The sequence below is a fragment of the Ambystoma mexicanum genome, chromosome 4p (assembly GCF_040938575.1).
Source record: "Ambystoma mexicanum isolate Mex_15411 chromosome 4p, UKY_AmexF1_1, whole genome shotgun sequence".
Taxonomy (NCBI): domain Eukaryota; kingdom Metazoa; phylum Chordata; class Amphibia; order Caudata; family Ambystomatidae; genus Ambystoma; species Ambystoma mexicanum.
In genome coordinates this window covers 1,183,336,208-1,183,408,296 of record NC_090927.1, presented here as the reverse complement: position 1 = coordinate 1,183,408,296, position 72,089 = coordinate 1,183,336,208, and the positions used below count along the sequence as shown (strand labels likewise).

The following is a 72,089-nucleotide window of genomic DNA, read 5'->3' as shown; positions in this document are numbered from 1 at the left end:
ACTTGGGGACCAATACCCACGTACATCTCAATAGCAAAACACGAATGAACGCTTTGTGTAGAACATTCAAACGACAATTATTCACGCATTGTTGATCTAGTTAGATGGAACTGTCAAGATCCATACCTCGGGCTCCTCATAGACTTCCATTGATGATATTATTGAAGATGATGCTTCAGTGACTCCCTGAAACACAGTAATTGCATTAGTATGGTTTTCTATTTTGATAAAAAGAACAGAAAGTTTGTGCAGGCGTGAACGGCTCATCTAAATAGACCTGCACAAATGATCAGTTGTCTAAAATAAATAATGGATATCTAAATATGATTCGATTTGCTCGATCGTTGGAAGTGTCACCACCCAGAAATCTGCATCAACTACTAGGGGTGATGTTCTTGTAGAAGAAGCTCCGTCAACTCCCTGAAACATAGTACTTGCGTTAATAAAGAAGGAAGTATAGCGGATGTAATCAAGTCATATGATCTCGCTTGATCGAGCTGTCAGTATCCATACCTCGAAATGCATAAGAACATCAAGGGACGATGTAACTGCGGTGCACACTTCTGCAAGCTGTTGCGCCGACCCGTAACTGCACGCTCCCCCTTCTTCTTGGACTAATGCTCCATCGACTCCCTGAAACATAGGACTTTCATTAGTAATGAACACAATATTGAAAAAAGAAGACACATAGGAGGGCGACGACAGAAGGACATATCAATGGCTAAAAACGAAAGAAACATTGTGTGTAACAATCACGCTACAAGAATGCAAGATCTGATGATCTCCATCGATGGAACTGTCCTGAAACGTACCTCGAGCATCTGAGTGACATCAACGGTAGTCGTCAATACGTTGGACTCCTCAGCATCTCCCTGAAAGACAGTACTTGAATTATTTTGGATAACAATAATTATAACTGAAAACAAAGACTAGAGGACGAGTACAAGGGTGTACCATTAGGTAAAATAATTACACGATAAATTAAAACTATTGATTTACATGCCTAAAACAAGTCAGTGGCAGAATAGCCAAGTAAGATTACCCGATAGGCGCTTGAAGTGGCTGATGACTGCAATAACGACACGGATGGAGAATCTTCCGCCTTCATATTGAGTGGATACATAAATGGGGAAATTATTGTTAGCTAATGCTACACACTACCGCAAGGCCGAGAGATAAATACGTAAACTTGACTCACCAGTGGAGGGATGTGGACGAATAGAGTGGGAATAGCGGTTGAGAGCAATTTTCGCCTCGCTCGCGGTGTGTTCTTCTTTATTAGCAATGATGTGGAGTACATGTCAGAGGTAAAGTGCCTGCTGCAGATGCGGTATCGATCACCCCTCTTGTCCGCAAAGACTTCTAGGACTCTACTTTCAAGCTCAGAGGGTGGATATCCGCAATATCGGACCCATTCTCTTATCTGATCTATTGTTTTAGGGAAAACATGCATTATAGTACCTTCAGATTTATTATGGGTCTTCGAAGGGCAACCGCCAATGGAACAGGCAGGCATTGTGGAAAGTTCTGAAAAGTAAAGATCAACAATTCTCTATGAATACCAATGTGTTAAAAAATTAAATGACACATAAAAGGTTCAATGCAAGGTATGTTTTGGTTCTTGGAACTATACACGTTATTCACATGCGGATAAGTATTTGAATAACTTTAAAAAAAATAGAAAAATAATTTGACTAAACTCAGAACATGTGACTAGTTCCTTGCATGTACTGTCTTGAACAAAAAGAAATTGGACGCAAAATGAGTATGGTACATGGCCTTACCTTGACGAGCAAACAGTTAGATGCAGGGATCAGAGTAGTTTCTTGTCGTAGAACAGGGAGCAGTTCACAGGTTGCAAACTGACGAGTTTCCTCGAAGTGGTCACGGAAGTTCACAGAGACGAAGAGCAGATAACCAGCACCTTCACGGGTTGACTAGCAAAGTGCAAAGAAGTTCTCATTATAAATATGAAGTGGGTTATAAAGAATTCGAAACAGGGGTGTGTTTGTGAATGAATGATGTGTATATGTCGTGGCATTATGCGGTTTGCAGGGGGCCGTCCAGCGTGAGGGGGGATGCTTGGCAGGAGACACGGGGTCTGGCGGTAGACATGGGAACAACAACCCATGCTCTATAGACCACTTTGAAGTGTACATGGTCTTTGGCACCACTTGGCCTTTATCGCTCCCTGACAGCTCCACTTGCCAGCGCAAGTACCCCGGTGCGAACTGCCTTTGATAGGGCGGGGGGTGGATTGGGGCGGTGGTCGTGCAGACAAGACACAGGAAGACTCGTGAATGGAGACACACTTATGTGGATTGCAGGGGGCCGTCCAGCGTGAGGGGGGATGCTTGGCAGGAGACACGGGGTCTGGCGGTAGACATGGGAACAACAACCCATGCTCTATAGACCACTTTGAAGTGTACATGGTCTTTGGCACCTCTTGGCCTTTATCGCTCCCTGACAGCTCCACTTGCCAGCGCAAGTACCCCGGTGCGAACTGCCTTTGATAGGGCGGGGGGTGGATTGGGGCGGTGGTCGTGCAGACAAGACTCGTTTGCCGCAGGGCCTCACCAAGGAGAGGCCATCTAACTGCATGTAAGAGGCAGGCTGCAGGATCTAGTACATGGAAGGCAGGGGGGTGAGTTTATAAATACTTCACCCTCCCAGGAGAATATATGGGTGCAGTTCACCCTGGAGACCCTGGATCCCTAGGCAGTTAGTCAGCAGCAGGCTGGCCTGTGGTGGCAAGGCGGCACGGGCCAGAGGGGGTCATCTCTGTACCCGGTGCCCAAAAGGAAGATTTATTATGATCAACCATATTGATTATTTACCTATAACCATGTTTTGTATCAATAAAATCCAACGGCCTTCCTTTTATTGCCAACGCTTGAACAAAGTGGTGTGGTAAGTATTTTTGGGGGAGGAGGCAAGGCCGGGAGGCTTGATGCCAACCCGCAAAATAACATATGTATGTCTGCTGCATATGGGTTCAACGGTTATGTGGATTGAAGGTGGGCGGCCAGCGTGAGGGAGGATGCTGGCCGGAGACATGTGGTGTGACAAGACAAGGCACAGGAAGACTATTCAATGGAGACACACTAGATTCATTTAAAAAATCAAAACAACCATTGTTAAAATATATGTTGGGTTTTATTTTAGATCTTAATTTCAATTGAACATAAATAATAAACATTACACATTGTAAAGTTGCGGTTGCAGCACATCCAGGGAAAATCTGCGGTATTGTCCACTGTCGCTGGGGAAATGTTGTCTAATGGCAAGTACCGCACAGGCAGGTATTACTCTCCGAACGCGGTGTCCGAGCCTCCCGTGAAGCCACCAAGTGAAGCAACGATAGGCTACCAGCCTGTACCACCTGTGAAAATGAAAGATGCAAACTGTATTAAAATGACAACTTTCTTATCACTGTCGATTCAGGTAAAAAATGTCATTCTGCTTTGAAAAAAATTCTATCTAGAAAATGCACAACATGGAACCAATTTACATGCATTCGAATGATATGTAGATGTAGTTTTATATGTGGGAGACGACCATGAAATAGTAGTGGCATCACTGACATCACAACCAGAGTATACTTACTCGTTACTCGGATTACGCGGACGAACAGTGCCGCAAAGTTCGTGCATAAGCACCATCATCATCCTCAACACGGTCCGTGAGAGGCAGGCTTCCCTGAACTCTGGCAGCTCGGTGATGCATTGCGGACTTGGCTCGCCTTCCGAAATGTAGGCCAAGCACCCGGAATTTTCACGGCAGCAGCAGTTCTCCTCCTCAGTTGGCATTAGCTCGCACCGATTGCACGTGCACCAGGTGGAGACGCCGTCCATGCGACATGGTCCAGGCTCTTCATCCGTTGACTGGTCCTCCCAACTGCCGTCCGAATCCCCATCGTTTTCGCGTGCTTGCCTTTCCAGTAGTTCTTCCTCGGTGTACTCGGGCTCGTACATATACGGCATTATTGTAGCCATTGTGTGGTAAAGAAAGTAAAATAATTTATAGCGGTGGTACTGGTATCTGTTCACACGGGCTACAATCAACGAAGGTAGCTGACCAGAGCACAGAAACGAGTCACAGAATACTCAAAGTAACACACAGAGAGTAATGGAATCGAAAATCTGCTGCTGTGTGTTGTGAAACAGTGTGTTTATACTTATTGAGGAAAGAGGCGTCCTGCCATTTCCATGGCGACACTTCATTAGCTGAGGCGCAGCGATTGTTGACACGAAACGTGCTTTGGCGTTGGGAAATGGGCGGTACGCGTCTGCTGATGTCAGGCTCAGGGGCGGGGGATTTGATTTAGTGCCGCAAAAGCAGGTGAGCCAGGGCGATGGGGGGAAATGATAGGATTATCAGAAAATGGCGGCTGATTTCGAGTGCGTTAATGGACGAAAAGTCGGGTAAGGTCCATAGGAAAGTTTTCTACGATCTACCGAGTTATGCTTAAAAACACATGGCCGAACCGTAGGGACAATAAAAAAAAAGTCCCGGAACTCTCCTTTAAGCATGTTTCATCTAATTTCCATGCAAAAAATGTGAAGTGTTTATATAATGAAACCCTATTCGATGAAAGTCATAAACACTTTGTACTGTGCTGGACATATTTTGTGAGGGAAGCTTTCACCACTGCAACATATGCTCTATTGTGTGGCTGGGAGTCTATGATGGTGCTGCTGTGTTGGACATGTGTGAGTGAATCATACACTACTGTAACATATGCTCTATTGCTTGGGTGGAAGTCTATGCTGTTGTTGCTGTGCTGGACATGTTTTGTGAGGGAAGCTTACACGACTGCAACATATGCTGTATTGTTTGGGTGGGAGTCTATGCTGGTGCTGCTGTGCTGGACCTGTTAGGTGGGGGAAGCTTGCACTGTTGCAACATATTCTCTAACTATTGTGTGGCTGGGAGTCTATGATGGTGCTGCTGTGCTGGACATGTGTGAGTGAATCATACACTACTGTAACATATGCTCTATTGCTTGGGTGGAAGTCTATGCTGTTGTTGCTGTGCTGGACATGTTTTGTGAGGGAAGCTTGCACTACTGCAACATATGCTTTAACTACTGCATGGGTAGCATGTGCGTGGAAAGCATGAATTGTTGCTACCTGTGCTGTAGATGCTACGTGGGAGGGAAGCTTGCATAACTGACTGTGGTTTGCTGCCTGTACTGTACCTATATCTCGAAAGGAAATCTTGCACTGCTGCTGCCTATGCTGAAACAGTTGTATAAGAGAAGCTTGCACTGCTGCTTTCTGTGCTATAGATCTCATGTGGGAGTGGAGCTTCCACAGCAGCTGCCTGTGACATACATGTTCTGTGTGCGTGGAGACTGCACCTCTGCTGCCTGTGCTGTACCTATACTCTGGGAGGGAACCTTGTACTACTAATGGGGCTGCACCTCCTGTGGGATTGAATCTGCGGCTCCCTCTGATGTAACCAATCTGTTGGGAAATAACTGACATTAGCACCCGGCACGCACGGCGCAATGGAAATACAGTGTGGTGATTGGCTCATTTGCGAGCCATACCACACGGTATTCCCTTTTATGCCGTGCGTGCCGGCTACTCTGTTCCCGGCGAGGGGCGTGGCAGCCCCTCAGCCAATGAGGAGGCTCGAAACGGGGCAATCCCCGCTCCGAGCCTCCCCATGGCCAGAGGCTTCCTTCGTCCCCCGCCGGGGACTCAGGTGAGAATGTATTTTTTTTCCTCCCTCCTCCCACACCACCTGACTTACCTTCTATCCTGCGATCTCCGGCGGGGGACGATGGAAACCTCCAGCCGTGTGGAGACTCGGAGTGGGGCCATCCCCGCTCCAAGCCTCCACACGGCTGGAGGTTTCCATCGTCCCCCGCCGGAGACCGCGGTACTGTTTTTTTTTCCTTCCCCGTCCCCCTCCCTTCTGCCCTCCCAACCTCATTTACCTTCTTTTTTCTTCTGGTCTTGGGAGCGAAAGCGCTGAAAACACTTGTGTTCCCAGAGCATCCACTCCCGATGGCCGCTATGGAAAGGGAAAACAGACTACGTTTTCCCTTTCCCGGCGGCCATTTTTGTTCATTTTTTTTTTCTGTTTCGAAACAGAAAAAAAAAATGCCATTAGCACCCCCGTCTAACGGGCCGGGTGTTAATGGCAATAAGACCCTCTGGGGCGGTATTGGCCCGCCGCCTCGCGTCTTATTGCTACACTATGGTTGGGTTTCTTGTATAAGGGGTGCTTGCATCCCTGGTCTCTGTCGGTGGCCTGCTCTGTTAGAACAGCAAGTGTAATAATGCAGTTTGTGGGCATCCTTTATGAATGGCTATGATATATGCTGCATCTATTATCGAGTGATGCTATGGAACAGAATTGATGACATCTTGAAAAAATACATTTGTATTGATTGATGATGAAATGTATAGGTATAAGATTGATCATGATGGAACAGGCAGGCTATTTTTCAAAATATATAAGCATGTTTTTATCTGATAGTGACTTATTATAGAACCGATATGCACATGCAATAGTTGAAGTCGCTATTAGTCTTGATTGACTGAATAATACTGAAATAAAGAAACAAACGTAATAAGGAAGTCAGGACGCAGATATAATGCAGAGACAGATCCCAGAGGAGGTGGCGGCTTTATTTCCAGACTCAGGAGTACAGGTATAGCATTAGAGCAGGGTTGTCCAACCCCAGGCCTTGAGGGCACGATCCATGCTGGGTTTTCAGGATATCCCTCATTAATATTCATGAGATAAATGTATATACAATGATTCTAGTTGGACAACCCTGCATTAGAGGAAGGGAAGACGGACCGACAGATGACCGGGCATTCTACACCCAAAGTGGTCCGCGGGAAACTGAGGTAACTAGTACTAGCATAACACTGATCACTCACACGTAGACTCCAGAGCATCACCCACTCAGTCACCCACCCATCCTTCCAGCCACAGGAAGACCGGATATAACAGTACGTGTGTGCTGATGTTGCACATGGGGTATTCGTTTAAGTGATGGGGTAACTGTGTCCTGCTGGCTGCATCTACTGCACCGGTTTAATGAGTGTAAGTGAAAGAGATGCTCTTGTTGGCAGTGCTGCATCTGATCAGCGCATGCACTGCCTGTGATTTACCCAGCATGCCAATGTGCCAACTGGCGTGGTGATGATTTGTGGGGAAATGTAGAAACGGGCACACTGTATCCATGTGCTAAAATGGCGACTGCAGGACATGCATACCAGGCTCCGCCTGGGAATAGGGAGCTTTGTGGGGCATGCGAGGCAGAACCCGTGTACTTGAGGTTGTCGTTTTGAGTGGGAACTTGAACCGGGGCCTATGGAAATGCCACTGTTGGATGAGGTCCAATGTAAGCTTGCAGTCATGTGAGGCTGCACCTGTGAAGCAGACTTCTCAAGCTGCCCTGGCATATGATTATATAGTCCTAGGAGAAAATAGCTCTTTTTTTTTTTTTTATTCTACTTACCCTGTTCTGCACTTCCCCCCCTCCCCTTCCCCTTGCACTTTTCCCTTCCCCCTACCCCTGCACTTGCGCGATCTGAATGACGCCTGGCCTAGTAGGATCGTTGTCTGTCTTCCCCTTGTTCCCCCCTCCCTGTCTCGTCGCGCCTTGAAACACCTGTGTATAGGCGCGTTACAAATGCCATATCATATCAAATTATATGCAGCTAATGGTTAAACCTGGGCTCCTTGGCCCTAATACGGTGCCTATGGTGCTTATCGTGGGCCTGCAAAAGTCCAAGCTGGACGTAAGAGGAGCATCCTGGCATACAAAACAATGCCTGGGAGAACCTGGGCATATGATGGCGTGTCTTGCATATATGAGGGCGGTATATTGGAATGTACGTTTGAACTGCACTTACGAAGGTGCTACTGCCATACACGAACTGTGCACTGCTTGTGGTAAATGAAGGCCCCCCCACTACTTAATGAAAAAGTCAAGCTGATGTTTGTGGGCCCGACACAGCCGCCTTGCGTGATCACTCAGAACGCCATATTTAAATGTATTCCGAGCACTTACAAGTAGAGGCGGCCTGTGCCGTTGCGCACACATTAAGAATAAAGGGTTAATATCTCTCTAATCAGTCACGCGTGCAGCGATGTTAAAATAGGCCCTGGTCGCCTGTGATGATCATTTTGTTTTGCATAAAAATCACGCAATGTTGTTTCCTAGAGGACTCTATATTGCAGAATTGGAAAAATAATCCCCGCCGACGCACCTAAATACAACAATACTTGTATACTTCTCTTCGGCCACAGAGTGGCGCTCGTTATCCATGCTGCGGCTTCTCGTCTGCCGATGAGCGTCAGGCATGGAGCTAGCTCGGCTTCACGTTGGTGTTTTCACTGTTACCTTTTGCCACTCGCTGAAGCACGTTTGCCCTTCTTTCAAACTCGGCAGCGAGAACAGGGGCGGACAGAGCCTTTCATTATTGATTCTGGATTAGGAACTGCTTGGCGCTATCTCGAGCTGAACAAAGATGTGTGACATGACGAAAAGCTCTATAACGAGATGTTTCTGCTATCCCGGTGTCTGTTTCTGCTATCACTGTATGGAATCCAGGGACGCAACCAAACCTACATTTCGGGGGAGCTAACCCTTCAAATGTTGGGAGACGCACCGACTTCAGAGACAGTGTGTATTATAGGTAGGCCTCGTGGTCACACGGGCCCACCACCAGATCACTGCTGTGAGCACACTGCGTTACCTTAAACAGTGCCGTGATCACATGACATGACACCAAATAATTAGCCAAATAATAAACAGATACTTCAATACATGGAGTATGCCGCCGTACTGTCACACGTGCCGGCAGAAGGATCCTTTTATTTGGACTATGCCATAACGTGGTCATGGCTCCAGGACCGGCTTTAGGCACGGGCAACTTGGGCTGCCGCCCGGGGCGCCACCTTAGTCCCTATCCACGCCAACTCGTGGGGAGTCTTTCAAGTTCTCCCCCAAGCTAGGATGGTGGGAGAAGGCGCGGCAGGTGCCCTATTGCAATTAAATGCTCCCCGCTCTTGTGCTGGTGCTGGCCGTTCCAGCGCGGGAGTGGGGATCATTTAATTACAATAGGACACTGACACTTTCGCATCAGCGCCCTATTGCAGTGATTACCTTCTGCTCCAGCGTGGGAGTGGGTGGTTTTCATTACAATAGGGGGCTGATGCATTAGCATTGGCGCCCTATTGCAGTCATTAACTCCCCACCCCAGGAGCAGGGAGTTATATATATTTAGCATGCCACCCTGACCCCTGTCAATGGGTGCGGAGGCACCATATTTTGGTTTCATTGCCTGGGGGGCTTCTGCTGCTCAGGCCGTCCCTTCATGGCTCACAGCCTTAAATGGGACATCACTACATTCCTCCTTTTTCATAACAACAAATTAACAACAACAACCACATTTATGTAACATGTCAACCAACATCACAGCAGTAGTTGCATTCAAATCCTTGCCCCGATCTCACAAACTATTTGGGCCATACGCCGTGCAACGAAACTGGTGGTCTTCGACACGTCTTCAGTGGACCTTGTTTGACCTTACCTTGGGTTGGGACTTGGTTGCCTATTCCTGGGTCAAATTTGTCGCTCAGTTAATCTCGCGGGGTCTTTACCCAGCTTTCGGATGGAACTCCCATCCCTGAATGTTTCATCTGTCTGTCACCCAGGCCATGGTAGCATTTAACCCAATAGGAGTTCTCCCTTTCATCCCCCACATAAGCAATTGGCCACAGTGTGCCTTTCATCGGCATGTCTTTGATGGTAGGCTCGTTCCGTAGTCCGGACAGGGTGACCAGCTCTTTGCTGGATGTTTCGCCATGGGTGTTCATTTTTGCAGAGCTGAAGTCTTTCGCCACGTGCAGTCTAACTTCCTGCTTGTCTTCTTGTATGCCGAAAAGGAAGAAGACATCCTCATCTTCTTCTTCTTCTTCCCACTTAGGATCTTCATCTGCTGTTGGCGTTATGTGAGCAACAGACCGTTTGGCCGATAGTCCCCAAGGGTCTCAGTCTGCCATAGTCTCTCGATGGGGTGCCTGGTGATGGGGCTCAACAAACCCTTGTGAAATGGTCAGCCCTCCTTTGGCAGGACATTCATGTACATGCAGTAGGTCCCATCCACACTGTGGGCAGTATAGGGCGCGTCCTGCGCGAGCATCTTTCCTGGGCCATTCACTCACCCTGAAGTTCTTACATCCATGCGTTTTCCCTACTGCACAGACCTCTTCCATCTTTAACGTCTTCATTGTCAGGTCCATGGCAGTCGCTCTCACATTTGGTAGCTCGTGGGATTGCCCTACCTCCAGGATCCTTGCTAGCATTATGCCTGGCTCCCTAAGGATGTCTCCTCATTTTGCTGGAGTTGCACAAAAAGATTACCTGTTGCCTGATGTCTTCTTCCTCATTTCCTAGTGAACAGGACAATGCAAGATGTCTCAATCTCCTGTGAAATGCATCTAGACCCTCACCCTCATTCTGTCTCGCTGCCCTCAGCCTGAAGCGCCCGTAGTCGAGATTGACCATAGGAGTGAAATAGTCATTGAGCACTTTGACGGCCGGAGTGTAGGAGTTGTCTCTGGACCAAAGTGTCTTAAACAACTTTTGGACCGCTGGTCCCGCAGAGTACAGCATTAATCTCGACAGTCTCAAAATAAAGTATTTTTACCCATGAGCTGGTTGCTGGCAGGATGACCCACCAATAGGGATGTCTAACCCCAATAAGGGAGTTTGACGTATATGGGGCCACATCCCGCCTTGGGCCTCAGTGGACCTCATGGATCGATAGACTTCAACTGTATTTTGAGGCTGTCGAGTTTAATGAATGTGCTCAATAACCTACCATGCAGTACTCTGCGGGCCCAGCGGTCCAAAAGATGTTTAAGACACTGTCACTGATGATGCAGCGGGCAAGGAACATGAGCGTGCACAGAAGACACTTCTCTTTTCCTTTTTCCCCTTTTTTTCATGCAGCTCTGACACGTAGCCCACAGGATTCCCTTTCCTTGTCTTTTTTTTCTCTATTCCACAATTACTGACCTCTTTTTTTTAATCAGTCTTTACTTTTTCCTTCTTCCAACTATGATCACAGAGCGCATAGGAAACACTGCCTTTTATTGTGTCACAGCAACGCGCATGGAGCGCACCAACACCTTTTTGTCCTTTCAGCTATGATCACAGAGCGCACAGCATGGCACCTTTTTTTCCCTTGCTCCGATCAGGGGGCATACAGAGAACCATCTTTGCAAGAGGCTCCTTTTATTTGGAGCACGCCAGCCTTAAAGGGGACATCACCAGAGTGGGCAAGGGGCAACCTTATTTGTGTTAGGGGCATCTAACTTCTTTACACATTTTAATGAGACTATTCTAGTGCAGGTTCAATGTTAAAAGCAGTTAGCTCTCTCTTTTAAGTATGAAAGCACCTGCTTAAGGACTGTTGTGAGAATGAGCTGTCACCTGTACCCTCTCTACCCGTCCAATCGCTCCCCTGGCATGCACGTTTTTTTTTCAAGACAGAAGTACGGTTATTGAGAACAGACATTTTTCGGCTTTTTTACAACAGCGAGGCAGAGGCAGGGGGAGAGGGAGATGGCAGTTGAGATGGCAAGATCACTCACTGAGGGTCACTTGCAGCAGAAGACGCGGATTGGAATCAACCACAGAACCCCTAATACCATGTGTCTCTACAGATTTCCTCATTTTGAGCCTGTTATGCAAAATCTTAGACATTGACCACATAAAGGTCTTAGAGCAGAGCGTGTCCTTTGTTCCCACGGCCAAGTAGGACCCTTTTCCGACTCAAATCGAGATCACTCAATTGATTTGAAAAATAAGACTAAAACAATATTTTGGGGATTGCCCCTTTGAAGAAAGGTTTGGTGCTACTAACCTTCAGAACAAATGTACTTTACATCCACCACTTTCAGAAATTACTGCTGAAGCAGGTACCTTTGAATAAGCTATTTTCAAAATTAGAAGAACTCGAATCCATACAACAACAACAGCATGTTTTTTGCAATTTTACCCACAGTTAAAGGACTGCATTACAATCTATGGTTAATGATGAGATTACTAAAATAAAGCAAGAAGCTAAGGGCGGAGCTTTTGTTCTAATGAATACAGAAGACAACCAGGATATGGTTAAAGTTTTGCTAAATGATCACTGTAGCTATAGACCTTTGGGTGGTGACTCTACACCAAATCTTAAATAACTGATCGACCCTATGATGGAGAAAGCCTTCAATAGGGGTTATATCAGCCGCAAGGAATGCACATTTTGGATCCCACCTCCTCTGAAATGCCTAGCTTTCTATGCACTTTTCAAAATTCATAAGGTACTCCATCCTCCACCAGGCCACCTTATCATCTCAGGGATTGGTTCTATTTTAGAACCACTTTCTCAATTCATGGACTTTTTCCTGAAGGATGAGGTAAGAGGATGAAATCCTACCTTAATGACACTACACTTGTATTATGGATGATTGAGGCCATACCATTCAATCCTGAAACACAATTGCTTGTCATCGTTGATATCGTGGCACTCTATGTAAGGATTACCCAAGAAGAGATACGTATGGGCATAGGGAATATCCTCTGAGAATAAGATCCACCACTAGATATTCCTGTGACTTTCACAATGCAACTGGCGAAAATCGTCATCACAAAGAATTTTTTCCTTTATGAAAATACATTTTTTAAACAAATTTCTGCCACTGCCATGGAGGCAACATTTTCCCCTGGTTTGGCAAATCTATATGTAGCCGAATTTTAAAGAGTCACAATCGACAATAACAACAACCCATTCAAAGACATCACTCTCGGCGGGCACAATACATCAATGACATGCTGTTAATCTTTGAGGGACTGAGTAACTCCTTGGTACCTTTCTTTTGTGACTGAATGAGCAAAATCCACACTTTCACTTTACCATGCCTTGAAGTCAATCAAAGGCTAAACTTGACCTTACATTACGGACTAAAGATGGTGGTATAAATGCATCAAAATACCACAAATTGACTGACAAAAACATCCTGCTTCAGTTTCAGAGTTATCATCCAGAGAATTTGAAAGAAAATCTCTCATTTGGACAGTTTTTCCTCTATAGAAGAAATTGCTCCACATTGCAAGACTAAGACAACCAAGCAACACAACTGTCAAACAAACTACAGGCACATGGTTATCTCCAAAAATAAAACAATACGGCAGGCCCGCAAGTGGGCTAGAAATATCCTGAGGGGTATTACTTTGGCTCAACACGCCTCCAGGAAAACAGGCTTTGAGAACATTACAGCATTTTTACGTTGTTCACCTATTGTGAATTGGACCAAAGGAGACACTGTGAAATGATGGCCTTTTCTAAATGTGGGAGCCACCATCATGCCGACCCCGAGATTTGCAATCAAACACCGGTGGAAACTTAGGGATTTACTCATTACCACCCTTCCGGACCATAAGGCTACTTTTGAAAAATGGCGCTGATAAACACTTTCAGAAGGCAACAATGTGGAATCGGTCTCCCGGAATTTAGTTTGCAGGGAAGGACTCTGGCAATAAGAATGACAATATCACTTGCAGAGGTAATTCAGCTTTGTTTTGTGATGTGCTAGTAGTATTGTTGTGCTAGCAGTGTCATTTTTAACATTCGTACCCTCCAGTTTCCTTTAGTTAGTGACACAATGTGTCAATGTACTTTTAGGGGCAGTCTTGAGACAAAAACGGCCACCATTTCGACTTTTATGTAAACATCTTTTGCATTTGGTAAGTCTTTTTTTTTGCCCTTTAATTTGCAGCAGCATACAACCAGTTCATTTATGGAATTGTGCTGGATGTGTAAAAGATCTGGACGGTGAATCCATACTTTTGCAGTTCTCTGACTGTTTTTTATGTTTCCATACAGGCAGTCCATATCTCGACATGCTTGGAGAGGGTGTGTTTTCAAGCCACGGTGGTCCCAAATGATGAATAAATGATGCCTGCCAGTGGGAAGAATTGAAAACCAAGTTAAGTTGTCCTTTGCCCTGAAGAAAATGGGATAAAAGGAATTGTATAACCAACTGAAACCATTTTGACCATATATTAAGGGGGATTTCCAGTCTTTAACTGGACATCCACAGTGAAGTAATTTTTTAAAACTATTATTGTGCAGATAAGAGGGAGCATTGAAGCATATTTACTCCAACTTGTGCTTATACTCCTGACCCTAATCGGCCAGATTTTTTAAGTTTTGCTTGTTGAATAGACACGCTTAATTTCATTAAGACCTAGTGCATTTTGGAAGGGTCAGCTTCTTTTTCTATCCCCTTACCCTAGATATGGGGCGCACCTGCTCCTCCTAGGGACACAATTCTCTTAAAGGGCCAGTCAGTGGTGGTTGTAGGTAAATAACACAGAAATAATGCATTATGTCTTTTGAAAAATGTTCCAAGTAAGCTTGATGGACCTATATACTCTTGTGTGTTTACATTCAAGTACTAAACTCACATCACGATTTCAATTGCCTAAAAATGTATGCATATGAATGCAGGTGCTAACAGTCAAATGCTTTATGTCAGTAATTTCAGGGCCTTTGGTAAAATCATAGCCCAGGCGCCGTTTCTGGTTCTGTCCGGCCATGGCTCTGTAGGTCAACCAGGTCAAGTCAACAAAGCCGAACATTTCAAGTGTTTCAGGGCTGAAGCCCAGTCAGCTCCATGGTTTTGCACCACTGATGGGATCTGTGTCGTATTTTCTTATTCTTGATATGTTCACAGAATTACTATTAGAGATGTAACACTAGACTATGGACAGCTCTTTTTTCTCGTCACTTCGTCAACTAACCGTTGCTCGAGCCCAGAAAAAGGCTGCACTGTATGACACTTTAGCACAACTTTTTATTTTATAGGTATGTGATATATAAAATCTCTGGAGGAAGGCACAAAACAAAACCAACATTTTTTGTAAAAAATAAGTGAAACTTATCATCTATCAAGACAGAAAATATGTTCTGTATTCACAGAAGCAGTAGCTACTTGTGACGTATGTGCACATTATTCTATCCTTGTTGGGAAATAATGACATTCCCCAAATTCCTTCTGGTTATTCAAATCAAGAGACACCTCGAGCACTTTTAATTTACCATCTAATTTGCTGCTGCACACCAATACACAGTGCTGGAATTGAAAAAACAACACTCTGGATTCCACCTCTTGTGGGGTGGGGTAGGAAGGTGTGTCTGCAAGGGAGTCATGCCAGGAAAGTGAAAGGTTGAGTTAAGTCATTTGAAAACACAGTCCATCATGCAGAAGACTGTAACAAATGTACAAGTTCATCAGCACTACCAACCAATCAGCGGCCAGCATTAAACATGTTGCATCCCTTTCCAAAGAAGAATATTTTGAGAAACAAAATAGCTTATGTTCTAAGCAAAAGAAGCTATTGAGTAATAGATTTTGAAATTGTACTAAACTCTGCAAACTGGATTAAAAAATGTGCAGCGTTTATCACTAATGATCAGTTCCACACATTGTACTTCTAATAAATTTGTTACACTTGTATAATGGAGCAAAGCACCATTTTCAAAACCTAGAATAGTCATATCTTTTTTTTTCCTGATCGAAGTTATATGGCACTGCTTTGTACTGTTTTTCTTGAGAACCTTTGTTTGACAAATGAGAAAGGTTTTAACGCCAAAAGGGGCAGCCTACTGCGCTCCACTGGTACTCTTTTTAAATACTGCCATGTGAAAGGGAGGGGGACAGGGAGCACCTGAAAGAGTTGCCGGCTGCTTTACATAACAGCACAGAGCATTTTGGGATCATACACATAACTACACCCAGGGACCAATCCCTCATGGAACTTCTCAGGCTATGTCAGCCAGGCAACATTGGATCCTAGAATTCAGGGATTCAGGGATTGTTTGCGAGTGGTATTGTGCCTTGAGCAAGAAATATGCATTACCTCTCCTTAATGCCTTGAGTTTAGTCATTGGGGACCAACACATGTGTATTTAATGTTAGAACATGCTATTATTAGGGTAGGCTGCTCATTCAGATGTTACATTGTTGCAGCTCTTAAAGGAGGTCCACGTAAACGCTACATTTCCTGAGAACCAAGAGCGGGTCACATATTGATTAAGGATGTGTGGTTAGCCTAACTTGACTTCATACACTTTATGTTTGTGGAACTGTTAGTGACAAGAAGAATACAAGGGGAATATAAAACGTTCAAGATGATGAATTGTTACTAATAATTAAGCTGTTTGTTTATGGCATATTAGACTTTGTATACATTGTTCTAGGTGAATGTTTTGATCAGGATATAGCAATGATTAAGTTTTTCTTTTTTTATTTTTTATTTGGTAATGTGTTTTGCTCTCCTTGTCTGGCCTTATTAATGCTAATGAATGTGTGTGTTTAATTGACTTGTTCCGAATAAACAGTAAATGAGTACCACTGCTTTTCCCAGGAGCGTAGCAGCAAATGTTATGTTATGTTATTTGATATTTGTATAGTAAAACTGCCATTAGTATGGCTTCGACGCACCGCAGTGTATTGCGTGAAGCGCACTGAGGACTGCATCAAGTTATCTCTTATTTGAGACCGGCCCTGGTACCGATGAGCTGCACTTCCCCTGGTATGATACTACATTAAGAGTTCCTCTCCATCCGGTGCTTCCATTTTACGCAGTAAGGAGGGTCTGCTTACCTTGCGACACTTTCCCAAGGTTGCCCATTTTCAACACCATCGGAAGCAACTCTAAAGCATCAGGCGTATTGAAATCAGAGGATCAATGCCTCGAGAGGACGTTTCGGAGGTGTGTGCACATGTGATATTAAAGGCACACCCCTGCCCAGCGAACCATGAGGACACAAGACATCATGAGGCTCCAGCTTGCAAGATGACCATCCCGCTGAATATGTTTAAATAAATGCCCTGCAGGTGGCCACACTCTAAACAACCCCTCCATGTTTAAGATGCATGACTGGCTGAACGACACCATTGAGATCTTGGCCAAAATAGACTTGTTGAGCGCTTTCAGGCTGAACACCAGTCAGAACCGCCATATTGCCAGTAGTATATACATATATATTACTGATCCAGTAGGACTTGGACTCACAGGAGTAATGCACATCGTTGAACAGTGGGCACAATGAAGGCTGTTATGATGGGGGATTGGATGGCGTTGATTTTCCGCTCCACCTTCACAACGCCTATCACCTATAGGAGCAGGGTAAAACAGGCACCCGTGCCTCAGCGACATACAATAAAGCAGTCCCCACTTAAACAGCTGTGACCGATAGGATTCCAGCAGTTTTTGTGGGGATCAGAACTTTCGAGGGGGGTTTGGGAAAATCTTTTCCTTGGTCATCTGCCTGAACCTTGCCGTCAGAAGACAGATGGATATTGACATTGACGGTGTATCCCCACTGGTGTAGACTACAACACAGGATCTGTTTTCCTCTAGAACCGGTCCATGGGTTTGAGATTCCAACCTCTGATGGGTGGGGGGGTCTGCGGCACGATATCGGAGTACGCAGGAAGAATACAGAGGCTCATCACTGTCAAAATCTAGACCAGGTGGAGGTTCTCCCTGTTGTTGCACTGAACCCAGTATTGATCAACCCCCAAACCAAGCATCCCAAAAGACGCATGTACATGTATCACCCCCCCAGAGAATCTGTTGTAATGTGTATCTGAAATGGTGACATCACTGATGGTGGAATGTGGTGATGTCAGTGTCTGTGGAATGTGGTGATGTCAGTATGTATGGAGTGTTGGCTTGTTATGCTCTGAGTGCAGGTTCCATACTTTACAGTTGAGATCTAGCCGGCACGGAGGGATGTGCCGATGTTTTATCTCCTGGCAATTACTTACAATAAACCTACGAATAACTTACCTACTGGTCCCGGTGTTCTTCAGGTACCAAGTTATTACACTGGCGACGAGGATGGGATCCTGTCGAGGGGGGGACAGTGCAGAGTCAGGAACATCGCCCTCCTTTGAATCCACGTCCCATGTTGATGGTGCCAGCAAGAATTAGCCCCAGTTGTCTTATCTGTGTGCATGGTATATTTTCAGCACGCCGGTTGGTGCTGAAGGGAGCTGAGCAGCACACATGTCGGTGTGCGGAGGAGGAGGGTGCACCTAGTGAGGTGTGCCTGCAGTGAGAGCCCAAGCAGGCCGGCTGGTGCTGTGGGCTGGGAGTCTTTCAACCTGGTTACCGGAGAAGGGCTGTGCACATTTCGGTGTGTTTAATCAGGGGCTGCTGGAAGACTTCTCGCACTGAGCCTGTAGAGTTGGGGCATGGCAGATTGCATCTCTCAGGCAGTGCGCGGGCCAGGGCTGGAGAGACTGGTCCGTTGGCCGTGTTTTCGGTCGGCTATCGGGCCGAGCCCGGTAGTCAGGAGGCACATGGCGGGTGCCGGTGTCATGTGTGTTTGTAAGGCATTCCACCCGGAGCCCTGTGTCGGGTTTGGGCTCCTGTGTGTCCCTGAGCTGGACGGTGCCGGCGTTAGGACTGCGTGGCGCCATGGATTCAAATGTAATTCAATTTGCGCGCCTTGCCGCGGCGATGAGAGCATGGGGGAGCAGATCATGGAGATGATGACGTGGGCGCGTCATCGCTGGGCGCTCCAGTGTGTGTGTCAGAGTGCTGAGGAAGTTTCGGAGCATGCTGCTAACGAGGCGTGCAGTGAATTGTGCAGTGAGAGGTTTCTGTTACCGGAAGAGAGTCGTGCAAGACTAAGTTGCGTAGCAACGTTGGGGCCGGAAGGCGGGAACACCAGTCTAAACCCTGTGGAAGCAGCAGTACGCAGTTGTGAATTGTCTGGGCAGTATCGGATCCCAGTAATGGTGTGTGTGGACGGCCCTGAGATTTCGTGGAGTAGATATGTGGATTGTCACTGGGGACTTGTCACAAGGAGAACATTGAGATCAGTGTGTTCTTTTAAATTGGTGGACATAACTTTGGAAGACTCGTGTTCTGGTTTTTGTCAGCTGTGCAGCATGAGGAGGACTACTCGCTGCTGCGTGGGACATTAGGACAGCAGCAGTCGTGTTCAGGCCGATTTGTATGGTGTCTAATGTTTATGTTGTGGCCTGTTTCATATGTGTCAGTCCTGCGGGCCGGTGTGCGTGAGTATGTATAAGTTTATGTTGTGGCCCAGTGGTATTTTACAGAAATATTTTCAGATGATATGCTATCCGCTGATTAATGCATTTCTGGGTAACCTGTTTCTTCCTTGCAGGTGTGTTAATGTGGGTATTCGGACTTGTGGGTGCGGGTGCATTAGTGTTTTGGAAATGTACCCTATTTTCTTTAACAATGAATGCATTGATTCTAACGTGTATTTTTCTTACAGGTGGGGCCTGATTGGTCTTTGACCTGGACTCGCGGGTGGGAACTGAGGGGTTTTTTGTTTTCAAAGGGTCTCGCGGGAGTGAGAATTAGGAGTAAAAACTCCACAGGATGTAACTTCCGTTATTCAGAATTCGGACAGTGACTTGGGCAATGATATTGGCATTGGTCTTCAATGTTTCTCCGTCTTCTATGTGAAGGCTGTGAGGGTGGAGAGTGAATAATGCGTGCAGGATGTGTTGCTGCATCACGGTCTGGCTCGGACTAGTGGTCCACTGTGTGGGGGTGTGACGTTGGGTTGTGTCCTATCTGGTGAGTGTTGATGTTTCTGCAAGGGCAGTCTGACTAGGGCTTAGGGGTACCCTGTGGTAGTGTTGGTGTGCTGTGGTGGTGCAGTTGGCAGGGACCAGAGGTCCTCGGGGGTAGTGTGGTGTGCTGCGGTGGTGCAGTTGGCAGGGACTAGGGGTCACCGGTGGTAGTGTGGTGTGCTGCGCTGGTGCAGTTGGCAGAGACTAGGGGTCCTCGGGGGTAGTGTGGTGTGCTGTGGTGGTGCAGTTGTCAGGGACTAGGGGTCACCAGTGGTAGGTTGGTGTGCTGCAGGGTTGCAGTTTGGCTGAACTAAGGGTCCTAGGTGGGTGTACTGTCAGTGGCAGTTTCTGTGACATGAGTATCGTATTGTGGTGGTTAAGGAGTTGTGTTTTTGCGCAGTCTAGTTGGATTGTATTTTCTTAGGTGCTCGTGGTTGTGTTAGGTGTGCTCTGTATGGATGCTGTGGTTAAATGATGTAGGGATAGTGTGCTTGTTGTTGCTCTTGGTGAGCTGGGATCGTGCCCAGGGGTGGCAGCCCTGGTGCCCTAGGGTGCAGACTAGGGTGGAAGGTTGTTTGTGCACGGATGGTTTGGCTAGTTAGGTAGTGTACTTTTGGGGAACGCTGGGGCGTGTCAGGTCCCAGGTTTCAAGGGGCAGCTTGAAACAGGTGGTAGTCCTTAGTTTATTATTTTAGTTTCTCGAGTGTATTTCCAGTTCTGGTTCTAAGGGAGGACTTAGCCCTTATTCGACTTTGGTCGGTTCCTCATTGTGTGTGTTTTGTGGGGAAGGAGTGGAGTTGGAGTTGGAATTGAATGTGTCCTTGTTGACACGGGTTTGATTAAGTTGTCCAATTTGTTGGAGGCACAGTTAGAGAGTGCATTCTTGGGGTGCCATGTAGGTTATGCTAGACCCATGGTTTTATGGCTAAGCTTTTCTGTAGTGTATTTGTTGAGGGTGATAGTGATGTCCAGGTGGCAGTTTCTCTTGTCGCCAGTGGAGTTGGTTAGTTGGTGCATTTACGTGCTGGCCGCACGTGTATGTAGGGGATTGTGTTAGTGATTGTTTATAGTTGAGAAATGTAAGGAGGGAGAGGTGTTGTAATGTGTATCTGAAATGGTGACATCACTGATGATCACTACTTCAGATACACATTACAACACCTCTCCCTCCTTAAATTTCTTGAACAAGCAGAAACTCAACTATAAACAATCACTAATACAATCCCCTACATACACGTTTAGCCAGCATGTAAATGCACCAACTAACCAACTCCACTGGCGACAAGAGAAACTGCCACCTGGAGATCGGAATGTGGTGATGTCAGTGTGTGTGGAATGTGGTGATGTCAGTATGTATGGAGTGTTGGCTTGTTATGCTCTGAGTGCAGGTTCCATACTTTACAGTTGAGATCTAGCTGGCAAGGAGGGACTTTCCAATGTTTTATCTCTTGTCAATTACTTACAATAAACTTACGAATAATTTACCTCCTGATCCGGGTGTTCTTCAGGTACCAAGTTGTTACAGAATCCAAAGTATCAAAGTATGCACAGCACAGGGAAACTGAGAGGCGGAGAGTTACCCCCCGCCCCTTCAATTTGAAAGAGGTGCAGTCCAGAGAACGACAACAAAAGAAGCAGGCTCGCTCACTTTGCATACCATTGACAAACATGTTGACATCAGTAAACCTGTATGTTCTTATCGTTCCTTCGGTAGGAATGCATGAACGCAATTGTGCTTGTCTTCCTGTTGTGTGATTATCTGTAGGGCAACAGGCCACAAAGAATGGTTTCTATGCATGTTTGTATCTTTAGATCTAATGTATACATATTTGTGTTTACATTGTGGTTTGGAGTCCCTTTTGCATATGAAGTGATTGCTTATTTTTAACAAATACATATAATTACATTGTATGTGAAAACATGATTTGAGTGTTTTTAGAAAATGTGTTAAAATGCCTCTTGATTTTGTGTGATTGAAACAACCATTGTGTTGCATGCAGATGCTGGCCCCAAGGGCATTGCGTGCTTAGGCACCAGTGAGTGGGTAGTTCATGCAAAGACCAAGCAACTCATCACACCGGATGTTTGACATTGTTTGTACATAATGGCATGGCCATGTCAATTCTCAGCTTCCGCTTGGAACAAGCGCTTCTGGCCTGTGCCCGTTGGAGGGGTGACTCTCCATCCTGGGCAAGCTGTGTACCAACCTGTCCGTAAGCTCCTAATGTCAATCACCATCAGTCGTAACCAGTCAAAAGCAAACCTCATCAGGAGTGCCTCACCCACAGGTGCTCTGGGGTGAATAGTCCCACCTTCCCTGAATGATCTGTGGCCATGACGGACATGAGTGGAAGGGCCCCGGGCTCTGTTGTTCCCCAAAAACCAAGCAGTACGAATTTAGAAGCACGTGGAACTGTTGCCTACTTTGGTCGCTGTCCAGGGGACAGAGACATTTTAACAAGGCAACTATGGGATCCTGGGTGTTTTCTATCACCAAAGGGAAGGGCTGGAAGCTAAACAAATTAAAAATAGGTTCCTGTCTCTGAGGTTGGTACCTAGCAAATATTGGGATAATGAAGCGGGACATGAAGGTATTGGGGTTCACTCCCTCCCGTGCTCCTCCTCCCGACATACCGCAAACAAGTATTGGCAAAGCCAACAGGTCGCGCTTTTTGGGGAGACAGACACAATGGCATGTTGAGTTTAGAGTGTCTTTTTTCCCCCAAAATAATAACACTACGCTGGCTCTAAAGTGCTTTGGCCCTAATCTAGTAAAAGAAAAGGAGTCTATGGGGGCTGGTCGGGATGTACTGCATCTAATAGTCTGTTGTCCAGAAAACCTAATTTAGTGTGGATTCTGTGTAACAGAACCAACAAGCAAGAGCCTCACTTAAAGCAAGTTACAATAAGGCCTCTGCCCAACAAAGAAAATGGTGGCTGGTTTCTGACCCCCACCATTATGCCTTGTGATCCAAGACGGGTCCTGGGCCTCGTTGTCCAGTTTAAAAAGAAACAGTTCAAGTGTCTCTTCCAGACTTGGTCGTAGGTCTTTCCTCGAGCCGGTTTCAAGGCCAATGCAGGCCCTTTACTTGGGCTTCCCTCCGAGGAATCTCTTGGTAGTTTCATTGCTCTGCTGTCTCCTGGTTTCTATCCCTTTCTGGGTTTTTGGGTTTCACATTCCTCCCTGGGGGTTGGTTGCATTTACCCCACCTTGGGGTCTGGTTATGGTTACCCTGCTTTGGGGTTTGATCTCAGTTGCCCTGCTTTGGGGTTGTCTCTCTGGTAGTCAGCCTTGAGGTTTGGTATCAATTACCCTGTCTTGGGGATTTCTCTCGGTTACCCTACCTTGGGGTTGAGTCATTGATACCCCACTTTCGGTTTTGGTATTGGTTACCCTGACTTGGGGTTGAGACTCTGCTAGGCCTTTCTGTCCTCCTCCCAGCTCCCTGTGGCACCCGCATAGCTTTTCTCTCTGGGTGGTGCTCCTTTGGGTGTGCTTTCAGGTAGGCCAAAGGGGTATTGATTTTCTGGGTCCTCGCCGGCACTTTGTGTCTTTCAGAGCTCCTGCTCCCTGCCTGCTGGATTCCTGTGGGGCTTCGGCGTCGGTCTCTTGCCGCACCTTTCCTCCACCCCTTGACCGGCTTTGACTCCTGGACAGTCTCCTGGGTCAGATTCGTCCATTTGGTGTCTCGACAGAGACAGTCACCCTTCGGTGAGCTCAGCCACTGCTAAATCCACCGTGGCAGGTAAGCTTTTGATTCCTTCTGCCACCCCGGCCAAGGGGACACTCTGCTCCCCTGCAGACCTGCGGCTCTGCTTCATCCGTCGCTTTCACCTTTTCAGCAATGCTCATTGGGCCTTTATCCCTCCGACAGCGAGTGGGTGGGCCTGTCTCCTGTTTTTTTTATTTTGAGAGGTGGATGAAGTCAGAAAAGTATCTGCGACTATGCCGGTCATCTTTGTTTGCAAGTTAGTATACATTATAACTCTCATATGACCAACCAAACTATTAGACTCTTGGGGCAAGCAGGGATAACATATATCCCTCTTTCGGTATTGCTTGTCCTCTAACAGGGTGTCACCCCCAGTGGCCTCCCACATACACTGTCACCTAGGGCATGTTAAGCTTAGTGGGTTCACCTTCCTTGTCCCAAAGGGGGTGGCTCCCCCATGGGAACAGGGGATTAGTTCTCTGTGTTCCTCACATACTAGCACTGTTGGCTTAAGGACCTTATCCAGTCAAACTAGGAGGAAATCTACATTTCCTTGCTCTGTCTCCTTCCTATGTTCTACTGTGAAGCAGAAAGGTTGTAGATCTAAAAACCACTGCATTACTCGGCCCTTGGTGTCAATCCACCATTGAAGTTAAAGGTGAATGATCAGTGATAATTCCAAATGTTTGCCCCATCAGATAATATCGCAAACTGGTAATGGTCCATTTAATAGTCAAAGATTCCAATTCCACGGTTGCATAACTTTGTTCTCAAGTGAACAGTTTCCTGCTCGTGTAGAAGGACTGAATGTTCTAGGCCGTCATGCATCTGGGGCAGGAGAGCTCCCAGGTCCACTTTGGACACATCTGTTTGTTTGGAGAATTAATTCCCTTTTGAAATCGGGCATCTTAAGGAAAGGCTGATCGCAGAGGATATGTTTCAATCACTCAAAGCTGTTTTGGTCCTTGTGAGTCCAGACAAGCTTGTTGGGTTGGGCATTTTAAAGCTTGTCTGTTAGGTTTGCGGCAATGGTTGAAAGGTTTGGGGTGAATCTGCGGTAATAGCCGGGCAATCCTAGGAAGGCTCTGAGCCCTTGTTTGGTTTTTGGGGGGGTGAACTCAGGACCGCTGCCTTCACGTTCGCTGTCTGAGGATGAATGAGACGTTTCCCTACAAAATAGCCAAGGTATTTTACCACATTTTGGTCTCGGTGACATTTTTGAGGCAGCTCGAAGTCCTGCTCTTCGCAAGGCCCTAGTGATCTCATAGATGTGATGGGAGGTTCTTCCCAGCTGGTACTATTGATCACTGTGGTAGGCCCCCACGAACGTAGAGTACAGATCTTATCCGTGAACCATTGGAATGTGGCTGTAGCTCCATCCAGGCCCAATGGAAGAACAATAAATTGACACGGGCCCTAAGGTGTACTGAAGGTGGTATTCTCCTTATCTGCAGGATTTAAGGAGACTTGCCAAAAGCCTTTTGTGGACTCCCAGCTGGTTATCAATCTGCTTGATTCGCTCGTCGATTCTGAGCATCGGATAGTGTTCAAAGACCGAGATGTAATTCATTCTTCACAAGTTGATACAGAATCTCCAAGGTTCATCAAGCTTGGCCCCGTGGGGGGGGGGGCAGGGACTCTCAAAGGGCTCTAATACGTACACCTAGTTTAAACATTGTTGATATTTTTCTCCTCTATCATTTTTCTTCGAACTTCTGCAATTTGATAAGGTTTTCAATTGAGTAGTTGTCCGGAAGCAGTACGGATTGAATGGAAGACATTGCCTACACCCTCTGGCTCTTCAGAGAAGAAAGTTCCTCTATTGTCTCAGGCTAAGGTTCTGGGGATAAGGCTGGGTTTCTCCTCAGTACTTTGGGCAATGGGATCTAACCAACAAGGCATAAAAGCTGGTGAAAGAATGTTTCGCATGGATTTGAACAAATAAATGTGACCAGCTGTGATGCTTTCAAAGCGAAAAATGTTGTCCTGAGTTGCTGTGGTCCCCTTTGGGTGGTCTGTCGGGCAACATATGGTAACAATAACCAACACAACATTATTCTACCTCCCACCGTAAATGACCACACATTCCGACAGCAGCACCAGCACTAAAACAACAGAGGCTACACCACAGAACGTACATCACCCAAAGACACATATACATACTAAATGGACCTATACACCATACTAACCCACCACAGATACACAGACACAACTGCCAACACTCCTTAAATGCCACCCTGACAGACACTACAGACAATCACATAAGCAATTTACATAAGCAACCTTGAGTGCACATTAACCACTACTCGAGGCAACTAAAAGAATATCTAAAACGTACCCCCCGCGGATAGCCCTGTCCTTTCAGATCTGTACACATCAAACAAGGCAACTTTGCCCTGCTACCCCAGCTCTCATGTTTGTCCCATAGCCGATTGCAGATCCAGAAGCTCTGAGGAACTATGAAAATAGCATAGGATGTGTTGCACAAGACTGACTAACATAGCATGACAGATCATAGAAGAGATTGGCCCATTCTCCTGTGGGGCAGTACTCTGTGGGTGGCCCAAGCAACTATGCGACTGGCAGCAATGGAAACAAATTAATGTTGGTTCTGCCACAGTCAATCAGCTATATTAGAATCACTCAGGGGCAACACGCTTGCCTTGGAAGCAGGACGACGCAGAGCAACCGCGCTTAGAAACATCTGGGTGTTAAGCGCGTTATAAATAACCAATTACAATATGGATGGTGAAAATATATCTGCCTGTCAAACCAAGTGATATGGGACTGACGGAGGGCCAGTACAACACTAATACAATTTGAAGTGACAGCCCGCGGAACCTCTAACTGAGCAGAACGGGAGAACGCAAGTTTGTGCGATAAATCTGCACCACTGTAATGGATTATTTTTTCGAACAGTGACAAGGTAGTCACTTCTGAGGCCTCCTATTTTTGCAGTTAAGTCGCGTTGACATTACATTGTTTGTCTTGGATCACACGCTTTCATTATGCAGTGAGGCTAGGATTTTAACCCACTGTGCAATTTAGGCATTTAACCACATAGCTTCTGTGCTGTTCTTGGTACACATATTTAATTGATGGCTTTCAACGGCTACAAAAATATGGTTTTATAGGGTTACCCTGAAAAATACATAAATCACACATTAAAGCAACCTGGCAAAATGAAGATCCTTATAGAATCACGTTAAGCTAAAATAATACCATTGTAGATTTATTTCCCACACCCTAACTGGGAAACTGAAAGCACCAGAATGAAAAATAAGGGGAGCCCCACAAATCTCCAGTTTTGCAGCACTCTACTTCCATCACTTTAAAAGAAATTGCCCATTAAGGGCACATCAGCGTAGAGGTGGTTTGTCACAAACTTAGAGCTCGATGTTATGTATGCTGCCAGGAATGTTTGACTATTCACATAAAGGAAGACCCTTCTTGGGCATGCCAGCCTAGTTCACATCATGGATATACATTGTTCAGTAAAGGGGAGATTTATTTTATTACACACTTTCATCGTCCTGGGAGCAGATACCGAGTTGGTATGTAACTAAAAGTGTGTAAGGTCTTTTAATTGCAACTGGCCCCTCACAGGGCCGATGGCCTCAACATTCACGCATAAGAAAGGTGCTGCTGGTCAGAAAACACGTGACTAAAGTATTTGCTAGGCCGTAGTTAAGGTGCCAGCCACACAGCCCCAGGCGATGTTTCTTATTTGCACTTTGCCCTGTTCATGACCGCCATGAAGGTGAGCAGGTGCCCTCAGCAATGGTCCTGCATTGGGGCGGGGGCTGAAGCCCAAATCGCCGGGTGGTGCTAAGCGCCTGATAGCCTGTGCGCATCAGGTGTTTTTCATGTGATTTAAAGAACTAGCTCTTCTTTTTGGAATAGCAGTTTATGATATTCGGCCTGAACCGGACCCCCGTCTGTAGCCAAATTGAGGGTTGGTTGATCTTGTACTGGAGAAAGAGTTCCTTTATTTGCTGGACAACACTGTCAGTGGGTCATGCAAAACAGGTACCGCATTAATATCCTCGAATCATCATCAGAGCCTAGGTGGCACATTTCCATATGCTCTTGCAACTAGACAGAAAGGAAATCATTATTTCCATGTTAAATTGTGGCCATAAGGTGGCGCTGGTGGTCCATGATGGTTCACTTTGGAGCATTCTGCCGAAGACGCACATTCGGCCCCCGCCGCTTTGGTGCTGAGTCAGGATTGGGAAATGGCGGGATTGCACTGCAGTGCCGTGTGATCTTGGGGAACTTTGTGGGTTCTGAGATCTCGTATGCAGAATGGATGTCTTTCTTGAAACATTGAAACATCATTAATTAATATGGAGCAATGGAGCAAACACGCAAGTCTGGAATTAAAGTTAACCAAATTTCAAACATAATTCTGCCCGTCCCCCAATGCAGCCTTACTTGTATTATTGTAAAAACTGAGCACGAGTTGCAGTGAGAACTCACCAATATATTCCATATTCCATAAACATGACTCACATGACACTTACATCACCTTTTTAAATTATCTTTCTTGATCTGCAGCGAGAGCCACATTTAGATATGCTTCTGGACTGTCAAACCTGTTTATTTATTATGCAAAGCTCAGGAAGTCAAAGCACTCGATTGTTTGGCTATAAGCAGATGCTCATTGTTTGAGTGGCACAGTGACACTCTTCTGCAGCCTGCCCTGTCAGTGGGGTTTTAAGCATCTTTGCAGGCTCATGAATTGGGGATTTTATTGAGGGTCAGACCCATGACTCGTGGGTTAAATATAGCCACTAAATGGGTAGTCCAGGCTGAACTGATAGGTCACATCCCTTCTGCACAAAACCACAAGCATCCCTGGAGGTGGTGTAGTGGGTTTGGGTCTATTTGACCTAAAACATTTGACCTAATTTGATCAAATACATTTTTTCAGTCTAAATTTAATTGAATTGATATTTTATTTCAATCGCGCTCGTACACAAGTGTTTCAGAGCGCGTACATTGAGAATGCGCAAGTGCATGGGAGAGAGAGAGGGGGAAAAGTGCATGGAAGGGGGGAGAAGTGCGGAGCAAAGGAGAAACAGATAAATAATAATTAATAAATAAATAATAAAGGCAACAAACAATGGTAGTGCAGCCAGCAAGTGGCAAGTGCTGGGTTTAAGGCAGAAGACAGGGTAGGTCTGATAAGTGCAGGAAGAAAGAGGGGGGCTGCATGGGTACAGAGCAGGTATCTGGGCCCGGAGGATAGAGGGTGGCCAGGTTTACGGTGCAGAGAGAGAACAGATCAGCAGGGGAAAGGGGGGGTGAAGGCAGAAGCAAAGAGGAAGTTTTTGAGGTGCTTTCAGAACCGGAGATGCTTCTCCTCAAGTTTCAGAGTGGCAGGGAGGCAGTTCCAGAGGAAGGCCCCAGCCGAAGACAGAGATCTACCTCCAGCTTGTTTCTTTGAAAAGCGACTGACGCTGAGGGAGTTAGAGGTAAAGGAGAGTAGAGCTTGAGAGGGGAGGTATTTGCAGAGGGATAGCTGAAGGTATTTTGGACCCAAGCACCAGAAAGCCTTGTGGACAATGCAGAGGGTTTTGAATGTAACCCTTGCATCCACTGGGAGCCAATGGAGAGATTTCAGAGCTGGAGAGATACGATCCCAGGGCTTGAGGCAGAGGACAAGTCTTGCAGTCCTGTTCTGGATTAGTTGCAGTGGGCGGAGAGTAGAGGCATGTAGATTTAGAAAGAGGCTGTTGCAATATTCCAGCCTAGAGTGACCCACAGCTTGTGAGACAGTGAGCTTCTGGGGGAAACAGAGGAAAGGCAGAGTACCTCTGAGGAGGTGCAGTAGGAAGTCTTGCTGGCATTCAGACAAAAATCGTTAGCGGCACACCATTCTTGAACGGCAGTCAGGCAATCAGAGATGAGAGAAGGAGAGGAGGTGGCCGAGGGCAGCCTGAAAATGAGTTGAGTGTCGTCAGCGTAGCACTGGAGATTTGAGCAGAAAATGGCAATGCAGTGGGCGAGAGATGCCAGGTATTTGGGCGAGAGTTGCCAGGTATTGGTTGAAAAGCCAGGGTAAGATGTTAGACCCCTGGGCAACACCACAGGTAGAGAGGGAGATAGATGATAGGAAGGACCCAAGTTGGACCTGAAAGGGTCAATCAGAGGGGAAAGAGATCAGCCAGGCCAGAGCCTGATATGTGATACCCAGGTTATCACGGAGACGGTTGAGCAGGATGGTATGGTTGACCGTGTCGAAGGCAGAAGAGAGATTGAGTAGGATGAGGACAGAGGGAATGTTAGAGTCAAGGTTGGAGAGCAGATCTTCACGGATGTTCAGGAGAGCAGTTTCCGTGCTTCTGGCAGCTCTGAAGCCAGACTGGTGGTCATTAAGACAGCCAACAGGATCGGGTAGAAGGTTAAGCTGAGAGGAGTTTGCCCAGAAAGGGAGTAATGGAAATTGGGCAATAGTTGTGATATATGATTTTAGGTCAATTTTGCTAATACCGTGTAGTCTCATTGGGAGTCCTCAGGAAGGTGCACCCATGACTTCTACACACAGCATTCACTTGCCACCATGCAGATAACATCATCTTCATATGTGTTCATATTTTACAAGAAAATCTAATGCAAGCACGGCTCATAGACAAACCCCACACTGCTCAAATTGTCCGAAGGCAGCAAAAAGGGATGATCCCCCGTGACCCTTCAGAACCTCTTCTTCCCCGCTCACTGCAGATATGGAATCCTGGAGCCAAGGAGTTCAATATAAAATTCAATGGCAGGACTGGGTCCTTTGCAGTGCCCTCTCCAAAACTACAGGTCCTGCACTCACAGCAAGAACTCCCACTAGAAACTTGAGAGTACAGGCGGACAGCTGCAGGCATGTACTTGGGACACCCTGCTCTCGAGGCACTCCTTCCTCCTCCACCATGCAGCCTGCACCTACTTTCTAACTGGTCTCTAAAAATAAGCTTCTGCCAACCTTAGCCCCTCCCCAAAGCCCCACCCTGGAGGTCTTCTGGATGATGGCAAGAAAGGCACTGAGGTTTTGGTAGCCACAAGTCTAGACCCAGGGCCATCCAGAGAAGCAGATGGCAATGACGCAAGCCTTCCAGACCACTGCTGCCTGGTAGGTTAAAGGGATGAACCCAGCTATCGATTCGAGGTGGGCAAATTTACGGTTAGTTAAACAAAATAAGGTAAAATTCGCCTCCAATTTCACTTTGGTAGTGGATTTGTTTTAGAGATTTACCATCTTTGGGCACATTTTGTTTTTGGCCAGTTCTGCTTGAGTGCCTACAAATTTGATTAAGGAGCCCACAATATGTTGTGGCCCACTAAGTTACTTACATTTTGTGCGCTAGAAGCACATCTGCCACAAAAACTAAATTCCAGTTTGGAAAACAGTAGAACGGCCTAATTTTGCCCTCTGGGTAAAATTGCTGAAGCGGGCAGCTACTATTCTGAGAGGATAGCTCAGGGGCAACACAGTTGTTTTGGAAGCAAGACTACGCAGAGCAACAGCTGTTTGAATCCTGGTCCTGCACTTAGAGACTGGTCTCCGGTAATTAGCCGCTTGCAAAAGATTAATTAATTCATAAAGTACTGTCATGCGGAGCAAAACTCTTGCATTGCGCCCAGCTCTCCCCTTGATACACGAAAAACAAGTGCATTTTCACATTGGTTCTGTAAATAGAACATTTTATATGGAAATATAATGCAAAAGAAATTGCTGTTCTCCTTTTAATCCTCTTCCCCTTCAAAGGATGAAAAGCTGAGTAAACCTTACCAGGATTGAAACCTACAACTGTAAGTGCACACACTGCTCTGAATACCCAGAGCAGCTGAACTACTTCAAACCAGCTAAGAACTTGCACACCAGTAGCAAAATGTTGCCCAGGGTGCAATTTCAAGATCATTTAAAAAAATGTTGCAGGCTGTATGCCAGGTGACTGCGCCGTCCTGGGGACGGCAGTCAGCGAGCGACACCGTTACCAGTGACGGCCACCGCGGCCAGGCCTGAGGGAGGGCAAAGGGGGAGGGTTTAAGGGGATAGGGTTAAGCAGATGCAGTTGAGTGGACGGGGTTGAGTTGGAAGGGGTCAAGTGGGAAGGGGTCTAGGGGAAATGACTCACAGCGGAGCGCTGGAAGTAGGGAGCTTTTCCTGACGACTGAAAGTAGTTTGGAAGATTCGGGAGTGGAGGGTGGCGTGGAAGGGGTGAGGGAGGAGGGAGAGAACAGGGGGATGCGGGGTAGAGCAATTAGAAAGGGGGAAGGTCAATGGGTAGAAGGGCTCGAATTGGGCTAAGTCCGAGTTGACGGCGGTGTGAGTGGTTGTTGAAAGGGTATACTGAGGCCAGGGAACTGATTGGGGCAGAATAAGAAGGAGGCATCAGGGCAGCATAGGGTTGGGATGGGGTTCCATACACAGGCTAGAGGGGAGCGCCCGAGGGCAGGAACGCAAACAGGGGAACAACTGGGACACCAACCAGGAGAACTCTTGGGGGGGGGGCATGCTCTTGCAAAGAATGGCTAGAATGAAGGGGGAAACAATGAAATGGGGAAACAAATAAAATAGTATGGCCATGGGTAGAGAGGGATGGTTAGGGCAGACCGAGGGGCTGAGCCGATTGGAGCCTAAGGATTCAGTCAGGGAGGGGGGACGAGGAAGCCATGCCCAGTGCAGCAGAGCCCTGAGGGGTGGTGGAGAATCGGAACACCTGTAAGATAACTCCAGGATTAATAAAGTGTGCTGCCGCATATTCAACCATTCCACCTTATGAATTGGTCCTGGCTCGTTAGTTGAGGGAAGGGGCTGGAAGGTCAGCTGGAATGCCGGGTGAGGGGGTAGCAGGGGGCAAGTAACGGCGGGGAGGAATGGCGAAGCAGAAGGGTACAGGTGTGGGCCTTCAGTGCTAAGCCAATCTTTAAAAACGCAATACTTCGAAAGCCATACATATAAGAGCGGCGCTTGTGATTTACGTAGGATCTTTAGAGGCTGTTGGGACACGCAAATTGCTCTTTTTGCTTCTGTGAATCGAACACACGTTTTCATGCGTAAAATACACTTTGCGTCCGTTCGCTTCCAAAAAAGGTTTGTGACTCTGCCCCCGGGGGCCTGTCAGCGCAGAGTGAGGAAAATTGCAAACTGATCACATATCCGCCGTTTTGCAAGAACCTGGTTGTCACAGTGTCAAAAACAAAAACAAGCCGAGTCATTTTGTGGCAAAAGGACCGCGTTTTTTGGAAAAGATCCTCCCAACAGTGACGCCTCCTGCTGTAGCTCCGCCCGAACCCAGCCCTTTTCAGTCTGCACCTCCAGTGAACATTTCCGGGGCAAGATCTGGAATGTGCGTTTGTTTCCTGTTTGGCAACGCTGACATTCAACCACGCAAGCGCTGCCACTTTACATACATCGTGTGTCAACAGACTGAGCGCCACCTTAATTATGTGGGCTCATACCGCAGAAACCGCTTGGTGTCGCTGCTTATTCACGTTAAACCTGCATCCAGCATCATTCTCTCATTCCACGAGGAAGTGGGCTGTGTTTTTGTCATTGAGTTTTTGCAGCAAGTCTCGACCAGTCCTTGTAACTTAGTTGACATCTGAGAACCGACCATTTTATGACAATGCTTGAGCGTTGCTCGTATGCATTATGCAGTGCTTTATTTGGGCTTATGTAGAACTCTTTCTGGTCGTTATTTCTTCCTCAAAGACCCAACGAGGAGGAATTAAGAGAAATATTGAAGAGGGAGGGTGTAAAGAGGTTGGAGGAGGGGGCTCATACTGTTGCATTCTATTCTGTTTAGAAATGTACATAGAAATGCATGCACAGTTGCTACAATAGCATTCCTTGTTACTGACCAAAGTCACAGCTTTAAATCAGAATCAGTTACAAAGTTCCTCTCTGTCTTGAGCCGGATCGTCTCAAATTCCGGAAGCTCCTAAAGTCTTTCCTCTTCACCTCCTCTTCCCCCTCTCCCTCCTTTGCTAAACTCCACAGTCGCTGAGATTGGTGACCAGGGCCCTTATGTGTCCTTCATATAGCTGTGTCCTTCTGTGTCCTGCCCCCCCAATCGCCTTGCCCCTCTCCCTCCATTGCTAAACCCCATAGTCACTGATATTGGTGACCAATGCCCTTATGTGTCCTTCTGGGTCCTGCCTCCCATCCCCCCCAATCGCCCAGCCACTGCCCACTTCCATCACTTGCCTTTGGGCGCGCACTGGCCTTTCTGTCTCACAGGCCTGCACTTATTGCATGGGCAGCTGACCACTCTTACCAAGTGATCTCTGCCAGACACTTAACAGAGGCTTGCAACTTACTCCCTAGCACCTCCCGCCATGGAACTCCTAGCACTTACCTCTCTCCCTCTGCACTTGCACGCTCTGAATGCTTGCAGGGCCTAGTAGGACCGCCTCTTTTCTTTCCCTTGATTGCTATTATATTTGCCTTCTGATCCCATGTTGCCTCCCCTTGCCCTGTGGGCGCCTTGAAACACAATGTACTTGATGTATAAGCACCTTAGTAATGCACAATAAATAAATAAAAATAAATAAATAAAGCAAAAGACCCCGAACGCCACAGCAATGGCTTAAGGGGTTTATTTTCACCATAATGTGCTTGGCGCAGGATGACTCCTCACAGCAGTCAGAATCAGAATTACATGGAGCCATGAAGTAAATCACGTGTGCACACATGTTTGCCTAAGACTTTTAGGCGTGTGATTTACTTCATAGTTCGTTTCCGTCCATTTGTATTGCAGACACGAGGGGCGGAACACAACTTGTGCGTTCCAACGTCCCTCCCCCCCCTTCCTCTCCCATACAAATGCCCCAGGATTTGCACCAGCATGCATTTTCATGCCCACGCAAATGCTGGGGATCCCCGTGGAGTCCGCTGGGTTTATGCATCAGTAGAAAGCTGGCGGACTGCATAGGGAACCATTTTACATTTGGTCTGCCAGGCTTGCATGGCAAGCAGTGTTCACTTTTGCTCACTGTAGTGCAACAATGCAGGGTGAAATGTGGCGTACATCCTTGTAAGCCGCCGTTTTCCCTGCACATTTGCACTTTGCTATGCAAATGACCAAAATTTGGCAGAGGGGAGCCACCTGCCTGTATGTCTACATGTAACATCTCCTGCCGCTAAATTACGGCCTAGAGCAAAAAGAGCCACAAAGAAGGTGTATGTAATGACCACGTCATAGGAATTCCACGAGTATAACATTATAGCCATCCAGTGATACATCTAAGAACACGGGGGAGGGGGGGTGCAAGTCTGATGACGCATGTGGACACCGCGGCTTCCTGCTTGTACAGAAAGGATGGCAGAAGGTCTTTGGAAGGGTAACCACTGTGACCTGCCTTGATTTGCTTAGACTCTTGTAGGGCCTAAGAAGGAGGGGAGGGGCCGGGGTTCAACATTTTCTTGTGCCTCTTTGCTTTGGGGCTACTCCAGCAGAAATTTTGCAAGCATGGTGGCTAGAACGGAGGGGCTGGGTCGTAGGAGCGAACCAATCATAACACAAAAGTGTGGGCTTCAAACACAGACACATCCATTCTGAAGGATGTGTAAGATATGCTTGAGTAAAACGAATGCGTCACGTGTAGCACAATGACAGTTCAGTCAGTCGGTGCCCGTGCCGTCCCCAGCTCTAGTGCCACGTCCACGGTGTAAATGAGCCCTTCACGCTCAGCGTTATCGCGTATGGGGGCACCAGTGGTCCGTACACCACGCTTACTTTTGACGTAAAGGACCCCTCTCAGAACAGGAATGCTAAAAATAGGTTGATCCTTTCATGGTTGTGATACCGTCCACGAGTAGCAACATATATGCCTGACTTGCGCTGCCAACCTGTGGCTCACACCACTGTGTGGCATGAGGCGGGCGGGGTTTTCCCGTTTATCATTTTCCACACGTGCTGGCAAACTATTTTATGACCGCTCCAGAGCAGGCGTCCTCGTGGGCGGAATCCAGTCCCACAGTCAAGACACTGTTGATGAATATTCACGAGACGCATTTGCATACTCGGGAGCGAGGACTGGGCTATTTCCATTGGCTGAGTTGGTCCATCCTATAGTGTTTGGCGTGGACACCTGGCAAGAACAGTGATCAGAACTCACTTAAGGTAGTTGTTGACCTTTGTCCGAGTAATCCCAGGAAATGATGGAATATCCCCTGGGGGGTGTGCAGGCTCGGGAGCTTTCACAGACGTGCAAAACTTTTTTTTAGGTCTGGGTAAAAGTTGACCTGGTGATGTCTGGACTGGGCTATTGTCACAGCTTATTACTGGGCCTGCCAAAAAAGGAGGAACCACAACTCCAAGCCATCCAAAGCAGGGCTACATACCTGCTCTTTGGCTTCAAAGGACCCAACTATGCCTGCAGAGCCTGCAAAACCTGCTCTGCTCAGCCATGCAATCCCGCATGCAAGCCAATGTGCTCTGCATTATCGGGAGAGCTGTATGGGACTCTGGGCCAAGCTACACTCCCTACTGTTTGTTCAAATACGCCCCTCAAAAAAAAACTCTACGATCAGGGTCTATGAACACACTGCCCTCTCGCCTTATATACACTCAAAAGATCTGGAAAGTGACGCCCAGACGTTGCAGGTACCGAACTCTGGAACACCCGTAGCTAAGGCCGGAACCTAGCCACCTGAAATTCAGGAACACCTTAAAGATCTTCTAGTTCAATTAAATGTTCCCGGACAGGGTTTGATTCTCCGCAACAGCGTCAAGCACTGATTACTTCTGTTTACCTTCTGTTTTTTGTTCTAGAATCAATGTGCATCTGTTAGACAGGAATTGGCTGTGGCCGCAGCACTTGTAAGATATCAAAAATGCTGGTGCTCCTTTCTTCCCCCCAATTACCTTCACGCCCTATTGCCCCGGGCCCTCTGAAGTATCCGTTATCCCTGTGGCACGTGAGCAAGCCACCAAGTTGCATCTGTTCCGCTTACCTCCTCCGCCTTGGATGGCCAGCCAGCTCAAGATGGCCATTTTTAGTGATTGTGTACAAATTCAGCAATGCAGTGTCCACTTCATCTTTGGGCTCTAATAAGAGACTGCACGGGAGCCTTCGGCAGGCCACGGCACTGGACGCCTGTGCCAGTATGGTTGTTAGCAGAAGAAATTCAATGAGATCACCAAATCTGAAAAATACAGCAACCTTTGGCCAACAGCTACAAAAAGACCAAAGTCAAAATGACGCGCAAACTTAACGAGTGCTTTGAACTGACATGCAAGGCAAGGGGAGCTGGAGCTCACACACATGCTCCACTGTGAGCAATGGAAACTTACGGGGGAGGTAAGGGTGAAATCCCAGAAGAGCCGGGCTGGGATAATAATAACACCGACCCAGCACCAAGATCTGAAACCTGCCCCTCAGCCTATGAAGAAGCAGAGGATCCCATGTACTGAACATTGGCTTCCACAGCTCGTAAGGAGAACAGATGGTGCTGGGGCCATGCACAAAGCATGCAGAAACTCAGCTTTGGTGCATGACGAAAACTGTAACATTAGCATTAGACCCCGACCTTGCCTGCATGGTGTCCATCACACAGCTGATAAGACATGCAGGGGACAATCGGGTGCATTGCCAAATGCTAATCACAAGCTCACATTGCTGTTATGATCGGAGGAAAAATTATATTTTTACATGAACATAACATGCCGAAAGTTGTAACATTCTTCCTACAACAAATGGTTTCTCCTGCAGCACAGAGGATCTATGCTCGACTCTGCTGTCGGAAAGGCATGGTCATTTTGGTTGACTGTGTATATGTATATATAATATATATATATAGCTTTCTGAGATCTGGCCCAACCCTCATCATTGGACTGCCCCGCTAACACTAGTTTCTTATGACAAAGCTAAATCCTCATAACATGCTTCATTCATGATTGGGGCTTCTAAGCACTAGCCGGAGAAGTTCCCTGTGTTCAAATTAAGAAGCTGGACCTACACCAGTGCTGGAAGGGGGTGATTTGTTCGTAGTGGGATGCCAGTGTGATGTAATGGCCCTGACAAGGCCAACCTCTTTGCAGGTTGAATCTCCGAGATAACGGATGAGCTTCCACCTTAATGAGTAATTGTGTGCCATCACTTTCAAATATAAAAAAATATATACAATAATGCTTCCCTATAAGAGAAAGGCCCTTTTCTGGCCTGCAGCAAATGTGCAAGCATTGAGCTAATTTGCAGCCCACAATGCACTGCTCAGTGGGTTTGACCTGAAAGAGAACTTGTAAGGCAGGCACTGTGCCATGTGGGCTTGTGAGCTGAAATGTCCAAGCCTACTATCGCATTTCAGGCAGGTTTTATTTTTTGCATACCTACATAACTGAGATGACGGCTGGCAAAGCACCAACAACAACACAAACACAATATGGACCTTTAGAACCACGTGTGCAATATTGACTTGGAGCAACAAGGACAATCTCCCCTGAGGGGAAATCCGCTAAAAGGGGTGTCAGAGATCAGAGTTGGGGGTAAAGCCAACTATGATCTCAAAATATCTTTAAGCAAGGTAAACGGAAATGGCCTGGGTCAAGACAAAGGATTAAAAGCTGTGATCCAGACGATCCATAGTAAGAAATGGGGAAAAGGGGGTTCAAACAGAGTTATTGAGCTCTGCTTGGCACATTTGTTGACAAACAGTGTGGTCAGAAGCTTGTTTTGCCATTGCATTATCACTCACTGGCATCTCAAGGTTGTATGTAGAAACTGAAAAGCGAGTCGTTGGTGGTGTGCGCTGCATTGAGTTTTGTGTGCAGGGACGGATTGGCCTTGGCATGCAGCCAAAATGTATAATGTTGCTGCTGGGGGAGCAATGTATGCGATTGTTAGTGCCAATGACAAAGATAAACTGACTCGGGCAGCCGATGTCAGTTACTTTATCAAGTGGGGGGCCTTCAGCAGGGTGCACTAATCAGAACCAGCCACCACCAAAAAAAACTGTCCATTTCTCTAATCTCCACTCTAGCAAACTGCTTTCAAGGTAGGTGGTGTTTGTAGTCTAGTCTATTGGCAAAGCAAGAACCACTCTGGGTTGCAGACTTCACAAGAACTGCTGATGCAGAACGAGGCTGGTAGAGAAGACACGTTATAAATCTGCAAATCCAGTTTCCCCCTGGAGAGGCGCATTTCATGGAGCTTACTAGGAGTGGATGTTCGGCCCATGTGACACACCAAATGCGTTTTACTGTCATAATGCTGAGATGGATTTCCGCGCCAGTCACCCCAATCCAGCAGCTTTCGTGGCCACAAACTACACACCCTCTATTGACCCAAGCAATAGCGAATCAGTTGTCACGTGAGGTTTATTGGTGTCCTTTCTCTATTCAGTTTCCCTGATATTCCACCTCAACTCCCCTTACCCTAGTGCTCAGGATAGCGCTGCCTGTAAGAGCACGGTGCACAGCATGCAGGCAGCTTCCCACCTTCCACCGCAGACACTGTGCACAGACATATCCAATGCCAGTGCACAACAAGGCCATTCAGCTGCCAGAGTCCAGCTTGAAGAAGCCAATGTGTATGCAGAGTGTGGAAACATCCCACACCGCAGCCATCCCCGTGAGGCCCCAGCTTAACTTAGAGCATGCAATGTAACACAACAACTGCTTAGGTTTTATAGAAATATATTCTCAAACTTTCACTACAAACCAACAGGTTTGGTCACAAAAGTAGAATGGTACATAACCATGTTGTTGACTTTACATGTGTATGCATAAATATTCAATTCAATGTACAGACCATTCTATATACACATTTACAATTTTCTGGAATGTCAAAAATACATAAATAATGGCAACGCAAACAAAAAACCTATTGGATGAAAACTACATGGTGAGGCATTTTGGTCCATAAAACCTTATTTTTTTTCTAAAAAATAGAAATCTTTATAGCAGCAATGCTTCCGTCAAGAATCTGGAAATGGGCGTTAGCAAGCCCATGTCAAATTCAGGAACCAAACGGGTATTTTACAACTGTACAGAATCTTCCACATATGGAAGAAGAATTCAATGCCCCAGTGTAGCCGCCCAGCAAGTGTCAGTCACATTGATGCATAAAGCCACTTTTGTCCAGCCGTAGAACGTACACCACAGCCGAACCATTGTTCACATGGCAAACCCATACAAATCCAACCCACACAAGCAAAAACCTTTCGAGCCAAACGTCTCATTTCGGGACAAAGGCACATTGCATAAATTCTTGTTCTCAAACACCAGTCTCGATCTTTCTACAAGATTCCTAGCAGCGCGATTTTCCTTCTATCGGCAGCCATCTTGTTCAGGACCTGCACGAGCCATCTTGTTCAGGACGTGCGCCAGCCCGTCTTTGGGAAAGAAATGTCAAGAAAGAGCATGTCGCTCAAATAAATGGGTTGGATGTTGTAATTAAGGCTGCTGAGCTGCCATGGAGATGTGCAAAATTCTGTTGCAAGTGTCAATGTACTCAAAGTCTTTAGAGGAAAGTGTCCATTGGGGGAGCGTAAGAGAAACCCAGAAAGGCCTCGGCGGCTTCCTTGACACTGGCAGTAAGGAGGATGCTGTCAGCGGACTGTCCGATGGAGTTTGGGACTGGCTCTTCCGTGAACTCTGGGTCAAAGTGCTGCAAGTCATTGGGGCCGCTCTATTAAAATAAAGGGAAAAAGCAGAAATAGGGTTAGAGGTCATCACTACCACAGCTGAAACGTATCCAAAACCAGCTCACTTATTCCACTGCATCTTCATCTTCTCCCACTCCTATGACTAAAGCATGCTCTGCCCCATTCCATGCTCCATCATATACATCTAGGAGAAGAGTGCCTGTACCCTCAAAGCTAGACACGTCCATCTTTTCGGAACTTTCCACTTCTGGGAGACCATTTTAACCAGTTTCCATGCTCAGCCAATCACATCACACCCATGTTCTTGCAGCGCTAGTTCTTCAACCACCAACCCTACTCCCACCATTCTACCACCCACTTTCATGCCCCTCTTCCTAAACCCAGACCCTTCCTTTCTCCTGTCCTGTCCTGTTTCATGGGACGGAGTTGCAATGTTCTACGTTTTTTGGTGGGAATTTAGTACAGCTTCCATTTATTTCTCTACATCTTGTAATATAAATGAGATGGGAGCAGGGGACGAGTGGACTTGCACCACTATGGGGTGCCACAAACTGCGTACACACACACACACACACACACACACACATAATGGCAGTCTAAGGGATTGGCTTACTCTAATTTGATTGGTACTGCCATTATGTAAGCTTAAAAAAAGTAACAGCCATCTTGAAAGAGCTTTCTTACCACATTCGGGTTGAAGGGGGGTGTAAGCCTCTTATTGTTGAGATCATCCCAGTTAATTGGGGTGAAGAAGATGTGGCCTTTAATCTCCGTCTGTTGGGAAGAAGACAATACAGGTGATGAGTTCACTGGAAGAGATGCGATTAGCCACCAAGGCGGGCTTAGCACACGTGTGATGCTCTGCGTTTTTTTTTTTTAAACCTCCACTTACAAAGTCATTCTTGGCGCCAATGCGCTTCGTCCGGTCCTTCTGCAGGAGGCCTTCCAGGAGGTGTCGGGCAGAGTTGGTGATGTTGGGCTTGAGTTGTAGAGGTTTGTTCAGAATGTTGTCGTACATCTCAGCTGTGTTTCTGCTGTAAAAGGGAGGCTGGAAGGAGAAGAAAGAAAAAGACAAAGCACCGTTAACCACAAATGTTTTTACAGAATTGGCTGTAGCACTCTGCCCCCACCCTGCAGCATTTACTTATTGGGCCCCTACCTGGATACCCCCGCTTCAGAGTGCTGCAGCAATAGGTAATCTTGTGCAGTTAGAGAGATTGTGCATCTATTACAGAACATGAAGGACTGACTGCAGCAACTCCTTAACACTCTGAGCTATCTTACCATGTAACTAACTCACGGCCCACAGAGAGCTGATAGTCCACTAACAGGAGTCTACCCACACTCCAGCCTAGGAAACCAACTGAGCCACCTCCTCCTCCCCAAATCCTCTCGAATTATCATCAAATGTTATCAATCGAGTCCCCCAAGTGGAGAATTAAGGTGGACAAAGCCATTGCATGGCGCTAGGAAAGTTGCTGCCTAGGTTTTAGGCGTGGAGAGGGAATTGGGAGTGCATACATTTCTAGAGACAAGACACTGTGCTGCTCAAAAAGTTGGGATTTTGCCCACAGAGGATAGTGGCATCCCCACTTGAGAAAATATGCCAAGACCATATTCAGAGAGCCAGCACAGGCACCTAGGCGAAGGCTAACAAACTCTTATGGGAACTATCGAGTCCTCACACGCTCAGGATTACACTAACTAGCCACGTGTAGCCCACCAGGCCCCATAAAGCAGATTCCAAAGGCAAAGGGGTGCCAACTTACCAAGCCATAAAGCATCTCGTAGAGCACCGCGCCAAGGCACCACCAATCCACGGTCCGGTCATAGGGCTGTTTGTGGAGAACTTCAGGGGCGAGGTACTGCGGAGAGAAGACAACAGCCTGTGAGCCACGATCTAATACACCATGTTGGTGCAGAGGTTAATTTTAATCACTGTGATCCATTTCCTTGCATGAGTTTGACAACAGGCACTGAAGCTATTTTACAAGGCCTCCCCTTATTGGATACACCGAGCAGGGTCATGGGACTCAGCACTCAGGATATTCTGTTGACTACGTCTCTCGTCACTATGCACTGTGTCCATTTTCCCAAAGTTCCTGACCCCGGAACTAAGGAACACGAGAGCTCAGGTGGCTGAAAGGCCTGTGTGAATCCATAACAGCACTCTAGCCATCCATTCAACGATACTAGGGCACTAATCAAGTGAAACTGTATTCTCGGTGGCCAGCCCAAGTAGCACTCCTGTGTTTCAGGAATGTGGACTCATACTAGCTCTGAATGACTCACTCCTAGCCCTACCCTTCCTGCTAACTCTGGCTTTTATCTCACTCTCTTTTACCCGCACAACCCAAAGTGATCTATATTCAAACGGCATGCTGGCATGTTACACATTACCATAACATGAAAGTACACATATGCTTTTAACACAACTGTCCTGAACGTAGAGCAAAGTAGAAGTCCTAGGCCAAGGGTCTAAAACCTCTGTCCAGCCTGATATTTTAAGCTGCGATACATGTGACCCTGCACCATTGACTGTGATAACTAGGGCTGGTGGGATTTCTAGTGCAAAACAGCTCACGAGCCAAAGGTTGCAGACACCTGTCCTGGGTCATAGACCGACACTAGCATGTTTTGTCTGAGCACACGCTGCCGATACGGGTAGCCAGTCATTTTACCGAAACAAATTCAGAGTGATGAGTTTTACAGAAGTAAAAAACTACCAATATATATATATATATATATATATATATATATATATATATATATATATATATAAATGGTAGTGGGGTAAGGGGATATAATGGGTGGGGATGTGGTTAAAAAGGTAGGAAAATAGGGGGGGTTGAGGATGTACCCACCAAAGAAAAACAAATGGTATCTTTTCTCTATTTTTTACCACGGTTACCACTATGAATTGTACTTCGGTAAAATCACATATAACCCCGATATGCCATCTTAGCCATAAAAAGCTGCTGCCGACACACCTAAAAAAAAAACTTGATGGAACGGTGGGAAGATGGGATTGTGAACCCTGCAGGTAACAAGCACACAAGTCTACAGTGGGAGCGTGCATCCATACAGTAGCCGTGCCCCCGAGTAACTTGACCACAGCCGTGGCGCGTATGCCTACCTCTGGCGTGCCACAGAAGGTAGACGTTGTGCTGTTCTGCTCTATGTTTTCTTTGCAGAGTCCGAAGTCAGTCAAGATGATGTGGCCCTGGGAGTCGAGCAGGATGTTCTCGGGCTTCAAGTCTCTGAAAGAATGAAAAAGGGATTCTACTGTTAGAAATGATTCAATGCCTGCAAAATAATCAAATACAGGATTCTGAAAGCGCGTGCAGATTTGGGACGTTTCCCCAGGAGAGTATGTGGAACACATTTTAAGAGCAGTTAATTTAGTAGAATAGGAGGGGTCTTCGACCTGCAGATCTCCAGATATTTTTGGACTCTTGAATCCCACTCCCCATCACCATTGTATAGGCGGCCATGGGCTGATTCAAGTTGTAATGCAAAACAACTGATCCCAGGGAAGCGTGGAGAGGTGGCCATTTGAGGTATGATTAAAAGCAGGACAAAACAGTTTCTTCTAATAGCTGTCGACTGCACCTCAATGCAATCCTGGATTTGTAATCAATGGAACTTGAAACCACAAGTTCCAGAAGGCCTATGTGTGGAGGACTAGATAAGGTGGCTGATGGCACGGGGCAGCTCTCTTGGCAATTGTGAGCGCTGGACGAGAGGCAGTAAAGGTGGCAAATGTGTGATAAGAGACGAAAACAGAAATGGGCTCGTACTACTTCTTCAACTGCCCTGGGGTTGGGTAGCTTGTGATGGAAAGGACTCGTAAGCACCTGCCTGCAATGACTAAACAGTAATAAGTGCTCACCTGTACACTATGTTCAGCGAGTGTAAATAGCCAAGCGCGCTGGCAATCTCGGCAGCATAGAAACGGGCTCTCGGTTCCAGGAAGCAGCGTTCCCTCTGGAGATGGTAAAACAACTGCAGGAGACAGACAGAACAAACTTGAATTTACTGGCGCCAAGTACAGTGGGGACAATTCAGTCTGTTTGGATTGACGTAGACCCCGGAGGATGGTGGAGACAATACCCGGAAATGGACGGCAGCCACAAGCAATCGGGAACTAAGCCAACTATAGAAAGGGAAGGTAAAACTCAAAAATAAAACCCTTTAGCCCCCTTAACTTTCCCTCAATACAAGGAAATTGGGCAGGACTGGAGGGGAGGGGACATGAAAGTGCAGGAGGGCTTACCTCGCCGCCATTGATGTAGTCCAGGACAAAGTAGAGCTTGTCTGCGGTCTGGAAGGAGTAGTGGAGCCCAACCAGGAAGGGGTGTTTTACGTTCTTCAGCAGGACGTTGCGCTCAGACATGATGTGCTTTTCCTGGCAAAAGGAGAATGGAGGCGAGGGTTAGCTTTTTAAGGACAAACATTAGAGAGCGCATCGGCTGGGGACATCTCAGCAGCGCCACCGGGCGAGGCCTACCTCTTTCTTCTTGAGGATGGCCTTCTTTTGCAAAACTTTAACCGCATAGAACTGCTCGTCAGATTTGTGCCTCGCTAAAAGAACCTGCGAATTGTAGATAAAAAGACATTGTACCTTAATCATAATACTTTGCACGCACAATAGACAAAAATGCATCAAACTAATTTGGCGCAACTGACTATATTACATTCATGCAGCAAGTATGCCTGCACCCTGGGGGCCTCTCATTAACGCAAAGGGCCCTTATTAAAGGACCCATGAAAAGAAATTACACAGCGCGACACCCATAATGCCTACATCAGTGGCATTGAAATATGTTATACTGAGCCCCAAGCCCAACAACCCCCCACCCCCAGAGTAAAGGTATTATTTTAAGAGACCCCCGCAAGCTATGACTGCTTATGTAAGCAGTCATCATAATTGTAACAGTGCCACCCTCTGGGCATCATTCGGGCCGCCCTACGGGTGCCAGTCCCACAGTTTGAAAACCGCTGCCAGCCATAACAAGGCTACCGGTGGGCAGTAAACTGCCACCTCCACTCAACTTTTAACGCATCATTTAAGCCGCACCCCGTCTCCCATGTACTCCCCGGGTGCAGTGCCCGCCCCGACCCATGGAATGCAAGCAGAGTAGCAGACTATGAAGATACGCACCTTCCCAAAGCTGCCCTTGCCGATGACTTTCATGAAGTGGAAGTCGGTTGGCTTGGCATGCGGATCCGACGAAGGCCCAAGGTTGATCTGCTGCGATGGGCTAGGCTGCAGGGAACACAGAGAAATGTTCAGCACACAAGCATTCCCTGCAGATGAAGCCACACCCCCATCCAAGAAGCAACGGGCTCTCTTATTCTGCCAAGCCCGGGGGAACCAATGAGAGAGTAACATGCAGACTGCAGCGGCAAACATGTGGGGCACCTCCTATCACCTACAGGTGGCAGCCCTCATTCAAGCTATACCTGAACTCTGCCACATACATCTTTCTGCAATCCTTACTCCTTAGCGCCTCGTATGCCATGCCATTTAAAAAACAGCAAGTCGAGCAATTAAAACAAAATAAATGTATCTTTTTTTTTAATTGCATGAAATACACTACGTGCAAATAATGATTGATGTCGGAAAGATATTGGTTGTGGGCTTCTTAGATATTTTTAATTGTTTCAAAAAGTGCTCTCAGTGTGCAATAGAAACTCATTGCTCGTGTTCCTTGATGCCCACTAAGAGACAGCCATGCAAAAGAAGCGGGCACTGCAGGGCAAAAGCAGCGGGCACTGCAGGGCAACCCATCTAGTATCCCACCGCCCCTCTACTACCAAACCCACCCTACATTACACATAATATCAGGTGTTTATCTTGCGTTTCATGCAACATTTCTTATGCTTCTAAGCACTATACAATTGGTATAGATCCACTCTACATCAGACGGATAAAGGGCAGACACTGCACTGACGGAACTGTAGCTTGTGAAGGGCGGGCCTGTGCCATGTCGGAGGCAAGCCCTTACCAGTTAAATGCATTCCTCACAAAGATATTTAAGCATGAAAGCAAAGCTCAATGGGGCCAGCATGCCCACTGGAATGATGTTCTGTGGTGGCGCTGCCAGTGTGCCACAACATGCGTGCCCTGCATCCCTTCCCCTGCAGAAGAGCCAAGTTGCCAACCACAACACTTACCGGAGGTGATGGGCTGTCGTCCAGCAGTTCAGGCTCCTGGGGCTGGGAGATGTTCAGAATGGACTGCACGTCTGGGCTGCAAAGGGGCAAACATGTAGACATGAGCCTGGTATCTAAGCAACCTGGAAGTTACAGGCTAGGGGACAAGGCTGCTGGGACCAGACCACTAGTAGGACTGCACTGATGCGCAACACCCCAAATGCCTGCTTCACAGAGCGTTTGCCAATGGTGTTTTGACATTATAAAACCCGTTTGTGAATTAGACCCAAAGTGGAGACAAGTGGAACAAAAATCGGTGGAAAAGACTTGTCTATGTATGCCCCACGGGTTATAATCCCTGAAGGAGGGCGCTGACCACCGAGCACAAGCTGCCACGGCGAAGGGACACCTCTGCAGACCTGCAAGCCATGAGAAACCTGAGCCCTCCCCGCAGACATTCGCCATCTAAGATGGGCGCAAAAATAAGTCGCTGTGCTCCTCAGACCTCATGTTACACCGCCGCCCGCCCCCCTGCAGAGCCATCCCCGTTATATAAATAATACACTTACTGTTTGCATGCGTAGGAGTTGGTGGCGAGCTTCTGGATGAAATCGTTCAGACCCATTCTTCTCTGCTTCATGAAAGCTGCAGAACAAGGACGAGAAAAGAGACAGGGCGTGAGCGAGGGGGTGCAGCCATCCGGGGGTGCCACAAGAACAGGAACAAAACACGAGATCGCCGGGCAAAGTCGCAGGCAGCAAGGAAACACTGGACGCAGGTGGCATTGCGGAAAACCATAAAAAATGAAAGATAAAAAAGCAGAGCAAAAATACCCAGACGAGATGTTTTTTAATACAAAAAAAGGTAAAAAAATAAAAAATAATGAACGAAGCATCATCCAGGCAAGGAGCGCCAAGTTGGTCCCTTTCTGAGCTATGGGGTCCGCTGATGCCAGTGCAGAGACGATCCAGAGGGCACTCACCGATGAGGATGGCAACCATTCCCCGCATCTTGGAGTAGGTGAGAGCGGGCGGCTGCGCCGTAGGGGGTACCGAGGCGGTCTTGACAGTCATGGTGGGTCGTGGGTTGCGGAGCTGTGCGGTAGTGCAGGTGAATGTTCCGAGAGATGACGGGCGCTTGCCTGCAGCTGCAGCAGCAGAGGCGCAGTGAGCGGCAGAGGGGTGCAGATGGATAGATGTCTGAGGAACTGAGGGCGGCCGCGCTCCTCTTATAGACGGCCAGCGGCTGGGGGGGCGGGGCTTTCGCCGTCAGGGGCGGGGCGTCGAGAACCGCATCTGGACGGCTCCCTGGCTCGCGGCCACCCCATCGCCATTGTGACGTCACGTGGCGTGCGGACTGGAAGCCCGGCGCCTCTCCCGGAGTCTCCTCCCTGACTCTGAGGCTGACGGGTTGCGTGCGAGGCTGCAGAGAGCTCGCGGCCGCGGGGGAAAGAGGACGGAGCGCGGCGCGAGCTCCGGCGGCCGCGCGCCACTGGCGCTCGACGCACCCGGCGCAGGACGCTGCGTGGCAGCGCGCGGATTCCCTCCACACTCATTGTGCGACCTATCTACAGAAGCCTGTACCGACGGGTGTGGAGGACTACACCCACTTTACTACTTACACAAACCTACCAAAACACGGGAAACTACTTTTACACTCTGACGAGACATTGCATGATGAATTATAATAGTACACATCTGGCGCTTAAATAGGCATTTAGTCGCGCTTTTAATAGAACTGACTAGAAGAGCTTCAATCAACACCCAGTCCTAAGGGGCCGGAGAGGGTACATACATGATGTGCAGTGGAAGCGGGGTGCGCGTCCTGCAGCCATGACCCCGCGCAGAACGGTTCTTCCGTCTCATTACCATGAGCACATCATCCTCAATGGGTTACTTTCTTACAAGAGGTGTCCCGGTTTTGTAATGCAGAATTTGACGGGCGTTTTGCATGCGCGCATCTTCCTTGTCCCGCTTAAGTAAATGCACACCAATGAGAAGTGCAGAACCACCATTTATAACGGGGGTCCTGTTCGCAGCCCTCCCCCACACTCCTCCCTCTGTCTCCTCGGCCCGTGTTTAACTTGGACGCCTCGCCCCGGCCGCCTACTGTGCGCACCCAGTGCCCCCTGTGAGGGAACGGGCAGGCCCACACTCACCCGCGGTGCGAGCACTCCGCTGCTCGAGCCCGGCCCCGGCTAACTGTAAACTGCGTCGCTCTCTGAGAGGATTTGCAGGGCAGCGATAGGCTGCGTCCAGTCAGTCGGCGTGCAGTGGGTGTACCGAGCCGCGGCAACTAGCTCAGCTCCCAGCGAGGAAAGCGGTATCCACGCCCCACCCCCCCGCCCTCCTCCCGGCGGGGAGAGGGAGCACACCCGTCCCATCAAAAGCACGGCACAGAAGAGACATATGTTTACATCAAGTTATTCTCAAAATGCTTCGTGCGGTGCAGTGTCATCTTCTACACACGCTGTGGGAACATGACATGTCATTGTCACACGACATGTCACAGTAACAGAATGATCGCAGGCAACAGCACACGTGTCACCGAGTATAGTAACAAAGCGCGTCACTGGGACACAAAAGTTAGCAGGGGTAGTCCATTGATCACAATAACAGGACATGGATGTCCAAGAAAAATAAGACTGCACAGTAACTCCATGTAGCAACATGTATCACGCATGGTATCGTCGTAAACACAACGTACCCCTGGCAACACCACCCGCCAAATCGAGGCAATAGATTAAAATAGCACAGCAGATAACGGCATTTAACAACTGATCGGGAGTGAAAAATGTGTATCACCAATGAGTAAGAAACAACCGACGACCTATGGATATAAAAAAGCATCACACTGACTAAACAGCCAGAATGGCACATTCAAAGACAGTAACCACCTTAGCAATTATAGCAACATCCAAGCATCTTATGTTTTTGTTTGAGGGGGTGTGAAGGGTTTGGGGGCATAGGCCGGACTCTGCTTTGCATGTGGAAAGAATCCTTCCAAGCCAGTAGTGTGAGCACGATGGGCCATTTTTGAATCAGCAACATAAAGCCACGCTCGCCAGGCGAGCGACTTGCGCAGTGCAAAGCCCTATTCCCGCTACCTCTCGGCCGAGGCCCACGTGAAACTGTTTATCAAACGCGGTGCCTGGGCGAGGAGAACGCCGCCCCGTCCACGGGAGGGCGTGGGCCACAAGGAGGACAACATGTCTGCGCCGGGGACACTCTGGCCCTGCTGCACGACGAGGGGACGGGCTGCCCTGTGCACCAGCAGAGCTCACAAACGAGGCTGGCAAACATCTCGAAGGGGGCGGAGGGCAGATACATTGGTGTCGCTTATTTCCTACCTTGCGATACAATGTACTGTGATGTTTCGTTTCACGACATGTCAGTACACTTGTGCAATATGAAAGTAGCGTGGCCAGTGCTACCAAGCTGCATTTTAATAAAACCTAGCAGGCCACGAGCTCTTGTGTTTTCTTTTGTGATGGTCATCAATCATGCAGAGTTGACCGCTTGTTTGGGGCTCTCGCACATTTCGCGTCCCCGGAATGCTACCCTAACACGTGGTGTTTCCTCGGGGAATTGCACGCTTTTCCAATTTCCACTGTAAATTAGCCGTATGGATTGATTTGACAGGACTGACGGTCACGTGAATACAGCTTTCAGAGGCTGAGGGACCCTTAAAGGTGGGCTTGTTTGGGTGCCACTACACAGCGCCTTAGGCCACCGGCATTCCTACCCCCACAGTGCCATGCCTCGCTCTGTCATCCGGGGACGCCCCTTTGTTTACTTTTTGGAATGTTCCGGGCAGGCCTCTCCAGTTGCTGTCAGGTGTTTTCACGCCTTCTCGGGCGGGCGGGGCTGATGGGCGTGGAGAACAGTCCGGTACACAGCAGCACAGCGCCGCCCACGGACGGTGAGCACTTCACAGCGCGTTCTCAGCCCGACTGATTTCCTGTTCTCTGTTTACTTTGGCGACGGGGTGTGTGCACACACCAGAAAAGTGGGAGGAGGGGAGGGCCCCTCAGTGCATTCCCGCCACGGACAAAATAATACCATCTGCTCCCCAGCATCTATGGAAAGGACAGGAACAAACGGGGGGAATCGACGTGTACTCCTCCCGGAAAGACTATGCTTTAGCGGATTACGTGCACATTTAGGAATATTGTCCATCAATCGTGACTCGCCATTGACTTCAATGGGACCACCCTGGAAAAACATGTGACATTATTTGATGTATGCATTTGGTAAAAGTCCAACACGGAGAAAACACAAATTTAGGCCAAATAAAAACATTTAAAACCTGGTCAAGCGGTGGTTTACAGGCAACACAGACCATACTACCATCATTATAAATAAGCACTCAGTATTAGACTCTTAAAAACCATTATAGGACCCCGTTCTCCCCAATCCTCTTAATAGTTTGGAAGTTGTTTTATTCGACGTGTCGGTTTAAAAGGGGACTTTTTTTTTTAGCCAACAATGAAAAACTCTCAATAATTGCGTGACAATCACAGACGCAACCGATAATCCCCTTGGGATGTTTGCGTCAATTATTGCATGTTCTGTCCTGTTTAATGCTGCACATTGTAATATCAACGGAGCGAAGCACCCACAGCAGGAGGAACGCGCGGAATGTGATTTCTTCAAGAAGAGGTTAATATGTGCTCAACTTAAAAACAATGGCTCTGTCCTTAAAAATAAAACGGGCGATTTGCACAGCCTCCTCCCCCTAGAGACTGCAGATGTTATGATGGATCAACGTGGCAATCCCCCCCCCCCCCCGCATCAAAGGACGCTAGCAGATAGCTAGTTTAAACATAAACACTGTCTCCGCGGGCGATAAGAGCTCGCGTAACTGGCTTTTTCTGGACACTTCCACAAACTAATCGTGTATTTTGCCCGCATCTGCCATTGAAGGGGAGTGGGGCAGGGGGCGCAGCCATTGTCTGGAGCTTGCTAAACACTCAATAAAGTTTACCCCTTCCTGGCCAAAACCAGATACCTGATCCTTCTCCAAACATACTTAATTCTTGGAAGTGGCAGCCCAAGCTCCTGACCAGTCCGGTGCAGTTCAAACCGAAACCGGCCCCCTGAGCAAGAAAAACAAGCCTCCCTCCTCCACCGGACTCCATTTTAACTGGTCGATCCCCTGAGCGAAGCGACCACTCTGCTACACCCCCCCATCCCCAAATTCTCCAAATACCAGGCGAAGGCAAACTGGCTTCAAGCAAAGGGGCACAACCAACCTTTCAGGGACGACTTCTCTTCGTTGGTCCTCATTCTCCTCCTGCTTTTGGCGTGTTTTTCCAAGAAGACTAAACCAAAAACAATAGAAAATAGTGGGTGTTTTTGGTTTACGGTCCCGTCACCTTCCCCCAGCCAATGTTTATGAAAAAGAGCAGTGCTCGAGGCGTCAGCCTACTTTATGAACCCCCAATAAAATGTGATTTGCATACAGATGATAAGTTAGCTGTGAAAGATTGGTTCTTTGGCTCTGCCCATCGACTGCCAACGCAACCACAAGGGCCGCTACGTGCCCTGTGGGTCAGAAGTAAAACAGGGATGGCTGTACCTAGGCAAGAGATGTGATTTAACATTGAAAAAAAACACGAGTATCAACTTTGTAAGACCCCTCCCCCCACTAACCCTACTCAAAAGATCATTGCAAACTCACCTTTGTAGGCGGGGGGTTGTGGGGGGCACAGGGCGAGGTGAAGTGAGATGCCTCTTTTGGCCGGTTCCTGGCTGGAGACGGATGAACTCCAGCCGTGGCGCCTGCTCCCCTAGCCTCTCTCTCAGAAACTTGTCATTTGCGCTGAGAGCACAATGGCTTTTTTTTTTTACCTCGGCTTCCCGGCCGGATAGGAGAGGGTGGAGCAGGCGCCCCCTGTTCGACTCCGGCAGCGAATACTGACTGCTTCCTGACAGGAAAAGGACAGATATTTTTACATTTGATTTGTCCTCTCGATGCCTCTACCATTTTATTAACCTCTAGGGCTAATTCCCCCGCCCCTCCTCCCAGCTCCGTGTTTTTTCTCTCTCAGGAATCTCCATGGCCTCGGCTCTCTATACGTTTCCACGGATGCGTCTTGAGCGCCTTCAGCCACTGGGGGCGCCAGAGCACATGTTTTGTTTCTTTCCAGCCTGCAGAGAGATGTGCTTCTGGATACTTTTTCGAGCTGTATTTTTAAATCTTCGGCATTTTCATAGTCCCGAAGTACCACTTGGGAAGCGAGGTCCTATTAGACTGCAGATTCTACCTGCCACTGCAGTCTCCCTAAACACGAGTGTTCCACCTTTTGCTTAATAATCTCGCTGATCCTGAAGTTGATACTGCAACCTGCCCCTCCCCCACTCTTAGAACTTACCCCCCACTTCCTTTTTCCCTTCTCCTCTCTCCGCACTTGCACGTTCTGAATGCTCACAAGACCTAGTAGGTTCATCTTTATCCTCCAGTGTTCATTGTTCTTCAATCCCATGTTCCTTCCATGTTGCCCTGTGGGCGCTTTGAAACAAAATGTACTTGTTTCATAAGCAGGGGCGCAATGAAACCTACATTTCGGGGTGGGGGGCTAAGTGGTGATGGGCGGGGATGCTTCAGAAAATAGGCAGAGCAAACTTGGAGTCTCTGCCACCATTGTTCTACCCCCCCATGGTCTGGTGTGCTCTGCAGCCCCACAATGTCCTGTGAGACCCCACCCGCCACAGACTCACACACGAGATGTCTGTTCGGTTCAGGCTCCCTGGTCGCACTGACCACTGGGGCACGCCCCCTTTATTTAAAGGCACACAGCGAAGTGTAACGTCACTCCGCTGCGTGCTCAAGCCCTTAAGGGGGCATCACCACAGTCCTCCTTTTTCATGAGGACAAAGAAAACAATCTAAAATCACACTCTTGAAACAGAACTATCACTTCAAAACCAGAACCCAAACTGGACCCCTTTAAGCGCAGCCACCCGGGTCCCCTTGTCACTAGTACACCCCACTGTGGTCGCTCGGAATTACTGTTCCAATACATAGTCATTGAGGCAAACAGGTTTTCCTCGCCCTATCCTCAGGGGGTACCTCCTGCTCGCCTCCTGGATCAGGGATCCCTCAGCGACCGTCATGCTGACCGGAGAGCGAGGGAGGGGGGCCACACCCCTGTTCTTGTCTTGAACCTCCACAATGTCCTTGTCCAGGGGGAACCTCCGTCCTGGGTTCCCCCAGTCTTTTGAAGAAGCTCACATTTCTCGTGACTGATGCCTTACCATCCGAGGCCGTCACCATGGACCCTTTTACAGCAACTACATGCAATGGCTCAGGTTCGTACATCCGGGATAACTTCCTGTGGGGGTGCCTATTTCTGATTAGCACCTCATCACCAGGCACTAGTTGTTGAAGCCTGAGTCCTCTCCTCCGATTCTCTTGGTCAGTCCTCAGCCTGCGGTCATGCTCTACTTGCTGGTCATCAATGACTGCCAGCCCCCTTTCCCCCACCGCTGGTAACAGTCCTCTCGGGCACCGCTTGAATAGCACTTCCGCCGGGGCCACTCCCGTGGATGTGTGGAGGATGGTCCGGTAGACGCGCAGGAACTGGTAAAGCGCCCTTTTCAGGCATCGGCCTTGCCTCTGCGCTATGCGGAACACTTTGTTTAGGGTGCGCATCAGTCTCTACACCTCCCCATTTGCACTGGGCCAGAGTGGGGTGATTTTGCTGTGCTGAACCCCGTAGTCTTCCATCAGGGCTGCAAACCGCTCGCCTGGAAATGGTGCCCCATTGTCCGAACATAGAGTCTTGGGGAGTCCATGAGCCACAAAGATCTTTTCCATGGCCACCACAACATGCTCGAAGGCCACCGACTCAATGAACTCCACTTCCGGGTATCTGGACCATATCTGGACCATTCGTCGACTACCACCAGGAAGTGGATGCCCTGGGCCGTGGATCCAAAGTTGGCATGCACTACCTCCCAGGGTCGTGTGCCGCGGGACATGGCTTCGATGGAGGTCTCTCTCTGGGTGGGGGATGCCACCTGGCACCACATACACAAAGCCACAAAATCCTCCACTCGTTTTTCCAGCTTGGAGAACCACACCTTGAGGCACAGATGGGCTTTGGTCTTGGCAACCCCTTGATGACCATGGTGGGCCAGCCCGATGACCTCCTGGACCTTTGCCTGAGGGGCCACAATCCGATCATCCCTAAGCAGGAGGCCAGACACGGAGAATGACAATTCATCCCTCACCTTCCACAGCTGCTCGAGCGCCACATTCGCATCCTGTGTACGATTCGCCAGAGAGTCCACTGCCATCTTCCAGGATACCTGTTGCATCGCCGATCTCAGGATGCGAAAGCACTCGTCCTGGGCTGCCGCCGCTTCCAGGTCTTCCAATGGCAGGGCGTTCGGTGTTGCCGCCTCCACCACCAGCTGAACATGGTCATCCGCTTCCACTGCTCAGACGTCCACCTCGCTCTCAAGGCCACCCCTTGGATGGCGGGACAGGTAGTCAGCCGCATTGTATTTGTATTTGTTTTATTTGTAACGCGCACCATCAGGCCCGGAGGCATCAGGGTGCAACTTAGGGCATGGTTACATAACGAGCATACATATATTCAAATTTAGATACAGTGCAAAGTATTCAGAGCATACAGAAATATACATCATTTACAGAGTAGAGATTTACTGGGACAGGGCTCCCAGGAACATAAGAAATGCGAGTTTCGAGGCTGATTGAAGAGCCAGGATTTCATTTTGGACTTGAAGGCACTAAAGCATTCTTCTGATCTGCTGGTGAGGGGGAGGGCAATCCAAAGCTCGGAAGCTAGTACGGGAAAGCTTGATCCACCCGCTTTTTGTAATTTGAAACTAGGGATGGTTAAACAGTGGGTCTGGGCGGTTCTTTGAGGGTGGCTAGGCACATGGCCGGATAGCCGGCTGCAGTGATACGGGGGGGCTTGGTTGGCTAGGAATTTGTGGGTAAGGACTAAGGCTTTCAGTGCAATTCTCTGTTTGACCGGTAGCCACTGTAGATTGGATCTAGATTCCGAGATGTGGTGGTTTCGCGGGGTGTTTAGGGCCGCTCTAATGGCGTTGTTCTGGGAGATTTGCAATTTGTTTAGATTCTCTTGGCTAGTTCCTAGGTAGAGGGCGCTACCATAGTCGATTTTAGCCATGATGAGGGTTCTGGCCAGTGTGACTGAGTTTGGGGTGGTCAGAAATGGCCTGCAGGCTGCAATGAGTTTGCAGGTGTATGCTGAGGCAGATCTGACTGCATTTGTTTGTCGGGAAAGGGATAAGGTGGCGTCGAGGTAGACGCCTAAGGTTTTAGTGTCTTTCGAAACTTGGATGGTGTTGCCATCGATGATAAACGATTGGTAGGCCGACTCAAGTTTACTAGGGCATTGCGTGGTGCCCAAGATGAGGAGCTCACTCTTGTCATCATTGAGGCATAACTGGTGTTGTGCCATCCAAGCTTGGATGACCAGGTAGACGTCATTCAGGGCCTTGGTGTCAGCCAAGTAGTCACCAGTGATGGGAATGAGTATCTGGTTGTTGTCAGCATAATTCGTATCAGAGACACCCAGATAGTCAAGTACATCAAAGAGTGGTTTTGTAAAAACAATATAGAGTGTTGGCGACACGCAAGAGCCCTGGGGGACGCCGCAGTGAATAGGGGAAGGATCTGCAGCTGCAGATTGAGAAAAGACCCGCATAGATCTATTACTCAAGAATGATTTGATCCAGGCCGTAGCTGATGGAGAGAAATGGGCAGCAGAGTGAAGATGCTTGCATAAGATTTGGTGGTTGACCAAATCTAATGCCGCAGACAGGACAAGTAGAAGTAACAGGGCAAGTTTGCCGTTGTCCTTTAAAACTTAATTTTGAGTTTTTAAGTCTAGTAGAGCTGTCTCTGTTCCGTGTCTGGGGCGGAAGCCAGATTGTCTAACACCTAGAAGATTATTGGCTTCCAAGTACTCTTGGATTTGCAGGTATGCTGCGCGGTCAAGGATTTTTTAGCAGGATCGGGACTGTAGTAATAGGTCTGTAGTTGGTAGGTATGCTAGGGGCAAGGGAGGGTTTTTTGAGCAGGGGGATCACCCATGCGTCCTTAAGGTTGTCAGGGACAGTTCCTGTTTTAAAGGAGGCATTGATGAATGAAGTGATAAATGGGGCCAAATCGTGGGCAGATTCCTTAATGATTGGGGCAGGGCAGGGATCACCCTGGCAGTTGGAGGGTTTGATCCTCAGGATAATGTTTTCCACCTCTGCAGTGGTGAGCGGTCAGAAGACAAACCATTTGAGATTGGGCAAGTCTGGGGAGAGGGCCCCAGCTGGGGTAGGAGGGCGATTGTCCAGTTTCAGGCTGTCTTGTTTAGCTGTGATTTTAGATTAAAGCGTGGTGATTTTATTCAGTAACGCTGCCTGAATGTTAGCACACCATTTGCTATCTTTAATGCAGGTGTCGGGAGGGGTAACAGGAGTTTCGAGCTCTTTTAGGATCTTATAGAGTTCCTTGGAATTGCAGTCAGCTTGCAGGATGCGATTATTAAGGGACTTTTTTTCGCCTCTATAATGGCTGCTTTGTAGGTGAGCGATGCCAAGAAAAAAACGTCTTTGTGCGCATCAGAAGGGTGACTTTTCCAACGATTTTCAGCACAGCGTTTGGTTTTGCGGAGTACTCTTAAATGTGGAGTGAACCAAGAGTTAAGGTGTGCCCATGGTTTGGCCTTCCTCAGTTTAATGGGGGCAATAGAGTCTATAGCTGTGAGCATGCTGCAGTTACAGATGTCAGCTAGGGTGGTGGGGTCATTGCAGGAGTCAGTGGCCGCTTTAAGCGAAGGGAGTAGCAGAGGGAGAAGTTTCTCCTTGGTTATGTCCTTTTTATTTCTGGTCGGGAGAGCAGGCGCTATCAAGGTCGGGATACAGGGGGAAGCTTCAATGTTAAAAGTGATGATGTGGTGGTCTGACCATAAGCAAGGGATATTGGCCAGGATGTTGATATTGCAGTTAGAGCTGGCTAGCCAGTCAAGGGTCCTACCTTTAGAATGCGTGGGCTCTTGGATGTGCAAGGTGAAGCCAGAATTAGAAAGGGCGTTTTCCAAGTCTAGTGTAATGGGATCTTTGGGGTCGCCAAGTCCTAGGTTGAGTTCTCCAAGGATGATAATTTGTGAGTTAGTTTTTGCATTATCAAGGAGGAGGGTAGAGATTTTGCCGACAAAGGAGGGTGCAGGGCCTGGGGGCCTGTAGATTAGGTGCAGGGTGGCTGTTTGATTAGGTGTAAGTGCGAGTTTGACTGATAAAAGTTCAGCAGACTTGAGTTTAGTGTTGGTCGATACTCTTAAATCCAGAGTGGTTTTGTGGATGATGGCTAGGCCGCCACCTCTGGTGTGGGAAGCAGAGGTGCAGTTACATCTCATGATGCCAAAGTCGGGTGGTAGGGCAAGGGACAAGGAGGGACTGGATGCGTCATGAAGCCAAGTTTCAGCTATGGCAATGAAGTCAAGATCTGAAGATGTTATAAGGTCTGCTATATCTAGAGAGTGTGCTGGGAGGGATCTGGCGTTGATGAGGGCGCCCTTGATAATCGTTAGTTTCGCCTCTGTAGTGCGGGGTTTGCCATTGGTGGGTGCAGTGGGTGAGCACGGTGGTGTGTGTCGTGTTTGCTTGGGGAGGTTATTACGTCGGGGCGTATGCGGAATCTGGTGCCTAATCTTTTGTTTCTGAGAGATAAGGAACACGGTTGATTCGGAGTGGGTTTACTAGCGAAGTGTTCCAGCCAGAGGGCTGGGTCATTGAAGTATGGGTTAATGTCAGTGTTAAGGTGCTGGAGGCCTAAGGTAGGTAATCTAAATGGGTCCTCCCAAATTTTTTGTTCTCGGGGGGTCAGATATGTAAACAGGGAGGTTTATTGAAAAGAACAAGGAACAAACCAAACTGACTACCCCTCTCTCTACGGCCTGTCGATGACACAGGTGAAAGTGCAATAGAACTGTTTTATATTTTTACAGTCCCACAGACCTTTAGTGAGCCAGTTATGTGACTGAGTCCGATGAATACAAAATTGTAAATCACTTTAATAGTTACATAAAACCTTGACATAAAAACATTCATTGGATAGTTCATTCATCAATCACACCTTTCATTCCAATTCATATATTATATGGACTAGGGGTTTGACAGATTACAATTTTTTAAGCATATTGGCTGTTTACAGTATGCATGACAACGGAAAACACATTGGAATTTCCTCTAGGTCGACATATGTTTCGGCCCTTCTTTCAGGTACCATCGTGGTCTGCGATGGTCAATATGGTAGGTATTGGGCCATCTTCAGGACAGTCGTGCTTATATTGAACTTTAATTTCATTCCCCTTTTCCTCATACAAAACGACGAATCTAAAAACATAAATTACATATACATTACAATGTGCATCGGGCTCTGCCCACTAGTATTTATTCAAGGTGATGGCCAAATTCATAAACCAAAACAAAACACCCACCTATGGTCGACTTGTATTATTGCAGACCTTGGAGCTGTAAATACCGGATATCTTTCGTATTTTCCAGTATCTGGAACCCTGTTTACAGGGAACACATAGATTATAGTTAATATATTAGACGGCTAGCATGGATGGCAATGATCCCCTTTATATATTGAAGTGACTTACGAATGTGAAAAGGGAATGGTTGACTCTTTAGAAGGCTTTATTTTCTCTTCTTTCGATCTCTCGTGATCCACTGTTGTTAGTTTGATCTGGTGTCATCCACGACATCCGGTAACATGCCTATAAATAAGGCACAATGATTTACTTCTACATTGAGCGAGCGTGCTGGCCTCAATGTGCTAATGTTTTAAACTGCTATTTACTTAATTGGCGTATCCGCTAATACCTATTGTGAAGTTCATTGTTTTTTACTCCAATGGAGGCATACATACTCTGTAAGGGACTGCGTTCGCTGTTATTTTACTAAAACAGAGGATTAAAACACGTGAAATATAGGTAGTTCAATTCCCATTATACGTGCACCTTAACCATTTATAAATTGGCCGGTTGTTTGATTTAGGTATCTTCCTTTTCATCTAGTTTGGAGATCCTCTCCTTAATCCTATTTACCCGCTGACATAGTTTTTTATTAAAAAACGGTAAATGGTCAAGGGGGACGCAGACTTTTCAATTATAGGCTGCGCCCTCTTTAGGAGCGTCTATAGCTCTAGGTTTGCAATGTTAGCTCCTCGTTAGGTTGCCAAGGCAACCACCTTTGTGCTACAGTCTCACAGTGGAGCGGGCGTATGTGCTTTATTTCAATGAAGGGAAAGCTCAGTTTCAAATACGGGTGATTCCCACGTTCCCACACACTCAGAATTATCTGCTTACCTGTGCTTTCGTCGGCGGTTTCAAGCTGTAACACTGCGGCGTCCTCGTGGCCGTTCGCGCGGTTACATTGTGAGCACGAAGCTCTGATCTTTTTAAAGGTCACCTGATGTTAAAAAAGTGCGTCTCGCGCACGTGATCGCACTCACTAAGGTAGTGCGCTGTCGAACCGTACAGAGGAGTTTGCCAGATGTAATCACTGACAAAAACATGATGCGTGACTACTGGCCTATCGACTGGTCTCTTATCACATAACCAACAACGTGTCTACTGATTGTTGTCTGTTGTGAGCTTCTCAAGTTTATTTACGGGAGTCGTTTCGGCACTCTCAGTGTTGATTACAGGTATGTCACAATAGAAAATTAAAAAATTAAAAGTTAAGGATGCAATCACCAAAAAATTGGTTCTAGCAACCTACATGATTTTTAATTTTTGAATTTTGATTTATAAAGGTCAACTTGCACCAAGAATGTGCAGGGACTCAAATGTTAGTATGTGGGGACTGCAACGGTAATGTAGGGTCAGCGGAAGGATGACTTCATGGAATACCGTTTTATTTACAGGGTCTGATAAAAATATCATTCTTCCTGAATCTGAAAAGGGTGCCTAACGCAGTCGACCGCCCTGCCCATATTGTAAACCCGATTATGAGTTGTAATATATTGCATGGACTGACTTAGTATAGTACAGTATTTATTAACCCATTGTGCTTAGCAAGAATTAATAGACTTGTCAACCTTCCTAGATGTTAAGGGCCACATTGTGTGGATCGTATCAACCAACTTGGATGGTGACTGATGGTGCTCAAAGGGCTAGATTAGTGGATTTTAGTGAGATATTACAGATATCCTACAAAAAAGCACTCCACTCCACAGCTATATTAAGCCCATTTTTGACTGTTTGGAGAGTGTAGATCCATTTCTGTTCACATCTAGTAAGGATTTGATCCCTATTTCCATTTCTGGGAGATAGTTTAATTACTTGGATTACACACCATACTAGGTCTGTACATTTGTGTTGTTTTGTGATGAAATGGGCTACTAATGGTTTGTTTTCTACCTGATTCCTGATGCACGATTTGTGCTCATTAATACGTTGGCGTATAGGCCGTTTAGTTTTCCCAATATAGACCATATCGCAGGGGCATTTGATGGCATATACCACCCATGGTGTTAGACAATTGGTAAAGTCTTTAAGTTCGATTACCTTATTACAGAGGGTGATCTTTTTCATGGTAGCTGTTTGTGCACAGACTGAACAGTGTCCACAGCGATGGTGTCCTCCTACCGGGGGTAGACCCCATAATGACGTTTGTGTAGGCTTTATAGATTTTTGATGTTGATACGTGTGTACTAAACTGTCTTTAATGTTTTGTTGTCTTTTAAACGCAAATCGTGGAACCGGGGGTTTAAAATCTTCCGTATAAATCATTTTCCAATGTTTGCGTATGATCTTTCTAAAGTTATTGCTAACTGGACTGTATGTGCTTACACACGTGATCTTGTCTTCTTGATGACGGTGTGTGGTTTCAAAAATACTTGTTCGATTCACGTGCAACGCTCTTTTGTATGCTCTGTGTATTGTTGTTTTGGGGTACCCTCTTTCTTTTAATTTAACCTTCAAATTTTTGCCATGAATTTTGTACATTTCCACGTTGGAGCAGTTTCTGCGGATACGGAGAAACTGTCCGTATGGTAAGCCTTCTTTAAGACTGAGTCTTCTTTAAGACACACCGTCATCAAGAAGACAAGATCACGTGTGTAAGCACATACAGTCCAGTTAGCAATAACTTTAGAAAGATCATACGCAAACATTGGAAAATGATTTATACGGAAGATTTTAAACCCCCGGTTCCACGATTTGCGTTTAAAAGACAACAAAACATTAAAGACAGTTTAGTACACACGTATCAACATCAAAAATCTATAAAGCCTACACAAACGTCATTATGGGGTCTACCCCCGGTAGGAGGACACCATCGCTGTGGACACTGTTCAGTCTGTGCACAAACAGCTACCATGAAAAAGATCACCCTCTGTAATAAGGTAATCGAACTTAAAGACTTTACCAATTGTCTAACACCATGGGTGGTATATGCCATCAAATGCCCCTGCGATATGGTCTATATTGGGAAAACTAAACGGCCTATACGCCAACGTATTAATGAGCACAAATCGTGCATCAGGAATCAGGTAGAAAACAAACCATTAGTAGCCCATTTCATCACAAAACAACACAAATGTACAGACCTAGTATGGTGTGTAATCCAAGTAATTAAACTATCTCCCAGAAATGGAAATAGGGATCAAATCCTTACTAGATGTGAACAGAAATGGATCTACACTCTCCAAACAGTCAAAAATGGGCTTAATATAGCTGTGGAGTGGAGTGCTTTTTTGTAGGATATCTGTAATATCTCACTAAAATCCACTAATCTAGCCCTTTGAGCACCATCAGTCACCATCCAAGTTGGTTGATACGATCCACACAATGTGGCCCTTAACATCTAGGAAGGTTGACAAGTCTATTAATTCTTGCTAAGCACAATGGGTTAATAAATACTGTACTATACTAAGTCAGTCCATGCAATATATTACAACTCATAATCGGGTTTACAATATGGGCAGGGCGGTCGACTGCGTTAGGCACCCTTTTCAGATTCAGGAAGAATGATATTTTTATCAGACCCTGTAAATAAAACGGTATTCCATGAAGTCATCCTTCCGCTGACCCTACATTACCGTTGCAGTCCCCACATACTAACATTTGAGTCCCTGCACATTCTTGGTGCAAGTTGACCTTTATAAATCAAAATTCAAAAATTAAAAATCATGTAGGTTGCTAGAACCAATTTTTTGGTGATTGCATCCTTAACTTTTAATTTTTTAATTTTCTATTGCGACATACCTGTAATCAACACTGAGAGTGCCGAAACGACTCCCGTAAATAAACTTGAGAAGCTCACAACAGACAACAATCAGTAGACACGTTGTTGGTTATGTGATAAGAGACCAGTCGATAGGCCAGTAGTCACGCATCATGTTTTTGTCAGTGATTACATCTGGCAAACTCCTCTGTACGGTTCGACAGCGCACTACCTTAGTGAGTGCGATCACGTGCGCGAGACGCACTTTTTTAACATCAGGTGACCTTTAAAAAGATCAGAGCTTCGTGCTCACAATGTAACCGCGCGAACGGCCAAGAGGACGCCGCCGTGTTACAGCTTGACACCGCCGACGAAAGCACAGGTAAGCAGATAATTCTGAGTGTGTGGGAACGTGGGAATCACCCGTATTTGAAACTGAGCTTTCCCTTCATTGAAATAAAGCACATACGCCCGCTCCACTGTGAGACTGCAGCACAAAGGTGGTTGCCTTGGCAACCTAACGAGGAGCTAACATTGCAAACCTAGAGCTATAGACGCTCCTAAAGAGGGCGCAGCCTATAATTGAAAAGTCTGCGTCCCCCTTGACCATTTACCGTTTTTTAATAAAAAACTATGTCAGCGGGTAAATAGGATTAAGGAGAGCATCTCCAAACTAGATGAAAAGGAAGATACCTAAATCAAACAACCGGCCAATTTATAAATGGTTAAGGTGCACGTATAATGGGAATTGAACTACCTATATTTCACGTGTTTTAATCCTCTGTTTTAGTAAAATAACAGCGAACGCAGTCCCTTACAGAGTATGTATGCCTCCATTGGAGTAAAAAACAATGAACTTCACAATAGGTATTAGCGGATACGCCAATTAAGTAAATAGCAGTTTAAAACATTAGCACATTGAGGCCAGCACGCTCGCTCAATGTAGAAGTAATTGATTGTGCCTTATTTATAGGCATGTTACCGGATGTCGTGGATGACACCAGATCAAACTAACAACAGTGGACCACGAGAGATCGAAAGAAGAGAAAATAAAGCCTTCTGAAGAGTCAACCACTCCCTTTTCACATTCGTAAGTCACTTCTATATATAAAGGGGATCATTGCCATCCATGCTAGCCGTCTAATATATTAACTATAATCTATGTGTTCCCTGTAAACAGGGTTCCAGATACTGGAAAATACGAAAGATATCCGGTATTTACAGCTCCAAGGTCTGCAATAATACAAGTCGACCATAGGTGGGTGTTTTGTTTTGGTTTATAAATTTGGCCATCACCTTGAATAAATACTAGTGGGCAGAGCCCGATGCACATTGTAATGTATATGTAATTTATGTTTTTAGATTCGTCGTTTTGTATGAGGAAAAGGGGAATGAAATTAAAGTTCAATATAAGCACGACTGTCCTGAAGATGGCCCAATACCTACCATATTGACCATCGCAGACCACGATGGTACCTGAAAGAAGGGCCGAAACATATGTCGACCTAGAGGAAATTCCAATGTGTTTTCCGTTGTCATGCATACTGTAAACAGCCAATATGCTTAAAAAATTGTAATCTGTCAAACCCCTAGTCCATATAATATATGAATTGGAATGAAAGGTGTGATTGATGAATGAACTATCCAATGAATGTTTTTATGTCAAGGTTTTATGTAACTATTAAAGTGATTTACAATTTTGTATTCATCGGACTCAGTCACATAACTGGCTCACTAAAGGTCTGTGGGACTGTAAAAATATAAAACAGTTCTATTGCACTTTCACCTGTGTCATCGACAGGCCGTAGAGAGAGGGGTAGTCAGTTTGGTTTGTTCCTTGTTCCGGCCTAAGGTAGGTGTCATAGGGTCCATGGTGGGGGTCACCATGCGCAGGGTCGGGGGGGCGAGGCTAGGGAGCGATAAGGTGTCTGATGGCTGAAGGTGTGTCGGCCGTGCCGGACGTGTGCATAGCTGGGTGATAATTGCTGCTTCAGAGGGCAGAATGTGGTACAGTATAAGGAGCGCCCTGAAGAGCATGGTGGATGTGCACCTAGGGGGAGTTGCGTCGCAGCAATAGGCAAGTTCGATTATGCTATGGCAGTGCAAAATGAACAGTAGGCAAGTTCGATTTTAGCTAGGGCGATGCACAATCAACAGTAGGCAAATTTACTTTCGGCTAAGGCAGTACACAATCAACAGTGGGCAGGTTCCATTTTAACTAGAGCAGTGCAAAATCAACAGTAGGCAAGTTTACTTTTGGCTAGGGCAGTGCACAATCAACAGTAAGCAGGTTCGATTTTAACTAGAGCAGTGCAAAGTCAACAGTAGGCAAGTTTACTTTTGGCTAAGGTAGTACACAATCAACAGTGGGCAGGATCGATTTTAGCTAGGGTAATACACAATCAACAGTAGGCAAGTTTGCTTTTAGCTAAGGCAGTGTGCAGGCAAGTGGGTGCAAATAGGCAATGAAGGTCACCTAGATTTGAAATCACATTGGTAGCTAAAAATACAGTGTGCAGGCAAGTAAGTGCAAATAGGCAGTAGAGGTCACCTAGATTCGAAATCACATTGGTAGCTAAAAATACAGTGTGCAGGCAAGTAGGTGCAAATAGGCAATAGAGGTCACCTAGATCCGAAATCACATTGGTAGCTAAAAATACAGTGTGCAGGCAAGTAGGTGCAAATAGGCAGTAGAGGTCACCTAGATTCAAAGTCACAGAGGTAGCTAAAATACAGTGTGCAAAACAAGTATTATAAGGTATCAAATAGCATTGTGATATTGTGACATTGTGAATCACAGTGTGCCGCTGCTTCTGAGTGTCAAGATATTGGCATGGCTGGGCCCTTGTAGGCAGGCATGGTCAGTTAGTTGGGGATGCATACAGTTTTGTTTTGTAGTTTCTCCATGTTATGGGAACACTGAGTACTTAGTGTTTGCTAGGGATGTAGTATAGTAGCAGGGTAGGTATGGGTCAATAGAGTTTTATGAGCATTGATGTCAAGCTTACCGGTCTTCGGAGGGGATTAGATCAGGGGTCCTGGCCTCTGCCCCTGGGCATCCTCTGGACAGGCTTGGGACAGGCACAAGCCTTATTGCTGCTGCCTTCGTGCTCGGTGACGGAGCCCGGCCGATAGACCAGTGAGATCCCATATTCAAGCAGCACCAGCATCCACCTTTCGATCCTCGCAGGTGGTTTAGAAGATGACCCAGCCAAGATGGGGAGCAGTGGCTTGTGGTCGGTCACGACCGTTATCGGTCTGCTCAGAATGTATAATCGGAAGTGGCTGTGCCCCCACAGGACAGCCAAGGCCTCACGCTCAATCTGGGAGTAGCACTGCTCGGGTTCAGACAGCCACTTGCTTGCATTAGCCACCGGCCTGACACTGGAATCAGTGCCAACCTGTGTCAGCACTGCCCCTAGCACAAACGGGCTGGCATCCACTATGATCTCCGACTGGAGGGCAGGATCAAAGAATGCCATAGTGTCATCGGCCGTGAGGGCGCTCTTGATGTCCTAAAATGCTGCTTGTTCAAGCTGTCCCCACTGCTATAGGGTCTCTTTCTTTGTGAGAACCTGCAGGGGCTCTGACTGAGTGGCCAAGTTCTTAATAAAGTGGCCACAGTAAGCCACCATGTCCAAGAAACTCTGTACCTCCGACACATTTTTTTGTTGGCGAGCCTCCTTGATGTCCTTGACTTTGCGAGGGTCGGGGGATGCACCTACCTCCCTGAACACAAATCCGAAAAACTCAATGGTCAGATTCAAAAACTCACATTTCTCCCGGTGGAGCGTCAGACCCAGGGACTGAATCTGTTCAAAAGTCTTGGCGAGCTTATGCAGATGTGCCGCCTCAAATTTGGGAACACAAGAATATCGTCACTAATGTTCAAGACCCCATCGAGGTCTGCCAAGGCGCCATGGACGATGTTTTGAAATACCTCAGCTGCAGAGGACACATCAACACTTAGCCTCTTGTACCGGTACAACCCCCTGTGAGTGGTGAAGGTTGTAATTTACCTGGATTCGGGGTGCAGCACGACCTGGTGGTACCCGGCCCTAAGGTCCAATTGTGAAAAGAATCGGGCCCCCTGCCGCTCTGTTTATGATGTCATCTATGGTTGGTGTTAGGTGTCGCTCTCTCCGGATTGCCTTATTGGGGAGCCTCATATCAACACAAATCCTCACTGAGTCTGGTTGCTTAGGGTTTCGTGCAAGGACGCTGGGGGACACCCACGGTGTTGGACCTTCAACCTTCTCAATGATATCGAGGTTGACAAGATTGTCCAGTTCCTTGTCCACTAAGTCCCGCAAATGGAAGGGTACCCAGCGGTGTTTGAGAACGACGTGCTGCACCAAGTCATCGATGTGCAGCCTCACCAGATCGCCTGCCATCTGTCCGATCCCTTGGAACAGTCAGGAGTACTTTTCCAGTAAAGTTTGGATGTTTTCCATGTATACTGAGTACGTGAAAACTCACAATCCCCAGGGCTTCCGCCGCAGCACAACTCAGCAGCGTGTTGGTGTTGCATAGAACCAGGCCTTTATCTTCAAACCACCATGGCCCACCTCTGCTACAAAGGTGTTAGGGTGAATTCTCTGTAAAGGCTAATTTCCAAAGCTAGTGAGTCCCCCAGCAGCTTTGCTGGATTTTTTGGGGTTTATTTCTTTCTCCTGCTAAGAGTGAGACTCTTTTCCTCCCACTCTTAGACATGATTTGAGGTGTTCCTTTGACTTTGTATGTGTTCTATGGGCTATGGGGTCCTTTTCCCCATAGGGTTTCATGTGTTTTTGATTTGTGGGTTACACAGCACCCTCCGTGCCGTAACCCAGGGGTGTCGTAGCGACCCCCAAACATAAACTCCATACCCTGGGACTGACTACTTTCTCCCAGGGCATGTAAAGTCACCATTGGCTTTACTATTCTCAAATTGTGAACAGAACCAGTACAAACCATCATATTGTGGACGTACTGGTCGGGGCAATTCGATTGCCCCGGGGTCTGTTGTTCGAGGGGGCACGGTCCGGTCCCCCCCAACCGAGTTTTGGCTGGTGGCAGTGGATACTACTTTTTATATCCGACCGTGAATATATTCCTATGGGATTTTCCCATTGTTCGAGGCTACCACTTTTTAAAATAGCCTCGAACATACCGCCGGTTTTTTAAATTAATAAAAATTCACCTGTTGGTATTTTTTGCCGAAACTTGGTTCCAAAATGGCGTTTGTGTTCGCTTCTGTGACTCCAACCCAAGTCGAGCCCTTTGTTCCACTTTTTGGTGGGCTTCTCCACAGAAGCCTCCAAAAGTGGTGCCACTCTGTCTGGGTACCACAGGGGGTGTGGGAGGGGGTTTAGGCACCCTGGACTGAGTTGCCTCGGCAACTCAAGTCGCACTCTTGTGTGATTGGCCCAAGTGGTGAGCCGCCCGGCTCACCACTTAGCATGTTTGAGTGACAGCTAGGCTGAATGAATGTGGGTTTTCTGCATAAAAGCAGGGCTTTGGGGACTGGAACTTCAGAAGTCACCACAGGACCTAAAGAATCCGAGGAGGGAGAAGCTGAGTTGACCTGCAACGACGACACCACTGGTGGAGCCCTGCTGAACCGTCTCACCACTTTTCCCGACGACAGAGGAGATCTCCAGTCCGGAGAGTCTTCTTCCTTTGACTGGTGGGGATAACCAGTTTGCCCATCTTTTCACCTTCCTGGACCATCTTGTGGCTGCCTTGCCCGTGCCAAGCACCCCGGCAACTGGAATACCATGATTTACCACTACCGTGAAGAAAACGGTGGTACCTTGTAATCGGGAAACTCTGCGGCTAGTTTCTTCCCTGGCAGTGCAACGACCTTCAGCTTTCCTCCACGTCGAGACCTCCTCTTCCTCTGGACGAAACACCGACTTGCACCCGCTGCCAGGAACAACTGCCCCCGCTGGAGCATTCTTCCCACTTTCAGGTACCGTGTCCCGCCTGGCTTCCCTTGCGACAGATCGTTCGGGGTGACAGTAAATCCTCGAAGTTCTAACCTGGGTTAGCCTGGGACCTGTTAACTAACTTTTCCTGACTTGATCTAAATCTTTTTGTGAACTATTTACAAAGACTCTTTAGGCATAAACCCACTGTGTGATCCTGGACACATTTCGCTTGCTTTCTCTAAGAGTGGGCCTGGCATTTGAACTTCCTTGCTCTCCAGTTGACTTTGCCTAACCTGCCTCATTGTGGTTCTTTGAAAAGTATTGAAATGTGTGTACTTTCATAACTCTGCCTTTTCCCTCCCTTTTTAATAAGTTATTAGAGTGCCATCTTATGTTAAGCACTCACCTCTGTCCGAAAATAAGTGGTGTTTCTCATTAAGACTTGTCTAATAAGTAATCAGGGTTGTATATGTATAATAGTGACTGTGTGTTGAATTTATTTACCTCTCTTTGTGCTAGTGTAATTTACAAGTGTGTCTTTAAATAAATAATTATATATTTTTACACCAAAGCTCTGGTCAGTGTTTGCTTGTGCTACTGTATCTCTGTACCTATTGTGTATACTCTATATACTGCCTAATTCATCTTGAGAGAAGTCTGACTGCTCAGACACAGCTACCAGGTAAATCTGGGTGGTACAGACTGCTACCAATTGGGTTTACTGCCAACCACCTGTAGTCCTAAATCTTTTGCAGTGGTCCCTAAGGGAACTGCACAGGTTTCTGCCTAACAAAAGGCACCATCTAGGGGAATCAGTTGGGATCCCCCAAACGTGAAGATGCGGGCCCTGGGGGCAGTCAGTTTTGGGGAGCACTTCATGGTGTTGTAGTGTTCACTGGCCATCACGTTGACGGAGGGCCCCGTATCTGCTAGTACCGGGAAAGATGATTCATTCACTATGACAATGCACTGTGATTGCCGTCTGTTCTTGAAGTTGAGGGCCTCAACGCTGGAAACAAAGAAAATATTCTCCTCTTCCTCTTCCTTCTCCTCCTTGCACCTTCCTCACCCTGATCGACCTGGGCGACGTTGGGCGGGCGTGATTGGCGAAAATAGCCAAACTACAAAAGGCCCCACAGCACCATCACTGGTAGGGATGCCCTGCATACTCGGGCATAGTGGTCAGCTTGGCCACACCGACGACAGGCTTTGCCCACCGCTGGACACTCAGCAGGGTGGGGCAGGTCATACCCGCACTTCAGGCATTCCTCCCCTGGCTTTCCGCCCCTGTCACGGAAATTACCTGCTGGTCTCCTGGTACCTCTGCCACCACGGCCCACAGCACAGACCTCCTCCGCCTTGGATGGGCACACTCCCGCTTCCATTCTGGATGCACGTACCTCATACACTTCTTGGCAGTGACCCAGTTTGAGGATGCGAGGTAAGGTGATCCCAGGTTCCCGCAGCACCTGTCTGCGTAGCTTCCCTGATGAGCAGCCTTGGATCAGCTGATTCTTGACCATTGCATCAGTGTTGTCCCAGGCACATGCCTCTGATAGCCGCCTGAGACTGCCATAGAAGGTGTCCAGATTCTCATCCTCTTTTTGGCGGGTGGATAGCATAACACAACGTTCATAGTCTGCATTTGCCAAAGGGAGGAAGTAGTCATGAAGAGCCACTTTTGTTGCACCATAGGAGGCATCAGTTGGTTGGAGAGAATCAAATATTTCATTTACTGCAGACCCCACAGAGTACAATAGGGTCGCCAACTTGCTGTCCTCGTTGTTCTCCATGGTGGCCCTGAAGTACATGTCGAGACGATCAATCCACCACTTCCAACCTAGGCCACGGGCTGGATGGGGGGCCAGACACATCAAATTCCAGGATTAACGGAAGTGCCCCTGGAGGTCTCATCTGGGCCATAGCTTGAGGCACAGGACGGGCAGTGGCTCGATCACAGGTGGAGGCTGTACCTGGGGCAGTGGCTGGGCTACTGGCTGAGCCCCAGCTTGATCAGCCTGATCATTCATGAGTCAAGCGCATGTGCACACCATCTTGGATGACTATGGGGTTGCAACTCACACAGACAGTCTGAACACTGCAGGCCTCCTTGATCTTCAAACTTCCACACCAGTCCAGGATGCAGTGTATGCTATACCAACATAGTCCAGTCCCAAAACAGCCAACCAATGTGAAGGAAAGTGGGTCACAGTCAGAGCAGAAAGTGTCCAAAAATTGAGCCTGGGAGGCCTAGGGAAGCACCAAGGAAAACAGCAGGCTTCCCCCAGCACCTCAGAGGGGGGCACCTCACCTTCACTCGATGAAATTCACATCAAAAATCGAAATTTCCAATGTTTGATGGGCTGTGCATGCAGAAACAGCTGCCCACTGTCAGTATGTCCAAAGATTAGACTAGGATGGCATGTGGGAGCCCCTCCGGAGTGCCACAATCATCCTAGGACTCATTAACAAAATGGCCGCCAGCCGCGTGGTCCACACCCTCTCCGCGGCATAGAACGAGACAATTCCATGCCTCGTTCGATTAGAAAAATTGCTTTTATTCTTTTCTTTTCACCTCCGGGACCAGGGCGTGACCTCCGGTCTCGTCGCCACTTTTGTTGGGCGCTCTGCAGCCCGCGATGTCCCGTGAGCCCCCACCCGCCACAGACTCACACACAAGACGTCTGTTCGGTTCGGGGTCCCCGGTCGCACTGACCGCTGGGGCACGCCCCCTTTATTTAAAGGCACGCGGTGGAGTGTAACGTCACTCCGCCACGTGCTGAAGCCCTTAAAGAGGCAGCACCACAGGGACCAACTATCAAATAATATATTTTAAAGCGCAATATGCAGGAAGGCGAAAGTAGCAGCTTTAAACTTTTACTGCATTTGTTCAAGTACATTTTTCTCAACAAACACAGTAAAACTTGAACACGGCCAGTTTCGGGAAAGGCTTCCCTTACCTCTCTGACTAACAAAATGCAAGTATGCACATCCAGGGGTGCACCTAGGCTAAAATTTAGGCGGGTCTAACCCTTCAAATGTTGTGAGAGGTGCTTACTTTGGAGACAGTGGAGGAGTCGCAAACCTACTTGTTTTGGGGCATCGTACTTCTTTACTCATTGTAATTAGACTATTCTGGTGCAGCTTCAATGTTACAATCAGTGAACTCTCTGCTTTAAGTCTGAAAATGCCACTTGCAGATCCTGAAGGTCCTAGAAAGTGTGAAAATTGTCAGATAGTATCCAATGAAAGACTCAATATCATAGCATTACAGGACATAGCCGAGTCTGGGGCAGTACTCTGGACGGCCCAAGCAACGTCAGTGGCTGGGAGCAACAGGGAAGAAAATGTAATGTTTCTACCACAATTAGTCTGCTATACGAGAATCTCTGACTAGCTGGCAAGACTATGTCTGCCTGTCAAATCAAGTGATAACAGACTGGGGGAGGGCCAGTGCTGAAATAATGCAATTATATGTGAAAGAATTAGAGCTACTAGCAGAGGATCACCAGGGTACACCAATTTGTCCCTAGACTTATTAAAACTGTCCTATTGTAAGGGTGTAAACGTAATCACTTACAATCACTCCAATGTTTGCAGTTGAAGTAAGGGTGAGATTACATTATTTGCCCTGGATCACACACTACGCTATACAGCGAAGCATGGATTTTAACCAACACTGAAATTTGTGCACGGCCACCTTCTTCCATACTTTACTTTCAACATATATTTAAGTTTTGGGTGTCAAGGCCTACAATAATACTGTCCTATAGAGTTTACTTGTAAAATACACAAATTGCATACTAAAG

General features: G+C 47.2%; 1 protein-coding gene across 4 annotated transcripts; it reads right to left on the bottom strand.

Moving 5' to 3' along the window:
• Nucleotides 1-38,990: 38,990 nt before the first annotated feature.
• SGK1 (serum/glucocorticoid regulated kinase 1) lies at nt 38,991-51,933 on the bottom strand. 4 transcript variants are annotated; one of them, XM_069606824.1, is made up of 13 exons: nt 51,820-51,933; nt 51,392-51,460; nt 46,707-46,782; nt 46,159-46,234; nt 45,143-45,247; nt 44,489-44,572; nt 44,255-44,386; nt 43,871-43,983; nt 43,115-43,238; nt 41,748-41,843; nt 40,871-41,026; nt 40,663-40,752; nt 38,991-40,001 (listed from the first exon to the last, which is right to left on the bottom strand). In XM_069606824.1, the coding sequence occupies exons 2-13, from the start codon at nt 51,423-51,425 to the stop codon at nt 39,834-39,836; spliced, it is 1,254 nt and encodes a 417-aa protein (XP_069462925.1). In that variant the 5' UTR covers nt 51,426-51,460; nt 51,820-51,933; the 3' UTR covers nt 38,991-39,833. The 4 variants fall into 4 exon arrangements, with proteins under 4 accessions (XP_069462925.1, XP_069462929.1, XP_069462926.1 ...); XM_069606828.1 differs by lacking the exon at nt 51,820-51,933 and having other exon boundaries at nt 51,392-51,502; XM_069606825.1 differs by lacking the exons at nt 51,392-51,460; nt 51,820-51,933 and adding an exon at nt 48,296-48,398.
• Nucleotides 51,934-72,089: the final 20,156 nt, after the last annotated feature.

Coding starts and splice junctions, on each gene's coding strand:
- SGK1 (XM_069606827.1), bottom strand. CDS start 47,210: ATGACTGTCAAGACCGCCTCGGTACCCCCTACGGCGCAGCCGCCCGCT. Junction 41,027..41,747: donor ACGAGATGCTTTATGGCTTG/GTAAGTTGGCAC, acceptor TTCTCCTTCCAG/CCTCCCTTTTACAGCAGAAA. Junction 40,753..40,870: donor TTGGCGCCAAGAATGACTTT/GTAAGTGGAGGT, acceptor TCTTCCCAACAG/ACGGAGATTAAAGGCCACAT.